General features: G+C 36.7%; 2 protein-coding genes and 2 non-coding genes across 5 annotated transcripts; 3 read left to right on the forward strand and 1 right to left on the reverse strand.

Annotated features, from left to right (window-relative positions):
• The first annotated feature begins 1,956 nt into the window (after positions 1-1,956).
• Positions 1,957-2,064, forward strand: LOC145573363 (small nucleolar RNA R71). Its single transcript, XR_014097408.1, has one exon. It is a non-coding gene; the product is annotated as a small nucleolar RNA R71 (small nucleolar RNA).
• A 15,567-nt stretch (positions 2,065-17,631) lies between these two features.
• LOC145571085 (uncharacterized) lies at positions 17,632-18,339 on the forward strand. Its single transcript, XM_081630176.1, has one exon. It carries the CDS (start codon positions 17,632-17,634, stop codon positions 18,337-18,339), a length of 708 nt encoding a protein of 235 aa, XP_081486302.1.
• Positions 18,340-22,241: 3,902 nt separating this feature from the next.
• Positions 22,242-35,105, forward strand: LOC145572256 (uncharacterized). Of its 2 annotated transcripts, XM_081631248.1 has the most exons (7): positions 22,242-22,519; positions 23,574-23,626; positions 23,722-23,767; positions 26,833-26,910; positions 27,576-27,710; positions 33,187-33,266; positions 34,736-35,102. In XM_081631248.1, exons 1-7 carry the CDS (start codon positions 22,265-22,267, stop codon positions 34,821-34,823), a joined length of 735 nt encoding a protein of 244 aa, XP_081487374.1. In that variant the 5' UTR covers positions 22,242-22,264; the 3' UTR covers positions 34,824-35,102. The 2 variants fall into 2 exon arrangements, with proteins under 2 accessions (XP_081487374.1, XP_081487375.1); XM_081631249.1 differs by lacking the exons at positions 23,574-23,626; positions 23,722-23,767 and having other exon boundaries at positions 34,736-35,105.
• A 21,954-nt stretch (positions 35,106-57,059) lies between these two features.
• On the reverse strand, positions 57,060-57,165 carry LOC145573467 (small nucleolar RNA R71). Its single transcript, XR_014097485.1, has one exon. It is a non-coding gene; the product is annotated as a small nucleolar RNA R71 (small nucleolar RNA).
• Between the last annotated feature and the right edge of the window lie 14,924 nt (positions 57,166-72,089).

Consider the following 72,089-nt stretch of genomic DNA (forward strand, 5'->3'; position numbering starts at 1 on the left):
TATTTCAAAGAAGGGGGAAGGGGTTTGAGTTCTACTTTGGGAGGAGGTTTGGAACTCTCCTCCAATTTCTCCTCTACTTGTTCAAGCACGATTTCCACTTCTTGTTTAACCTCATCCACCTTCGAGGTTTCCTCCATAGCCATGACGAACTCTCTTGCCTCTTGTGATTGAAACTCTTCCTTGCAAGTAAGTGCTTCAATCATTTGATCTTGTGGCCTCATCACTACCCTCCCCAAACGATCTAAATCCTCATTAACAACATCGACTCGGTAGCATTTCTCAACCATGGAGGTCTTGAGTAACTTGGAGAACTCAAAGACAATCTTATCATCGGCCACCTCACATGTAATGGTGTTGTTCTTGCAATTGATGACCGCCCCCAAGGTTTTAAGAGCTTCATGACCCAAGATCAAAGGAGTATCAACATCTTCCTCCATATCCATCACTACAAAATCACATGGCACATAGATATGCCCAACTTGAATAGGAACATCTTCAAGATCACCACAAGGAAGTTTGACCGAGCGGTCGGCTAGTTGAATTATTTTTCTTGTGGGAATCATTTCAATATTGAGCTTTTGTGCAATGGAGAAGGAAATTAAGCTAACACTCACTCCTAAATCCGCCAAGGCACCCCTAGGTTCCATGTTACCGATCTTAACCGGTAAAGTAAAGCTTTCCGGGTCCTTCTCTTTCTTTGGCATCTTGTGTTGAACGAGTGCACTAACTTGATGAGGGAGGGTAATGAGCTCATCATTGAGTTTCCTCTTGTTGGTTAAGATATCCTTGAGAAATTTGGAGTAGGAAGGCATTTGGGTAACAATCTCGATGAAAGGGAGACTTATGTGTAAGTTCTTCATTACACTAAGGAATTTTGCTTTATCATTCAACTTTCTCTCTGCAAGCCTCTCGGGAAAAGGAACCGGCTTATCTAGATTCCTAGTCTCACTAGGAATTGAGGTTGTTTTCTCATCATTGTACTTCTTCTTCTCTACATTCTCTTCTTTCCCAACGCCTTTGTCTTCTTCAAATCTCTTTTCCACCCTCACACTTTCTTCCTCTTCCCCCTCTTTAGGCCCTTCATAGGATGTGCCCGATCTCAATGTAATTGCCTTGCAAGAATCGGGTTTCAAGTTGTGAGAGGTGTTAGGTTGTGGTTGCCCGGGTAAGGTAGAAGGTGAGTTGAAAGGTACTCTCTCGGCCAATTGAGCTAATTGTGAATCAACCATCTTGTTATGAGCTTTGACTTCTTGCATTTGTTGATGAGTGACTTGGAGTTGTTGGAGAATTTGGTTTTGTGTGGAATTGGATTGAGGTGCTTGATCTTGACTCCTTTGAAACCCTTGATTTTGATTGTTGTATTGGTTTTGATTGTTGTATTGGTTGTTTCTTGGGTAGTTACCCTTTGGGTTTTGGTTTTGAGGTGGAGGTGGGTTTTGATATTGAGGGTTGGAATTGTATGATGGTTGAGCTTGTTGCCCCCATTGTTGAGGTTGAGGTGCAAATCCGGGTGGTGGTTGTCTCCAAGCTACTCCTCCACCACTTCCCCTAAATCCATCTTGCCTTGTGTTTTAAGCCGCAACATGTTCGGGGCTTAAGCCTCCACAATAAGATGTATCATGGTTTGTACCACCACAATTTTGATATGAGAAGTAATTGACTTGAGAGGAGCTTGCCCCACTATTAACACTTGTGTTCAACTTTGCAAGCCCCTTGGTCAAAAGCTCTATTTGATGTTGCAATTGATCAACCTTCTCTAATTCACACATCCCACTTTTCTTCGGTGCACTCCTCCTTCTACCACCCCAAGAGTAGTTCTTCGCCACTTCTTCGATCATTGCCTCAACTTGGTTTTAGGGGATCTTGATCAATTGTCCACCCGCCCCCGCATCCAAGTTAGCTCTAGACATGGGTTCCAATCCATCATAGAAGAATCACATGAGAAAGCTTTGATTGTATTCATGGTGAGGACATGCTTGTACCAACTCCTTGAATCTTTCCCAAGCTTCACTAAGACTCTCATCCGTTTCTTGTTCAAATGATGCAATCTTCCTTCTTGCGGTCTTTTCCTCAAAAATGAACCTCTTCATAAATTCCTTGACTATCTCTCTCCATGTTGTGAGAGAATTTAGCCTCACTTGCTTGAGACACTTCTTAGCTCTACCCGAAAAAGATTGGCGAAATAGATGCATTCGGATGTACTCTTGAGAAACTTGATTGGTTTGAATCATGGCACATAGCTCGAGAAATCTATCAAGGTGCTCAATGGGATCTTCACTTGGAGAACCCGAAAATTGCTCCCCATGTACCATCCTTGTGTATTGGGGATGAATAGTAAAGTTGGTTTCCGTGACAGGAAGCAAGATCCCTCCCGTGAGCTCATAATCCTCCGGATTTCCAAACTCACGAAACAAAACTTCATCCTCTTCTCCGGCCATTGTCTCACTTTGTTCACTTGAAGAACAAGAGTCACTCCCACCATCAACAATAGAACCAAGACCTCTTCCCTCTTCTCGATAAAGCCTATGAACTTGTCTCAATGTTCGGTCGATCTTGTGGTCAATGTTATGTGTGGGCGGACCTTGAGATCTCCTAAGCATCCACCAAAGCTAAGCGAACAATTAGCAATGACAAGTAGGATAAAGCAAACAAAACAAAAAAGAAAGGCAAATAAAATGACTCTAACAATAGCAAAAATACATGCAAAACAAGTCGCTTCCCCGGCAACAGCGCCAAAATTTGATCACTGGTTAATAGGTCGTTGGGACTACTAGCCTAATCAAATTAATTATTTATAAACCTAAACCTTTCACTAAACTAGTTATCGGCAAGTATAGGGTCAAACCACGAGAAACACACAAGTTAAACATCAAATCCACTAATTCAAGAGTAAATGAGAGAAAATTTTTGTTGGTTTTCTTGATTAAGTAAACTAAAGCAATTAAGAAAGGAAGATAAAAAGGATTAACCAAAGATAAACAAATGCTAGGGGTATGGGAGTGTCAAACATGATCAAACATGGATGGACAATGAATGATTATCATGAATAGCATGTCATAGAATTCTAATTCATACTCAAACAACTCACTTTCATGCAATTGCTTAAGCAAATCAATGAACTAAGTCTTGTTCTAATCGAATCACTTTCATGCATCCAATTAGTCACTAATCATGGCAAGAGATTAAGAGTGCACAATACATAAAACTCTACTTAAACAATTCATTTTCATGCAATCAGCATCAAAGTAAAGGTGATCTTAGCCTAATCCAATCATTCTCATGCATTTAGATTAGGGAACATCAAATAATGTGCTACTAATAATCTCAAGCTATCAAAAATCATATCTTTCATCAATTTATGGCATGAGTTCAATCAAGTCATTATCAATCATCAATATTAACACGTGTTTTCCGCCCCCTTCCCCTAGCTAAAAACTTAGCCTAGGAAAGAGAAACTAACCATCATAGCAAAACCAAATAAGGATTCAATAAACACAAAACTAATCATGATTAAAAACAAATAAAAACAATATCAACAAGTTCAACTAAAGAGATGTATGAAAATAAGCAATAACAAAGCAAATAAATCAAACTAAAAGAAGGGATTAGAGATTACTTAAGAGGGACTTAATTAAAGATGAAAACTTAGAACTTTGCCTTTGATTGAAATAAACTTGACCAAATGTTGAATATAATGAAGAAACTTGAAGAATAAGCTACTTTCTCTCTCTAAAATAAGGTCTCAATGTTGATAGAAAATAGGATGATTACAAAATTGAATAAGAATGCTATTTATATGCATCTAAAAGTCGGAAATAAAACACCAAGGAGAGCCCTCTAGTGAGCTATCGTGCCCTCACCAGGCAGGGTACGGCTTTGACCTGCCTAGAATGTCGCGCTCGCGGCCTAATGTGCCGCGCACGTGGGTTGAAGGAGGAGAGGCCTCTCCTGCTGAGGAGAGGCCGCGGCTTGGGATCAGGGGAAGGTCAGCCCCGAAAGGCCGCGCCTGTGGCCTGTAGTGCCGCGCCCACGGGCTGAGGAGGAGAGACCTCTTCCAGGGCGCGGCTAGGAGTCAATTGAAATAACTGTCCAAGTGCACAGCACCATCCCGTGCCCGCGCTCCTTGATTCCACGCCCGCGGATCCCTGAGTTGCTTCCACCTTCTTCTTGAGCATCTCTTTTCCCTCCATAGCTCATAATGCATCCATAGGCTTCTCCAAAAGGGCTAACAATCTACAAAACAACGAACAAAAATAAAGAAAAACATACAAAAAATGGAGAAACGGAGGGGAAACACAAGAAAGGAAGAAACAACACAAAAACGAAGATAAATCGCTTTAATAGGGATCAAACAAGTGCAAATGATGGGAAAATTCTTAGAGAAAAAGGATAAAAGAGTGGCATAAATGCCGCTCATCACTCTCCCCACAGATGGCGGCAAATGTTTCGGGTGTTTTTGTGTTCCTTGGGAGAGTTACAACTCGAAGACTGGATCCAACGAGGCCGCCTGTACCTGCAAAAGAACGGAGCTCCGTATGTTTGGAGGTTCACCTCCGAAGATTAAGTTAGTACGGATTAGGAGTAAAATGTGCGGAAAGTAAGTATCTTCTTGGATTCCGAGATCAGGTGTTCTCTGTTTTCGAGAGCAATAATTGATGTAATGATTAAGACGTGCCCCAATAAATGAGGGGAATCTCCCTATTTAGAGTGTCCTAGAAAACTGTGTTCTGTCCTAGGGTTTGATGACCTAGGAATTAGGGCAACGCCGTTTTGCGGCTACCTTGGGATTTGGGCCTTGAAGGCCGCCATTTCCCAGGAGCCATATCTGCAGGACACGTGTCAGCATCTGGGGAGTCCATTTGGACGCCTCTTATAGCGACATGTGTCACACGCTCATTGGGCCACTTGGTGGAGTATAAATACCCAAATCATTGGGCTCGATAATTTTGGTAGTGGGAAAAGAAGAGAGAGAAAGGTAAAAATACAAAAGTGTCCATGTAATGTAAACATAAACTAAATAATAATTGTGAAAAAGTAGGATATGTTGGGTATTTGCAATATGAATAGAGATTATTTTTGTCCTAAAATAAAAAGGATGCAATATTTGTGAAACTTTCTTACAAGGTTAGTGGTGCAATATTAAAACAATGGAGGAAGTAATAATAAGAATAATATTTAACGATAATTATGCGATAATAATAATAAATAATATTACTAATAATAATATTAATAATTATAATACTGATAATAATAGTAATAATAATAGTAATAATAATAATAAAACTAATTAAAATAGTAGTAGTAATAACAACAACAACAACAACAATAATAATAATAAAATCTGCTCTACTCTACTCCGCCCTATCCGGAATCTCAAAAGAACAGGGCCTTGTCATTTACAATCAATAGTAATGCAAAGAATTTTATAAAGTAAATGTGTAACATGACCATACTTTAGAAAAAAAGATAAAGGGAGATAGGTTTTGTTTGAGTAATTAAATTGGAGATTAGAGGGAATTGAATTTATATAGTAGAGAATAGTTATTTAGTTTTGACTTATTTTCGATATCCAAAATATTACATATATATTTTAATTTTGATTTTTTTTTAATATATTTTTTAAACAAATAATGTAAATAACACCCAATTTATTGGATACTGACTAGATATTCGTTATCCAATATTCAAAATTCGACTTATTTTGGATATATTTGGATATCACATATCTGAAAATTAATATCCGAAAAGGTTATCCCGTTTCCGGTATCCAATCCGAAATTACTATCGGATCGGATATCTTAGATTATCGGATCGGATTTTCAGATATTCGTATCTTTAGATAGTTTACTCACCCTTAAGCCTTGTTTAATTCAACTTATATCTACTTATTTTAGAGAAAATAATTTCAGATAAGAAAATATAAGTTTAGAACAGATCAGAAAAAATAAGTTCAAATCAGATCATCGTTTTATGTGTAATTTTGTATCGCTATATATCTATAATTTTGCTGTGAAAAAAATTATAAAAATCACATATTAATAAAATACACATTATTACGAATTTAATAAGACCGCACTTGATATATATGTTTTCCTTATAGATTATCATACACTTAAGGTCAAAGTTTGATCATACAATTAGATCGGATAAAATCAGACTGGTTCAGATAAGCAAAAATAAACCAAACAAGCCCTTAAGCTAAAGTTTTGCTGTTATATGTACTCCGTATTAGTTATTAGTTTATTATGGAGTACGAAACATAAGTAGTGTATTTTACTTCATTCAACTCGCATTCTACAATCACGTGTGTAGGGATGCCAACGGGTCAGACTCGGAGCGGATTATGCTAAATCCGACTTCGACCCTACAGGAAGTCAGAGGCTAAATCTGACTCTGAGACTCCGACTTTGACTTTAATATCTGGCCTCCGACTTCGACTCCAATCCGACCTAACTCTGAGTTTTTTTTTTTTTTTTGGTTATTCAATTTACTTTGAGAAAATGGGATATTTGGGCCTTTGCAACCCACACTACATACAATGATCATAAGAACAAAACACTAATTGACTCCACAATTAGAGTATAAAACTACACATGACCCCAACAAAATAAAAGTAAAATTAAAAAATTATGGAAAATTTGCAAATTGTAGCCATTTAAAATTAGTAATTTGCAAATTCCAGTCATATAAAAAAAGTTGCAAATTGCAACCTAAATTTCTTATAAATTAAATTGCAGCCCGATCCAACTTTTTCATCAGTTTACGTGTCAAAAAATATTCGGTTAAGGTTTTAGGGGTTATTTTAGTTCTTAAGGGTCCGAATTGAGCTCGGAATTAGCAAAAAAATAAAGTAAGTGCCTTGTTTTTACAGCAAAAATAGTTGCCCACAAATCGATACATTTTTGTTACCCAAAATGAGACACTTACGTTATTTTTTTGCTAATTCCGAGCTGAATTCGGTTTTTTAAGGACTAAAATGGCCCTTAAAACCTTAACCGAATATTTTTCAACACGTAAAGCGATAAAAAAAGCTGAATCGGGCTACAATTTAAAATTTATAAGAACTTTTGGGCTGCAATTTTTTTTAAAATGGCTGCAATTGGCAAATTTTCCAAAAATTATACTACATCCGTTTCATAAAATCTGCAACAAAGAAGCATTCACATTCCCCAAGGCAATATTTGGTAAAAGTGTATTAGAGTAAGGGTAGGTGATTAATATTTAATGATAGAGAAAGTGGGGACCAAAAATCAAACCCACATGTTTCCTGCCAGATTTTTTACAGAAAGTGGAGGGAGAATTTTCATTGGAAACTTTAAATTTGGCCTCTAAGTTTAAATTTTTCAACTTTTCCCAAAATTCAAATTTGGCTCCAACTTTTTTTGTTTCAACCTAAGTTATAAATAGAACACTTAATACACCACCATTCTAGTTCAAAAATTTACAGAGCATCATTAAATACAGCCTTCAAAATGAAACATCTAAAATCCTAATTAAATTAAGTCAGCACTTCAAGATTTCAAAAAGTCAAGGCTTAAAGCATCATCTTCTACAGCATCTGTTAGTGGTGGGTAGGGTCCTCTGTTACAGCAGAATCTGAAATAACATAAACAAAACAAACCAAAAAAGAAAAAAAATGGAAGAAGGCTCTGGTGATTAATACTTCAGCATGAAGCAGATTTTAATGGACGAAGATCTTCTCCAACAAAATGAAAATGCAAATCATAATGAAGGCAATGGTCAACAAAAAAGTGACAGAACACAACTTACTCTTGCTGAAAAACGAGGAATCGTTGATGAAATTCTAACACAACTTAGGGAGGATAATGTTGGGGTTTGGTGAGTCCGACTCACCGCGGAAACAACCCCTCCCGAGGAACCACTCGTAATAATTAAAATCACAAAGCATAAATAAATATTCACAAAGAAAAGATAACGAATCTTACACTCGAAGAGAGCTTCGCCCAAAACCCGGGGCTCTTACTTGAAAGCTACTAGCACGTCAAGCGCCGTGCCTCCGACGGTATCCACCCACAAATGGGCGAACACAACTTTAAGGTCTACTACCTTGGGGTTAGCAAGGTCCGACCTAAACCCGAGTGTTATGTGAGTTTAAGAGTTTTCCCAAAAATTATGGAATGCTCTTTTTAACTCCCACTCAAGCACTTTACTCCAAATCCCAAGCTTGGTATTTATAGAGGAAAGTATGAGTGGGAATTTCTATCCCATCAATGTGGGATCATGAAATTCCACAAATTAATTTAAAGCTAAATTAAATTAAAATTGCAAACTAATAATAAATCTACAAGTGGCATTACCATGTGAGATGGGTTGGTGAGGACCACATGGAGAGTAGGGGACCATACTTTCTCCCCACTCAATACTCTCCTTGTGCCACATGTCCTCACTCACTTACTCCCATTTTCCATACTTCCCCTTAACCCACGGCCCTATGGCCCGAGCCAAGGCCCGAGCCAAGCCACGAGCCAAGCCCGAGCCCGGCCCGCACCAGCCCGCACCTGGCCCGCAGCCAACTGCTGCTGTGCGGCTGCTGCTGCGGTTTGGTGCGGCTGCGGCTGCTGCCGTGGCACGGCGCGGCTGCTGCTTTGCCTAGCCGCGGCTGGCCGGGGCTGCTAGCACGGTGTGCTAGCTCGTCTTGCCCCTAGCATTCGGATGCTCGGGGCACACCGATGTTAGGGGTATTTTCGGGAATATGGTCGATTTATTATTATTTTGCGCGTCTCGTCTTTTATCATTTTAGACTCGACTTCCGACGATCGGTTTTGACGCTCTAAGCTCGAATTACCGACGTCTAAATATTTAACACTCAGGCGACGAATTAATTTCTTCCGAATTAATTCGTCGAGTTGGTTCGCATATATTTGCTTGGGTGTGACCCGAAGGGTTCGGTCAAGATTAAGCTGTAATATTAATTATATTAATATTACTGATCGGAAGCGGCCTCCACCCAGGCATTCCGATCACTTGACCTTACTGAATATATTAGCTTTCTAATAATTCTGAACCCGCTATCAGAATAATACACTTGTTCGAAGGACACCATTCCTTTGAATCTCCCACTTGTCCTTCCGGACAAGTGTGCATTTAGTGTATTTCCCTTATCCTATGTCTCTTCATGTCTCTTCATGAACTACAGAGTAAGTTTACTAGTCATCTCTGTTACGTCTAGAAGTGTTTCTCGAAATCCGAGTTTGACCGTCAATAAGCAGATGATTTCTAAATTCCATCTGAGCACGGCCATGCATTTTTCACAGTCTCGCTCTTCGAGAGGCCTTGTAAACAACAAGACATGTTCCCTATTGTTAGTAGGGGTCGTTTCCAGTCTTGTAATGTAGCTTCTCTTACTAAGAGGACTCACCCGCCCGATATCCATCTTTATAATCCCCAATTACGGCAAACGTTTGGCGGATACCAAAGCGGACCAGTACTCAAACAAGAGATCTCCCACTAATCATGGTCAAAGGAAAAGAGTTCCGATAGTAATAATGAGAAAATACTTATGACGATTTTTAAATCTCTTAAAGTATCCTCATAGGTCTATACAGTATGGTTCTAAACCAATACCTGTGCAAATGATTTGTATCCTCATAGCACAAGAAACGGTGCTACAAATCATACTACACACTAATCTCTGATGGTCATTATTCGTCCACAAAATACGACGTTGATTAGGGATAATTTTCGATTAAAATATTCAACGTTCACTTAATAGGTGTTTCTTTATCCAAGCCATTGACTTAATACCCTATTTTGAATATTTATTAAAATCGAATGGACTCATTATTTAATTCTAAACCACAATTAAATAGTTTTGTGGAATATTTAGAAATATTTTATTCCACTATGAAACTTCACAATGTTTCATCTTATGATAAATGGTTTTTCCCAAATGTTTTAAGAGTAGTACTCTTCATAAAACATTCATAGAAATCACACTCATATTTGATATGCTTGATTTCTTTCATGCAATTATGAATGTTGTCGTTCACTTTTTGCATAGTTTTAGTTATAATTACTTTGCAAACCTTAGCATGTTCATTATCCACCATTTCCATAATATTGAGATGATAAAATTTTGAGAGTGTTAATGGATTACATGTGATTCAGGATTTATTGTCCAAGCAATGGCTCCCACTCATTTTCATGATTTGAGACCTTCTACTTGACAACCTACAATCATTAATGTTCAACAACGAACCTTTCCATTTAACATCTATCTTATTATTGCCTTTAAGGCAACAATATTCTCAACATATATTTTAGTAGATCCCTGATGATGCCTTGCTTGGGTTTCACTCCAAGCGACTCACAACGATTTGGGATACCCTAATCACTTGTGATCATGGAAATTTTCCTTAAATTCCCGCACATTATACATGGACGCACATCCATGTTACCATTCTCAAGCCACGACGCTTCTTGCCTCGTGCTTATAAATGGTTTCCTTGCTAAGGAACTAATCCTTGTTAAGGTTTGTGCTTGCAACATTAAAACTCAAATTATATTTGTTTCCATGTGTCAAGAACTCATCCAACTACTTATCTAAGTTCTTTGGATGTTCTTGACTATAATCTAATGATCTAATACTTAGATTAATGTCGATTGGTATTATATACGTACTTCACATGCTCTAAGCATGTAAGTCATTTGACGATTCCATATCATAGCTTTACATGATGGATTTAATTCTAGAATTATTCTCAATTTTATTCCATCCATGTGACATTTAGCTCATACAGTTACACTGAGTCTTGCCAAATTGTTCGCTATATGATATGACTGAAAGTCTCTTACTAGAGTCTTTCTTGTTTGATTTAGTACTTAGCCTAGCTTATACTTAGTTCAAACATTTACTTAGCTTCATACATATGGGTCGAAAGCCTTTCAAAGTCCTTCATGTTTAACGTGGTAATTTCCTTTACTCATTTAAACATTTTAATCTATACCATAGAACTTAATTCCCAACATGTACTAAGTATCGTCTTTAGCTCAGTCCATTGTCGAAAATACTTTCAAATCTAAGAATTTAGCGTTTGATAGTTGTTTCACAATAGCGTTCGTAAACATCTTGTTGGACCATTACTTTTGCTCCCACTAAACTTCTTGTTCATCAGAATTTCTATGTTTCTCCATAAGTCAATCCTCTTATTAACTTTATGAGAAAACACGTTCCAATTTCTTCATGCAATGCTTTCTTTAATCCAATGACGGATTCCACGTGCTTGCTTTCAAATCTAGCATTATTTAGATTTTCAAAACCCTTAGACTATTCCATAGTCACTTCCAAAATTCCATTTTGGGAAGGCGGTTTTGGTATCTATTTTGCCATATTTCATATGTGCAATTTTGCTAGATCAATCACGAAAAGACTTGAGCATTCCGATTGGTGAATGGGATTTTATTAAAATCAACTCCTTGAAATTAATTATATCCTTTACAACCAATCTAGCTATGTATGCATATACATTTCCACATTTGTTAGTTTTCTCCTTGAAAACTTATTTGCAATCGATGGGTCTTTCACCTTTCATGCAGATTAATCAAGTTTCAAACATGATTTTCAAACATGGAGTCTATTTCGGATTTTCATGGCTTTTAACCATTATTCGGAAGTTGGATTTGTTGTAGCTATCTTACAAGACATTATTCCTTTACTATCTAATAGTAAATAGTATGCTTGTAAGTCTTAGGTTTGTTTCTAACTTAATAGAAAATTTATAGGATTCAATCCAAGCCTTTGGTGAATTCTATACCTATACGGGGTAATTGCATCAAACACTGAGTTTTAAGGCGCTTTCAAAGCCCTTTTATTATGTTGATCTTACTCCAACATCTTTAATGTTTTGTGAGTAATGAATTCTCTTTTAAGGCACTTATAAAGTCCTTTTGAGTATTCTTGATCACGCATTATCACGAAGTCCTTTAAGGTCTTCCGAGATTCTCAGTTTTAGTTTGTTGCTAAGCTCGATGGTCATCGAGTTCATTTTCCTCCCACTTGTCGTTTTGGAAACGTGTTACTTTCCAGAAAGACACTACTTAGAGCAATAAACAATTTTTTTTGTCCTCAATTAGGATGTGGAGGTAATACCCGTAGTCTCACTTGAATGCTTACAAAGAGACATGTATATTGTCTTTGGATAAAAGTTCGTTGTGAAACAAACATTTAGCTCCTACTTGAGCTATCTTAGTCTTTATTGAGCCATTCAGCTCCCACTGAGTCACCTAGCTCCCACTGAGCCACTTTGCTCCCACTGAGCTAGTGAACTCCCACTAAGACTAAGAGCCTTAGACATATACTTGAAAAGACTTTTAGAAGTTATTTCTATCCATAACTAAATATGGCGTCCTTTCTTAGCTTCGACATTTTGTTTAGTGTAACATTAGTCATTTGTGCAAATCTTTAAGAACTTTATAGGAAGGGTTGTGAACCATCATCATTCGATTCATTTTCAAATGACACCGAGGTCTCCGTGAAGACACACCATGAGTTATTTATGAAATTTTCCATTCATAACTTTGAGATAGTAACGCTTGGCTCAAGTAAACATCGCTCGATCTAATCTAGATGTTTTGATATCTTGCCAAGTCGATTTTGTACTTCACTGAACTCTTGAGCTACTCAAGTCAAGTTTGTCCACATTTGATGAATATAGCCATATCCTTTCAAATTCTTTGTGAAACGTTGAAGTAATTGAATCCTCTTTAGCCTTCGGAGTCAATTGTCTATACCAAGAACAATAGCTCTCTGATTTGTCGGTTTCAACAAGTAAGACTTGCTTGTCTTAGAACGATTCCAATTCGAGCAACTATCAAGAGCCTATCTAATGGAGCCTTGAGTACGTTCTTGTCGATGTGACATCGCTAAAGATGTTTGGAACGCAAATCAAGCCCATGACTTAAACTTAGTGAGTTTATCATGTTAGAGAAATGTTTGTTTATAATCAAGCATTCTTGACTTAACGCTTGGATAACCATCCCATTCAAATAAATCTCGCAACTATTGCTCATTACTTTGAATGTGAGTCTTTCCGTGTGTAAACGGATCAATTGCTGATTATGGAACATAATAACCATTACTTGTTCCAGCCTTTGGCTTAAAAGGTCTTTAAACAAAACATACGACCTTACAACTGATGTAGCTCTTCTTGCTTCATTCTAAGCTTGTAAGTCGATAACTTAGCTTAACTTCAATAGTTTGAGGTCACTATCATAGTGGAACACTCAAGCAGTATCCGATACTTGTGAAGATAACGAATTGCTAAGTAAACTACAATAACATGAACTCATGAGTTGAAACGAAATCTAATTCCTTTTCTTCGTTCCTTCTTTCCTATATTTCTTATCATACAATATCTCATAATCTTACTTTAAGAATCATTTCTTTAAGTACCTTGACTCTTATACTTTGTTAGGCATAATCAAGCACCTAGTGCGCCGTAAAACAAAGTTCCATTTTTTCCATTAATTCTTACTCGAATTACTACATCAATGAGTCCTACTCAATAATGTATGATGCGAAAAGATACGTTGGTTGTCAAACATTGACAATCTTGAGTTTTCAACTCAATACCTCATGTTTTATCAAAATTACCTAGTATTTTGATTACATGATGTCCAACCGTCCTTTCGGACTTAGTCATAAAAGTCATTTATGAGAATTGAATTTTAGAAATGCTTTTCCTGTCTTTGAGAACTATTCTCAAGGATTTCCTTTACCAATCATGGAAACAATATTATTTGATTTAGAGTACTATGAATATAAGTGCAAAGTATAACCATTTATCAAGAACATAATAATTTTGAAATTTAATAGCATTCATGCAAACTTCAATCTTATTAAACGTCTTATTTACGCATAAAAATTGTCCCTTTTGGCGAAAATAAGGCGATTCCAAGATCCGAAGAAACAAAGAGTGGTTAAGCATGCTTTGGCTTGTCTTAAACACTCAATCTTCTAGGGTAAGCAATGCCTTGCTAATGGCTCTAAGCCACTCTTGGTTAGATAATCGTCGCATCTAATGCATCTTTGACGATGTATCTCTTTTGCCACGGTATGTGAGGACTCCTCACTCATACTGATGAGTTAAACCAAAACCAACGTGCACACCCGGTGTGCCTTATGCCCCTTAGAGGAGTGATGGCACCTCGCTTTGGCGTAGCCTACCATCACCATCGTCCGGTTAGTAAGTGTTGTTTTGGAAAGGCAAGTTTTACTCAATATTATTAGGGACCTAGGATTTCTATGTTGGTTGATTTAAGTGAACTTAACTAATCATCGCAACATCAAGAAAACCTAAGCATGCATCTAACGAATATTTCACACACATATATATAACCAAAAAATATAAAGCGAAATAATAGATGCATATTGGCAACTAGCATGACCCCTTGAAATCTTCATATCTTCAAAAGGTCTTCATTTGCATTTCAAGGCTTTGTCTTCCAAGATACGCCGTCTTCAAGACTAAACCAAACTATGCAAAAACTAGTGTCTATAACTAGGAATAATCTAAATATTAAAGTACAAAAATACTTGACGGTGCGTAGTCCGTGTTTTCTATCCTAGTCGGGTCCCACTAGTTGCCATTTCATAAAACCTGTGAGAGAGAGAGAATATATATATTCCATTCATCCATTCACTATTTGTGAATGGCCCATGCAATTTACAAAATTACAACAAGTAAAATGCATTCAAACAACGCGCGCACTAGTAACTAATCTAGGTGGTTAATCCGATTAACACGCCTAATTAAAACTAGTCAAAGTTGTTTAACCGATTATATAATTTACGTCATTAATAATTGAAGCTCCCACTAAATTCCGCATTTCCTTAATTAATCCAATTAATTAAGTCGGTAGCACCCAAATTTGTCAAAATGAAATTTTGCCAATGCCTAGCCTCCCAAAATTTTAATTAAAATTAACAAAATTAATTAAAATAAATAAACGGCAAAACAATTAACTTCAAGCCTAGTACGGCTAGTCACCTCACCACACAAAGCATACGCACATGCCAAGACCACGAATACACGACCCACGACACACGGCCGCGAGCCGCTGCCACAGCACAGCCGCGCGTGGCTGCTGCTGCCGCGCGTGAGCTGCTGTTTTGCGTGGCTGCTGCCGCGCGTGTGGCCCACCATCGAGGCGGCGCAACCACTGTGGCAGCCACATGCGGGCTGCTGTGCAGCCCGGCTCGCCATGGTGGTGCATTGCCTCTTTTTGCGTGCCACTACCTTAGGATTTGATCCCTTTTTCCGCGAGACAAAAAATAATTAATTCTAAATTAATTTTAGAACTAATTTAGTGAGCAAAATAAAATTTTAAACAAGTCTAACTTAATAAAATTTCAAAGTGCAATAACCAAAATGATTCCAAGAACTATCTTTAATTAAATTGGTTTAGCTTGGTGCAAAATAAAATTGAGGCAATTTCTCACTTTCAATTTAATCAATTTAAATTAAACTTGAGAATTTGACAAAGTAAAGGGAAGTTGGAAAAATATGAACTTTAATGTTCAAATGAAAATTCCAACATCTAAAATTTGTGAATCCTTGAAAATTATATCTTCCAACATGAAGATAACCAAATTTCTATCACAAAAATCGAAACTTTATGTTTCTAATCAACTTAAAATGATTAAAACAACAAAGTTCAACTCAAAATAACATGGAATTTAGTGGTTTTCAAAGTTTCAATCACTTATCATAAATAAAGATTGAATCTTTAACACTTAGGAAGCCTCAAAAATAAAATTTTTACACTAAAAAGCAATTAGTTTGCAATTATGTGAAAATAAATCAACCTTTAAGCATCAAATGCTACCAAGTAAGTGTGCTTTAAGGGGACATAAAAGTGCAGAAAATTATGCAAATAATCAACCATATAATCAACAATTTATGCCATTAATTTCAAGGTTAGAAAAGACTTAAAATTTTTCATCAAAAACGAAAAACCCCTCGAAAAAGGCATTTCTGGTCAGAATTTAGCTAAAATCACAGGTCCAACGGGGTAAAACCATTTCCAGAACACGTTTTCCACCCAAAATTCACTAGTCTTGGGCGAAAATCTGGGTTCTGGGCCAAATTCAACATTAAAAACGGGATTAAATAAATAAAACCGAGCTACTAATCTAATTAGCAACATAAACCAGAAAATTAAGCCAAAAATAAACCTTGAAAAACACGATTATAAAAATAAACGAGCGGTGCTCCGATATCGCTGTTGGGGTTTGGTGAGTCCGACTCACCGCGGAAACAATTCCTCCTGAGGAACCACTCGCAATAATTAAAATCACAAAGCATAAATAAATATTCACAAAGAAAAGATAACGAATCTTACCCTCGAAGCGAGCTTCGCCCAAAACCCGGGGCTCTTACTTGAAAGCTACTAGCACGTCAAGCGCCGTGCCTCCGACGGTATCCACCCACAAATGGGCGAACACAACTTTAAGGTCTACTACCTTGGGGTTAGCAAGGTCCGACCTAAACCCGAGTGTTATGTGAGTTTAAGAGTTTTCCCAAAAATTATGGAATGCTCTTTTTAACTCCCACTCAAGCACTTTACTCCAAATCCCAAGCTTGGTATTTATAGAGGAAAGTATGAGTGGGAATTTCTATCCCATCAATGTGGGATCATGAAATTCCACAAATTAATTTAAAGCTAAATTAAATTAAAATTGCAAACTAATAATAAATCTACAAGTGGCATTACCATGTGAGATGGGTTGGTGAGGACCGCATGGAGAGTAGGGGACCATACTTTCTCCCCACTCAATACTCTCCTTGTGCCACATGTCCTCACTCACTTACTCCCATTTTCCATACTTCCCCTTAACCCACGGCCCTATGGCCCGAGCCAAGGCCCGAGCCAAGCCACGAGCCAAGCCCGAGCCCGGCCCGCACCAGCCCGCACCTGGCCCGCAGCCAACTGCTGCTGTGCGGCTGCGGCTGCTGCCGTGGTGCGGCTGCGGCTGCTGCCGCGGCTGCGGCTGCTGCCGTGGTGCGGCTGCTGCCGTGGTGCGGCTGCTGCCGTGGCACGGCGCGGCTGCTGCTTTGCCTAGCCGCGGCTGGCCGGGGCTGCTAGCACGGTGTGCTAGCTCGTCTTGCCCCTAGCATTCGGATGCTCGGGGCACACCGATGCTAGGGGTATTTTCGGGAATATGGTCGATTTATTATTATTTTGCGCGTCTCGTCTTTTATCATTTTAGACTCGACTTCCGACGATCGGTTTTGACGCTCTAAGCTCGAATTACCGACGTCTAAATATTTAACACTCAGGCGACGAATTAATTTCTTCCGAATTAATTCGTCGAGTTGGTTCGCATATATTTGCTTGGGTGTGACCCGAAGGGTTCAGTCAAGATTAAGCTGTAATATTAATTATATTAATATTACTGATCGGAAGGGGCCTCCACCCAGGCATTCCGATCACTTGACCTTACTGAATATATTAGCTTTCTAATAATTCTGAACCCGCTATCAGAATAATACACTTGTTCGAAGGACACCATTCCTTTCAGATAATACATTGCAACGGGGGATGCAAACAAAAATTGCAGCAAAATTTAGGGTCCACCGATCAACATTTAACAGATTATTCACTAATGTAATGAAGCAAAAACAGAGTGGGGAGCTGATTAATGTCAGGAATAAAAAATTGGGCAAAGTTGGTCCCAAATTCAAACAATATTCTGAAGAATTTCACCAGTCATGCCCACTTAGGTTGAGAACCACAGAAAGAAGTTATGCAGGTTATTTAAAAATATCTCATGTAACAATACACAGTTTAAGGAAAAGGGGGCTGCTCAGAACTCATACAAGCTGTAACCATCCAAAGCTGACTGACAACCACAAGATAGAGAGACTGAGATGGGTGTTGGCACACCTCAGCCCTACCACACAAATAGAGGACCCAATGTACAATGACATGGACCATGTCATTCACATTGATGAAACATGGTTCTATTTGAACCCAGAGATAAGAAAGTTTTATCTTCTGCCCAATGAAGAAAATCCTTATGGGTGTGAGCAGTCCAGAAAGTTTAAGGTTAAAGTTATGTTCATGGCCATGATAGGAAAGCCACAACACAACACAAATGGGGAAATGATCCATGATGGCAAGTATGGAATATTTGGGTTTATTTATGAGCAAAGGACAAAAAAATCCAGCAAAAACAGGCCAGCAGGAACAATGGAGTTGAAAGCATTGCAATCAGTAACTAAGGATGTGATCAAAGAGATGTTGATCAATAAGGTCATTTCAGCCATTATACAGAATTGGCCAGCACACTTGTCTAAGGACATTGTCATTCAATGAGATAATGCAAGACCCCATAAAATTCCTACAGATCCAGAGTTTGTGGAAGCTTGTACACAAAATGGATTCAACATCAAGATGGTGTACCAGCCCCCACAATCTCCATACCTAAATGTGCTAGACTTAGGGTTGTTTACAGTTATGCAACCAATTCAATATCAGTCATTCCCCAAAAAAATTTAGTTAGTTAAAGTTGTGGAAGAGGCATACAACACATTTGAGTATTTAACCCATTATCAAACAAATTCACATGGATCACATTACAGTCATGTATGACTGAAATTCTGAAAAGGATGGGAGGCAACAACTTCACCCTACTCCATATGAAAAAGAGAAGATTGGAAGAGCTAGGAATTCTGCTAGAGAGGCTCACTGTCAGCCCTAAGTTGGTGGCACAAGTTATAAAACCACCTTAATGACAGGTTCAGACTAGTTAACCAGGCTCAAGCAGAAGAAGATGTTGAAATGGAAGTAGATGCTGATTGAGATCGAAGAAGCCAACATAAATATTCTGTGTAAGGTAGGGACTCAAATTTCTATTCAATGGTTTTTTTTGCTTTTGGGTGTAAGATAGTTTTTGGGCAGTCCTTAGGACCTACATATAAAGGTGGATTGCCACTCATAACCATATTGTGATGTATAGGACTCAAAATGTGTAGTTATGTGTAACTTTTGTGGGACTCTCTCTAGTATGTATGCATGTTATGGCATGCTTTTGTTAATCGTGAAATGGAACTATGATTATTGTAGTAGTAGTATTTTGCTATTCAGTATTACAACTAAAAAAATATTCACAACTTATTTTAGGTTCTCAAATGTAAAAAAGAATTCCATCAGAAGTCTTTTCTCATCATAACAAAATACACTTGTTTGTTACCTCAAAACTATTTGATTCTAAAATGGATAGATCAAATACTGGAGCAAATCAAACAGTTTTTTGTTTATTAAACAAGTCTCTTCATCATATGGAATTTAGGTTGGTTGATAATCTCTCTCCGTAGGTCATTGAGATCAATTAGGGACTTAATTTAGGACATCAACCAACAACAACAAATGATCTCTCCATATTGGTCATTGAGATAAACTAAGACTCAATTTAGGCCATCAAACAACAAAAAAATAGTTAAAAGACCCATCATCATCCATCAATCAGTATCCCCATTAGCAACATACCCAACATAGGAACAACAATATATCCAACTCAGAACCAACAACATAGCCAACAGAGGAACAACAAGAAAGCCAACCTAGCCTCAGTTTTAACTAACATAGGAACAACACCATATACAACTTAAGAACAACAATATATCCAATAGAGGAACAACATCAAAGCCAACCTAGCCACAGTTTTAACTAACATATAACAGCACCATAAACAAGTTAGGAACAACAATTTCTCCAACAGAGGCAGAACAACATAGCCAACACAGGAACAACATCAAAGCCAACCTAGCCACAGTTTTACCTAACAAAGGGACACCACCATACCCAACATAGGAATAACAAAATATCCAACATAACAATATATCCAACAGAATATCCAAAATATCCAACCACATATCCAACACAATATCCAAAATATCCAACAACATATCCAACAGAATATCCAAAATATCCAACAAATTATGCAACACAGCCAACAGAGGAACAACATCAAAGCTAACCAAGCCTCAATTTTAGCTAACATAGGAACAAGAAATGCTAATAAAACATCAGAAATGCTAACATAGGAACAAGAACAAAGCCAATAGATGAACAAAGCCAAAATTTGAACACAAATAGGAACAAGAACTAAGCCAACAGAAGAACAAAGCAAACACCTGAATACAACACAGGAACAAGAACAAAGCCAACAGATGAACAACAACATAGCCAACAGAGCAACAACAGAATAGGCAACAATAGGGACTCAGAACATAGGCATAAACCAGAAAAATGAAAACAATTTCAGGGGTTAATGCAACAATAGGGACACATAAAACATCAGAAATGCTAATAAAGTTAAGGGATAGAGAATGTTACGCGTCTAAGTCGCCAGAAGGGTGGAATTTTCGATCCATAAACTTGAGGAACTCGAGAAACGTTGGGTCAATATGCTCCTCATCAACCTCAATTCCAGATCTCACCCTTTTGTTCCCAACCTTTGCATCTTTAGAAGCAAAATACATTTTGGTGGAGGATTAGCCATGGTACAACCCCACCATTCCTCTTCCGGCTCAGCTTCACCTTTTACCTTTTTTCCCCCGTCGGTTTTTTCTCCTTCAACCACCTTCGCCTTTTCCTCTTCCTTAATTTGGTTAGTAATCTTAACCCCCCTCCCACCATCTTCCTCATAACTTCACATCTACCAATTTTGCGTGGTATGTATGTAGGGTGTTTCGGTTTAACAGTGCTAGGGTCTACCTTCGGCAAATCGAGCACGTTTACCCCCCTTCGCTTCCTCAATCGAATTCAAGACCTTTCCAAGAGCTAGCAACCCACTGTCAAACAAAACCTTGCTAGCTTCACCGGATTTGAAAAACCGGCAAGGCCACCCAGAATTTGTCTCAAGGGAAATGATCAGATCGGACAAAACACTAACCTCCTTCTCGTCGGTGGTTGCATAGAAAACCTTTTCTAAGGGACTCAAACCAGCGATTTTTCGATTCTCGATGGTAAGATCTTATAGATCTGGGAAAAAATAAAGGAAATTATGGTAAATCTGAAGGAGTAAACAACGAATTTGAGAAGACGAGGAGTTGATGAAGGGGATGGAGTGAAGAGAGAGAAAGAGAGGCGTGAAATGGGGAAGAACAAGGGTTAGGGTTCCTAAATTGTTTGAATGATGTTGAATCTGGTTGTTGATTAAAGTGTGGGTGGAAGAAATAAATGAGAGTAGTTGGGAGTTGATTTAATTTTGGTGGGAGAGATTAAGACAAATCAATTGTGTCAAATTATCTCGGAGTCTGATTTTTTTTCTCGGATTTTGTAGAATCCGACTCCGACCCTCCTTTGACCAGAAGTCGGATTATTTTAACAGATTCATTTTTGGATTACTTTTTCTCGGACTCGGAGCAGATTTTTTTTCCTCGAAACGACGTGGTGTAGGGTTGGATCCGGACTGGATTGCCATCCCCCTACACGTGTCAATCAAAAGGGTCACCTACAAAAATGGAGGGAGTATATACTCGGAGTGAATTTAAAAGTTTAATTTTGCCCGTGTAACTGTGCCTGCTGCACCCCTCCACCCTCTCTCTCCTCCATTGCAGTGTTCGTTGAAGTAGCTTGTGGGTTTCTCTCCTCCATTAAAGCTGTTTCCGAGGTAACATAGCTTATTTTATTCATCGAATATCAATTTCATAATTTAGGGTTTCGTTAATTTAATAGTCAGTATAGTCAATTTAGGGTTCGGATTATTGAATTATTGGTTATAAATACTCGAATAATCTACAGAACCTACTTTGATTATCAAGCCATAGTTACAGAGTAGTTGGCAGTTGCTAATGTGTTGCAGCGTTTTGTTTATACAACCCCTTTTACTGGTTATAATACTCGAAGGACTTATTAAGCCATAGTTGGTTGCTAATGTGTTGCAGCGTGTTGTTTATACAACCCCTTTTACTGGTTATAATACTCGAAGGACTTATTAAGCCATAGTTGGTTGCTAATGTGTTGCAGCGTTTTGTTTATACAACCCCTTTAGTAGTTATAATACTCAAAGGACTTATTAAGTAATAGTTGGTTGTTAATGTGTTGCAGCATTTTGTTTATACAACCCCTTTTCATAATACTCGAAGGACCTATTAAGCCATAGTTGGTTGCTAATTTGTTGCAGCGCTTTGTATATACAACCTCTTTATTAGTTATAATACTCCAAGGACTTATTAAGTACTAGTTGGTTGTTAATGTGTTGTAGCGTTTTGTTTGTAAAACCCTGGACGGAATTATGAAAAATGAGTATTTCTCCATGGGCCCAGGGCGGCCGCCCGTCTTGCCGTGGCTCAGTGATGGGGCTCCACGTGCTCCGGTTCAGTATCAACAACAGTACCATCAGTCTCGACAGTCTGGTCCATTAGACACTTCTTACTCAAGTCATCTTGTACGCGGTCCTTTTTTGCATCCCTCTCATGCTCATATGTCATCTGTTTCAATCCCAGCCACTGCCAGAGGCGTTACCTTGAACAGTCATCCTCATTCAAAGGTTCATTTCTTTCCTTATATTTTCGACTTTATCATTGGTAGCAAATTTCTTTATCTCGATTATCATTGGTAGCCCTAAACTTCTGAAATTTGTCAAATGTGACATTAATTATTGTTTTGGTTTAAATTTCGGTTTAATTTGACTTTATTTTTAACCTTGTATTTTATTTTTCATTGTTTAGTAATTCCTGTTATTTGGGTGGAATATGTATCTTACCTAGCTAGATTTGGTGGGTATTACATTGTCATATACTTCATTGAGCCAATAATTCACCAATCCTGACCGGTTTGGTTTAGCCGCAAAAGTGGGTAGTTCATTATCTATGTTTATTGGATGGGAATCAGCTTCTTCTCTACATTAGGTTCCTTTCCATGTGACATCCGTACAAAATTTTCTAGGAAAGGTTCATGAAATCAACCATTTCTGAGCGTAATGTAGGAGATTCAAGTAATCATGTATATGGAGTACAAATGTACCAATGCTATGTTCAGAAATAACAGGATCAAGTGTTATACTATGTTATATCTAAGTAAGCTACATGAAATTGCACTAATATATCTCAGATTTTTCTTGGCATAGAATGGTTAAGATTTATTTGGAAACTTTGCAGTTGTGCAATATATTGTTTATAGAGGACTGATGAGCTTCACTCATGCCCAACTTTTTTTCTCCATCTTATTTTCAATTTCTGGAGCAAACATGTCAACTGAGAGGTGTATACTTGATTGTTTACGATTAACACGCTCTGCATTATTTCATACTTGTGGTTTCTTAACCTTGCCAACTGAGAGGTGTCTTTCTGGTTGTTTTTGATAAATGTGCTTTGTGTAATTGCATTTTTGTGGCCTCTTTAAAGCTTGTGAACTGAGAGGTGCTTACTTGGTTGTTAATTATAAATTGTTTTTTGTAATTGCATTTTTGTGCTCTCTTTAAACCCTTCCTAACCAAGAGATGGTTATTTGGTTGCTTATATTGTGTTCAGCATTTGAATTTTTTTTTCTTCTAAACATTGACTTTTTTTTTCTTCCCTTATCAAAATCTTCTTTTTTTTTAGGCTGGTTCATTTTCCTACACTGCTCCTGAAAATAGTGCTCCTAAAGATCCCATGTGAGCAAGTTCTTCTGATTTAGTTTGAATGTTCGATCCCCATGTTAATTTCTGTTTTTAGGTTTTAGCTATAATTAAATGTTTGATTTGTGTAGAGACAAAGGCACAGATGATACATTTGTCACTCTTAGGGATCGAAAGGTGAGGTACACTGTTTTTCTTTAGGAATCATGTGTATGAGATTACTCACTCAGTCCCAGAATGATGCTACTTACTTCAATCTCTGTTATGCATATTCTCAATGCAATTTAAGTAAAGATATGGAAATATAGACATGTTGTAGGGGTAGTTTGGTTTTTTTATTTTTTTTATTTTGTGCTTTAGGTACTTTTTTAAGTGATAGTCTGGAACTTGATCTGTTTATAGAAACTTTTCAATTTTCACACTTCTGATCACTAAGATTTTCTTATTTTGCTCTGCTGATTACCCATGCTATACCTTCTTTTTCTTTTTCTTTTTTTTTTTTTTGTGAAAAATTCATTTTATTGCAAGTCATAAACTAGAGCTGGCAACTGGCAAACAATTTGGGACATAGGAAATGTTTAGTAAATTAACATTAGTTCAGTCCTAATATAATAAGAGATCAGCTTAAAAAGTCAACTTAATTTTAAACAATTTTAAAACTATAGCTAGTTTGCTCCAATTATTAATTTCATCCCTTTAACATGCTTACTCCACTCATATTTGACCTTATTAAGCTATTACACTGATTTCAAGCCAATCAAACTTGGCACTGATAAAGTGCTAAGCTACTTGGTTAAATAAAACATAAACTCTGATAAATTTATCCAATGATGCAAATAGATTAAGCTTGGATTTCGGAAATCCAATATAACAATTCTTACCATTTGGGGAGGTTGATTTCCTTGTATCAAGAGTAGACGGTGGCTACAAATTCGTTTTGTGGGGTTTGGTAAGAACAATGGGAAGTTGTGGTGCAAACATGCAATGCCAGTATGGCTATTTTGTGGTGTATTTGGTTGGTGCAAAATTCCCGTCTTTTCTCGCTCTTCCTAATTTACTAGATTTGGTCTGGGACAAAGAAACTTGTCTCAGTGCCATTGAGGCTAAGACTGTTGGGGCATTTAAGAGCTGTTCGACTGGGGATATGCAAAGAAACTGGCTTAATCCGTGTATTAGATTCCTAAACAGAGGAAAATTTGCCCTTTTTCTCTGTATGCAATTTTTCAACTGTTAAAAAAATTTAAAACAAATACATGTAACAATTTATACCAGTGAGCATCATTCTCCTTTATGTGAAAGAAGACGTGAGCAAGTGACCTGAGATCCTGTATTCCTTAGTTTGAATAGGATTAAGTACAAAGAATAAAAAGACAAAATATGACATTTTTTGCTGCACATTTGCACTAGAGTTAAGACACAAATCAGCTGCAAAATCTATACTTTCCAACCTCTTTTGTTGTTGATAACATCATCACCATCACAGCAGTAAGGATTAGTGTTGTGCTGCATATAATATAAACTAGTAACTCCTTATAATAATTATGTAAACCAGATTGCGTATACTCCCTCCAATTTTTTTTAATGTATCCATTCACTGTAGACTCTTGTTTGCAAGAGAAGTTTGTTGACATAGTAAATTGGTGGGTGAGGGTAAGAAAAGGGTATAAGTAGGAGAGATAGTTGGAAGGTGTAAACATTATGGGAAATAGGAGTAAGAAGGAAGATTTTGTTTGCCAAAAGTATAATGAAGTAGAAGTAGGTAGATGAGTAGGTGACTGTATATAGTCAAATAAGGCAGTGGAAGCTGCATTGGCCCAACTTCCATTATCAACAATTAAACTGCAATTCTTACATCCCAATCTTACACCTTGACTATTAAATTTGATCCCTTTGCTCCTTCATAACCAGGATAGCTTGCAAAGCTCTCTGAGTTTTGAGCAGTTCACCAACACTCTCTGCTCAACATTCTCCTCCATAATAGAAGCATCTTCTACTGGAAATTCTTTTTCTTTCAAGTTCCTCACTAATATATCTTTTGTAGGACCATTGTATGCCTATTAAGGCAGTCACTTTACACATGCTCATTGGTTGGCTCTTTGATGGTACTTCTTTGCAACATTGGTTAAAAAATCAAAATTTGGTCTAGAGATTGCCATCAAAGAAAATTCCTCAGATACATCGTTTTTACAGATTAACACTAGATGTGAATTTTGGATGAAGGTTTCACACCATTGGCTTGCCTGTACAATTTCAGGGCTTAAGTGCAGAATTCCACACTCATCAAAATTCTACCATGGTGCAACTATGTCCAAGTTACCATAATATGGATTTTGACAGATATATGTGAAGCTTAATAATCTAATAAAATGAATTAATCTTGTTTCTTGGCTATGAAGCTAAAGTCCAAGTTAAGAAGTCTAAAAGAAACACCAGGAAATGAGTACCCACTTTGATGTAAAGAATGGAGCACCATTTTAAGACATTGAATGATTGAAACATCACCATCTGATGAAGCATGATAATTATTTAATTATTTGGTGTCTTTCTAATCTTTGGGTATGGCAGTAACTAAAGTGATCTTGATGATGAAGGAATGGTCATTTGGGCTAGATTTTTTTTTTAAAAAAGGGGGCTTAGTTACATTGCTACTAATATGGAGTCGCATGTGAAGAATTATAATCACATGGTAGGAACTTACACTGATAGTGAAGTAGTTCCAATAATATTCTTATGGTATAAAGTGCAACTTCTTTTATGCTTGTAGTTGTAGTAGTATGTTTTCCAATTTGGTTCTGCAAAATAACTAAATAAAGAATTGTTATGACCTTTAATGTGAGAACAAGCTGGTTATTGATAGATAATGCTGGTTAGGGGTAGATGTCTATGTGTTTGTTTTGCTATATGTTTCTTGTGTTTGACTTATCCACTTGGTATTTTAGCTTACGCAGCTATGTTTTTGAGCCCATACATTATAAAATTGTGAGTAGCCTTTTGCTGCTAGGAAAAGTTTTTATTTGTCTTATTATATTTAGGAGTTTTTTGGGCCATGGACATAATCTTTGCCACGGTAAGTAAGAAATCTTTTGATATACTGTCTAGTGAGTGTGAGTCTGTCTCCACTATATAGTTTTCGGAAAATTTTCTCCTGGTCTCCTTTTCGTGCAATTATAACATGAAACACAATCATGTTTTGGTCCATCATCAGATTTGAGTCCTAAGCTATCTTTTGCTACTTTTTGTAGGTCAGGGTATCAGATGGGGCTTCATTATATGCGCTTTGTCGATCATGGTTGAGAAATGGATATGTAGAAGATAACCAAGTATGTAGAATTCGTTCATGATTAATCGATGGATCTATCTTTCTTATCCTATGCAAGCATATGCAGCTGTTTAGATATCTATGTATCTCCAGGCATTTTTTGTTTGATCAAAACCATATGAGTCCTGGAATGTAAGACAAGGAAAGTTGTTATTAGGTATACCAAGTTTATATCGTGAACTTGTTATTAGGTATACCAAGTTTATATCTATGTATCTCCAGGCATTTTTTGTTTGATCAAAACCATATGAGTCCTGGAATGTAAGACAAGGAAAGTTGTTATTAGGTATACCAAGTTTATATCGTGAACTTAGCAGTTGCCATTACAACTTACAAATACATATCCTGTCCAGAATGAAGGTAGTAAATAAGAATGTAAAGAATAAGAAAAATGTGTTATTTTATAATTAAAACTTACTTTTTTTGTTGGCTAATAGACTCTATTGTTTGAAGATTATCATGAGCAAACCACCTCTTCTCTGGTTCACTCTCTGTCAAGTAGCTAACAGTTATAATCTCTATTCTCCATGGTTATTAAGTGAGTATGTATTTATGTTGGAGTTTGAAGTACCAATGAAACTTTCCATTGCAATCTTGTTAATTGTTCATTGTTCATCTCTCTCTCTCTCTTTTTTTCTTTTTTCTGAATTGTTTTGAAACTTGCAGCCACAGTATGGCGATTTTTTGAAGTCTCTTCCGAAACCCTTGCCTCTTCCTCTTCCTTTGCCTCTGCCTCGGCCTTTATATGAATCTTCTTCACCTAAGAGAAAGGATAGAGATGATGAAACAGAAGCTGACGAGGTTGGTTTTTCTTGGACTATACTGTTATTACTAAGTCCTGTCTTTTATCTTAAATATCTGTAATTGCATAGGGGTGATCTTGCAGTCTGTACTCCAATACTTATCATCTTTTAGCAAAAATTTTGCATATTTGGTTGTTATTTATTTTTTTTTAAGTTGGACCATTTGAATTATTATGCTTATTAATTCATAATTTTTATTGTGAATATTTTTTATTGTCTTTCAGCAAAAAAAAAAAATTCAAATATGATATTTTGAAAGTATATATCTAGACTAATCTAACTTGACTTTTTTCTTATATACTTGTGCATAAATCACAAAATATGGTCAAAGGAGAGTACGGATGTGTAAAGTCCAAATGATACAAGTATAAAAAAACGGAGAAAGTATGTAATTGTGGAAATAATTAATTATATGTTAGATTACTTAATATCATAGTTTAATATGTTGGTAATTTAATAATTCATTATATGTTGGTAAGTATGATTCAGTTAGTAAGCTAAGCAGTAGGCAAATTTGGATGTCATTAGAGTAATCAATCATGATAAGTTTTTGGATGTTGTTAAACTTTTTATTATGAAATCTAGATGTTGTATTAGTATATTTGGATGTTAGATTACTTAATATCATAGTTTTAGAAACCATGCCAATGCGCCTCCCCCCTACGACCCTACCTTGGTGCAACGCATACCATAAGGCGTAGAAACCCACTGAGAGGCAAGGTACTGCGCTTTTGTGGTTTTTGTTCAAAGTGTATTCCAGAAGGCATAGAAGAGCGCTGAAGCTGATCACCTCTCTGGAAAAGTGCAAGGTGTTGCGTTTGTGTGCTTTTTGTTCAAAGCGAAGCTGAGTGAAAACCTAAAAAAAACCAAAATTTCTTCAAATTAATCCTCAGTCATCAATAAATGTTTCCGAGCCCCTCAACTAGTTGCATGAATTTACTTGATTTTACCCTCCAAGTAGAAAGCCCAAATAAATGAAAACCCTCTTCTCTTTTCCTTCTTGATCTGGAAGCATTTAACGCTTGATTTTACTCCCGCTCTGATTTTGCTATTCTCTTTTCCTTCTCGATCTGGAAGCATTTAATACTTGATTATACTCCCACTCTGATTTTGCTAGTCACATGATACCCCCCTCCCCCTTCTCTTCCTCTTTCTGATTTTTTCAAACTTATATTGAGCCCTTTTTTTTTATTTTTTTTATAATAAAAATTTAATACCAGAATTTAAAAAATATGATATTTAGTAAAATAAAGTTGCTCAGTTGCACCTCATATACAAAAGACGAGTGCTTTGCGCCTAGGCTAGGTTTTGAGGACCCTTTGCTCCGTTTTAAAACTAATTTTATCATAATGCACTATTGTAGTGATTCGCATTAATTCCATTTTTTACTGGATTGTTGCATTCTTTTAGATTACAGAATTGGAAAATTTTCAGTGAATGCTATTAGTTTTAGTTAGGAGAGAACTTCAACAGATTTATGGGGTGATCATCCCTCTGATGCCTAAGCTAGTGTTACTTTGCACAACGGAGAGAGAAGAGGGGGGGGGGAGAGATAACCTACTTATGAAAGACCTTTAATTCAGCTGATGCAAGCAGGAGGATAGTTTGGAGAATGCAGATTAGTGTTATCAGAATTTCTGTTAGTGCCTTGTCTGTGAAGTTAAAATTTTATATGAATGAGGGTAGTTAGTTTTGAGCTGATTGTAGGGGGGCTGGGTTGGACTTTTCAGGTCAAAGTATCAGGCTGAGCTAGGCTTTAAAACCCTGAAATTTTGGGGGGGCCAAAATCTGGTTAGGTCACCCTTCATGGCCAGGATGGCTGGGGTTATAAGTAAGAGGTCAGTTGTGAGGGAATATTATTCTGAAATACTGAGTAATCTAGTTTTTAGGTCTGGGTTGTATTATCTCCTTTGGTGATTCAATTAATAATAAAAATCTGTCAGCTTTTTTACTTTTCCCGCTTTTCATAATTAATTGCTATTCGAGTAAATTCCATCCCTGTAATGTAACAATAGCACCTGATAGAAGGGCATGGAAAGAGAAGATCTTTGTTGATGACCACCGGAGATAAAATTTTGGTTTCACGTAGCTGAACCCGTTATGTTGAAATAAAGACTTTGCAGCGCCTAGAAACTACTTGAAGAGAATCGAAAATCTTGGCCAGTTGTTTGGTAGGAATTACCATGGTTTCTGACAAGATTACAACTCTAATTATGGCAAAAATTAGGGAAGAACAATGATGATTATATTGATAATATGTGAATTACACTAGATTGAATGATAATTCCACTTTCGAGAGGTGGATTCTCTCCAAGTATGGGCTTTCGAGAGGCTCACTCTCTCCCAATAACAATGCTCAATAATATTCCACATGATCATTATTCCTCCTAATGAGGCCTATTTATAGGAAAACTCTCATAACAAACTCTTAACTTATTCCCCAAGCTACTACTAATAGGCTATGACTAAAATACCCTTCCCCTAACATGAATTCCTTGCATTACCCGCCACCCAAACTTTCACCTTGTCCTCAAGGTGGATAGTAGTCGGCACTCCATTCCTGGCAGTGGCATTGATGAGCTGAGTCCAACTTCTTGTGACAATCGTAGCTAAGCTCCTTCTTCAGTGAGGTGCTAAACTCGGTGGAGAATTGATCCTGTTCTAAAGCCTTGTAGCAGTCATCGTAGTACATTCTGAAATATATGCATAGGGACTAAGTAATGGGGGTCAGGAAATTGAGTTGTGGATATAAGCCTTGTGTTTTTAAAGCTGGATATTAGTCTTCCATCATATGTCTTACGTAGGTTGGAGGGACATGGGGAAGGGCTATCTTTTAAGAGCTGTGTGGGTTAAAAAACTAAATGTGAGAAGTGGGATTGGTAAGCTGGACATAAGAGATTGGGCTGTGAGCTAGGAATTTCACTAATGGGCCTTGTCCCATTTAAGAAAATTGGACCTATTTCCTCCCTTTTCCCCCTTTCTAGAAACCCATTTAACGGTTTGGTACCCACAAAGTCTTTCCTCAGCCATTATATCATAATTTTGGTAATTGACAAAATTACCCTTACTAGCATATTTCATTTCTGACTTCCTCTCCAAGCCAACAAGAGACCCCAAGCTTCTCTCAAACTCCATTGTTACCGGAATATTCTGCACCAAGATACATGGTGCCTCGCCACCCAAAAAATCACCACCACTAGCACGCTCACCCGGACCACCACCGGACCCGGTCCCTCTGGCACCTCCACGCTCGAACTTTCCTAAAGGCGGCTTCCCTGCGAGACTATTACATCCATCATCGCCGGCAACACCTCTTTGACCACTGCTTTCCTGGCCAACAGATGTTCCGGTGGTAAAATCATCTCCATTAGTAAACTCGATGTTACTACCGCCACCAGATCTGCCGTCGCCGCTACAACCACTCACTGTCAATCTTGGCCCCTGATTTGAGCTCTTCTTTAATCGAAAGCCAAATATCCAACCACCACTACAGTTTCCAACACAACCTCCTGACCACCACCCGAACCACAACATTCGGCGCCACCTCTCTCAAACATTCCACCATACAAACCACCAACAAAACCACCTGTCTTAGTTCTCGACCTACTACTCTCAAAATTACCGCTAACACCACCCCAAAAATGCACACCACCAGTTTCGCCGGTGCGATCACCTCGGCCTCCACCGGTAAATCCATCTGCAAAATCACCACGTGTTCCACCAGCAACTCTACCAAATTTCTCCACCATCGCATCACCGGAGAAACTGCTAATGACGGAACAAGAGTACTGTGCACATATGGAAATCTCCAGAAATACTTTCTCCTCCACCATCTTTTCCTCTTGTGATGCAATTCCTTCCTCACCACATGACAACTCGGAGGTGGCTGACTCACTCACCTGATGTTCTTCTTCCTCGAAGTCTTCTTGAATTACACCTATCCCTGATTTGATCCGAGAAATTGCATCCTCAAAAATCTTCTCTATGTTCTGGCACAATCGATCTGTAATTTCATCTATTTTTGCCTCAAATTCAGGCTGTGAGAGCATGTTAGAGAACTCACTGTTCACTGGCACCTTCACCTGACTTCAGGCAAGGTCATCGAAGACCGTACTGCACTGATACCATTTGCTAGGAATTAACATGGTTTCTGACAAGATTACAGCTCTAATTATGGCAGAAAAGAACAATGATGATTGTATTGATAATATGTGAATTACACTAGATTGAATGATAATTCCACTTTCGAGAGGTGGATGCTCTCCAAGTATGGGCTTTCGAGAGGCTCACTCTCTCCCAATAACAATCCTCAATAATATTCCACATGATCATTATTCCTCCTAATGAGGCCTATTTATAGGAAAACTCTCATAACAAACTCTTAACTTATTCACCAAGCTACTACTAATAGGCTATGACTAACATACCCTTCCCCTAATATGGATTCCTTGCATTGTTATGCCAATAGCAGTGCCGGGCGATGTGAGGGATAACAGAGTGAATTATAACTAGCATGGATCCATGTTGATTCTTGGATCACAGATCGGTGTATTGTTGTCGTGGACTTTCTTGGTGCTTTACTCTCTCTTCGGCTGCAGATTTACACTATGTTTGGATAACAATAGTGAAGGGAAAGGGAGGGGAAGGAAAAAGAGGGAAGGGAAAGGGAGGTGAGGGGAGGGAGAAGGGAGCTTCCATTTTCCTTCCAAAATTCTCCAACAATGGAGAGATTTGGTTTATTAAAAGGGGAAGGAAAATGGATCCTTCCAATCCCCTCCCCTTCCTTCCTTGCATTAGCTATCCAAATAAAGGATGATGTAATCTTCCTTTTCTCTTCTCTTCCCTTCTTTCCATCTCTCTATATCCAAACATAGTGTAATTTTCTCTCTCATGTTGGCCGACTACTAGTGCCCTACTAGGGTAGGACTTGTGACCTTGAGAAGTTAACATTTTGTGAAGTGAATCTCAAGAGCATTGTGTGTGTGCCTAGCTCATTAGTAAGGTAAAAACAACTGCTTGTTTGTCAAAAAAAAAAAAAAAACTGCTTTCTCTGTTCCTTTTATGTTGCAACATTGGGGCAATTGGGCTTTACAAAACACACTTTAAAATTGATATATCCTTAATTATATAATTGTAAAATTTATAAAAAGTTGATTTGAAAGTATGTATCACAACGAATCTAACGAGGCATCACATGACTATTTATTTTCTTACATATATTACACAATGTGATTTTTTGTTTTGTTTTTTTTTTCCTTACGTATATAACACAATGTGTGTTTAAAAGAGGAGTGTATAAATATTTTTCAAATGCGCGAACATTGTAATATTAAAAAAAAAAAAGTATTAGTCTATTAGTGGTGGGGTGTGGAGATAAGGATTTGGCATGGCAGCTCAACCTTTTGTTGTGAAGATTGTCATGGTTTGACATTTTTTCAAGAGTGTTAATTCCAGTTCTCTTTTTCTGTATGCAGTTTGAGAAATCAGTTGAGATGTCAAGTGCTGAGGAGCTGCTAACCAGGCATGTTAAGCGAGCTAAGAGAGTTCGAGCTAGGTATGTTACTATATTTTGGACATTTTACATTTTACGCAAATGCTATCTCTAGGTCACTTACTTCCTCCGTTTCTATATTATTGAATGTTTTAGATTCCAAATATAATTTTCCTTTCATAACCAAACAGCCAATTAAGTTTATTTACCAAAGAATATAACCTGACCACCCCAAGCAATATAATAAAAAACCCCAAATAATAAGAATGACCCCACCACCCCAACCAACACAGCAATTAAACTAACACCACCGCCCACCTCCCAGTCTCCCACCTCCCTTTCGCACCACCCCACCCTTTATCTCTCCAAACCTATCACCAACTTCACAAACACATGTACCAGCCACCACCATCGTCCCTCTTCTTAATTTCTCTGCTTAACAGTTAGGATACTGATCACACAGCCTCACACTGTCAACAACTACTGCCAGCCTACAACAAAATCCTAGCTGTTGGTCTGCTGCAAAGTGCAAACCACAACCAAAATCCATTAGAATGAATAAGTAGGCAACCACTAGCATTGAAGCTTTTTCCACAATAGAATCTCACAACCTCTACCATCAAATCCCAAGCTACTTTTGACAGTAAGCCCCCATATTTCAACCCTGATGGTCAAATGTGGCCGGGTAGGCTTTGAGACCTCTGGTTGAATTTGGCTGGTTAAGGTTCAAATCTCAGTCATATAAAGAATGGCAGTACTAGGCACCTGGGAGACGGGAGAAAGGAAATGGAGAGACATTCCAGTAATTTACCACTTGAGATGTGAGAGAGAGGGAGTATTACAATGGCCTTTTCAGTCTTGTTTTCTGAAGTTTACAGTTTAGAGATGTGGAAAAGATATGAGAAACGCAGAAACCACCACCACCCCCCCCCCCCTTTCCTCCGTTCCAAATTAGTTGACATGTTTTAAACTTGACACTGCAAAATCTATTGACTAGCTATTGTGATTTACAGATAAAAAAAGTCACATGAGATAATTAGAGATATTTAATGCATTGGTAAATGTCATATAGAAGAAAGGTGTCAGCTAATTTGGAACAGAGGTAGTATATAATTAAAAGTATATTAATGAAGTCTAGACAACTTCATTGTTAGAAAGTAACTTATCCACCCTTTCCCACTTCTTTCAATAGATCCCAACTCTATTTGGTCTTCCTCATAGATGCCTAGATGGGTTAAATTGTAACAGTTTTTTTTGTGAAAAAAAATCTAAACAGTTTTTTCCCACAAAACAGTGATCTTATAAGAATCTTAATTTAGTGGAATGTGAAGACATGTTGATAGTCGTGAAATGTGAATCGTCTTATATTCATAGACATCTCTCTCCCCTCTGTTTCGATTGTGTTTGTAGACATATATAACTTTAAGCGTATGAGCTAATTTACTTTGACCTTCCTGCTATTGTTTACCATGTACTAGGACATGCGTGTAAAGTAAGGATGGGCATTTTAAAACTATTGCTTCTCTTTGCAGATTGAGGGAGGAAAGATCGCAACGAATTGATAGATACAAAAGTAGGCTGGCTCTTCTTCTTCCTCCTAACGGAAATTTGCAGGAATGATATAAGCAATGGAAAATTGGTCCCTGATTCATATCCACACTCTACCAGGTCTGGTATATTATGCAATATTTCTTGGCAGATGATGTCTACCCTTTCAAGTGTGTTTGATGAAGCAAAGTTCCATCCTTCAAGTTATCACTTGCTTGTTAATTTCCTAAAACGTTTTTTCTGAAAAATATTTGCTTGTAATTATTTAATAGTATTTTATTTATTCATTTTAGAAAGGGCGGCTCCAATACCTGAAAAAATCGTGACTTTTGCAGTTTGCCATCTAAATTAGGAGATTTTCTTGAAGTTAATTTTCTAGTTTATCATGTAAAACTAAACTACTTGTAGCAAATATTCCTATTATCCTAGTTCTAGTCCCATATTTTTATTACAAATAAATATCAAGACATGTTTATTGTTAATTTTGGATATATTTTTGTTTTTTTTTTTTGAGACGGTTTGGAAGGACTTTTGAAATGATTTTATAGACAACGTTGCAGAAGCTGATCGTGTGGAATTCAGTCATATTCGTTGGCTCTTGACATTTTGGAATAAGTAAAACAAGGTTTATTCACACTACCCAGTTCACCTAGCTACCAATTCCATTAGCCCACCAATTCTGAACAAAGTCCATATATATTTAACATATTTATGGGCTTATGGCCTATATATGTTCTAGATTATTCTTGTGTTCTAAGTTATTCCCATGTTTTAAAAAATGTTGATAATTTGTAAAATAGAGCAGGTTGTAGGAAAATTTATCTTATGATGCAATTTTAGCCAAGAACCTAATATTTGTACATGGTAATAAAGGTTTCAATTAGCAAAATCCAACATACCAAAAAAAAAAAAAAAAAAAAAAGAAATCTTGCTATGGTGGAAGTGTGGTAGCTCATCAATTGATACATTTATAGTAATGGAGTTTGATTTGTAGAGTGTTGCAGCTTATTATAGGAGAATAAGCAAAATTTGAAATGCTTCCTATTTGGCTTACGGATTGAAATTAATGAATGGATTGTATATATTATATGAAGTCCAAAGGGAATCCATTATGTATCATGAGGAAGAGCTGGGAATTCTAATTGTGATAGAAATTTCAATTATGTGGCAGATTTAGCTGGTATAGCATTGTACGCGTTTATTTTTCTCATATTCATTCTATGGTATAAAGTTTCTTTGTCTTTTTTTTTTTTTTTTTTTTTTTTTTTTTTTTTTTTTTTTTTTAAGCTTTGTCCTTTGGTGATTGTCATGAGGTGCCTAGCTAGATTGGAGGTAACCAATCCTAGGGGATGTCAAATTGCTTATCTGCAATTCTGAATTTGATTTATTAATCTGAATTGTGGATCAGAACAAATAAAAAGTGAGTAGTAGGGTTACTAGGCAACCAAAATTTGGTTTTCTTAGTTACTTGGCCTAGCTAGTGTTCTACATTCCAATAGTAGATCAGTTCTAGGCCACACTGGTTCAAGCTGACTTCCTCTTTATCTACTTACCTGATCTTCCATTCTAGTGGTTTTTTTTTCGGAGAAAGAGCACAACAGCAGCATTTTGGCGGGAAACGACAATATTTGGAAAAATCGCGCGCGGGGGGGTGGGGGGGAGCAGAACGGAATAGTAAATGTTGTAACGGTAACTTGCCACATAGGATTCCAACTCAGCAGCTGATTTGACAACTTCTCTTACTTTACCAATTAATAATAGTGATCAGTTCTAGGCCACATTGGTTCAAGTTGACTTCCTCTTTATCTACTTACTTGATCTTCCATTCTAGAGTATCTTTTCTCATGTTTTGTTTAAATGTTGCTAATGGGGTAGCCCATTTTAATTTTGTGGCTAAAATTAGCAAAGAGTATGGTGAGATGATGGTATGAATCGAGCAAGTTCCCGTAGTTTCCTGTACTATTGTGTATCTTGATGCTTCAAGTAATTAATGAATAATATCTTTGCTTCTTGTTAAAAAACATAAAAAAAATCTATTAGTTGAAGTGGTAGAGCACTATGCAAATGCATAGTGATGTAAGTTCGATTCCTATATAGGTTATCTCTAAGAATAACTAAAAAAAATAAAAACTATAAAAAGTAAATCAAATTGGAAAAATTGCCCAGAATAATCCCAACTTTGGCTCGTCCGCTAACAATAATCCCACCTTTGGATTATTTTTAAATAATCCGACCTTTAAACTCAATTCGCTAAAAATGGTCCCAACCGATCATTTAACTTGTTATACCAAGTTACCAGACACGTGGCGGCTTGTGATTGGTCAAATAAAAAAATTAAAAGTAAAAAAAAAACCTTAAAAAAATAAAAAATGACCCAGTCCGCAGCCCCTGCCGCCACCGCTGGGAGGCTACTGCGCCTAGAGTTGTCAATTCGGGTAAATGGGTCGGGTAAGAGCGGGGGTCAACTCGGGTTGGGTCAATTCGGGTTAATGCCGTAACCTATGCGGGTCGGGTTCGGGTTGGGTCATGCTTGAGTCGCGTCACATCGGGTCATACATCTTATCGGGTTTGGGTCAGGTTTAGATCGGGTTAATAACAAGTCGGGTTACATTTGGGTCGGGTGAACAATAGGTCGGGTTTAATTTGAGTTTTCACGGGTTAAAACGGGTTAGGGTAATTCTCGGGTTCGAGTCGGGTTCGGTTCAAGTCAATAATTTGCGGGTTATAATCAGGTCGGGTCATTTTCGGGTTTGAGTTGGGTTCGGTTCAAGTCAATAATTTGCGGGTTATAGTCAGGTCGGTCATTTCCAAGTAGGGTCATTCTCGGGTTCAAGTTGGGTTCAGTTCAAGTTAGTAATTTGCGGGTTATAATCAGGTTGGGTCATTTCCAAGTCGGATCATTCTCGGGTTCAAGTCGGGTTATGTTCAAGTCAATAATTTGCGGGTTACAATCAAGTCGGGTCATTTTCAAGTCGGGTCATATTCGGGTTCAACTAACAATAAATAGATAATCATTATTTTTATCAAGCTAATTATTTCCTTTGACCATAATATATATGACAACATACTAGGGAACTATATCTTATAATTTAGGAAGATAATTATCTCCTTTGACCATACAACAAATATATATTATATTTAACTCTTAAATTTGGGGATGGTGCTCCTTTCTTTTGCTAGCCTAGACTGACTTGGTCTCCCTAGACAAAATGCTATGATCAACAATAATAAGGTGGTTTAAATTAAATTTAAGGTGATTTGAAATCGGGTCAAGAACTATTTGGGTTGAATTTAGGTCGGGTCAATAACAAGTCGTATTGATTTCGGGTCGAGTTAGTAACAGATCAGGTTGAATTTTTGGGTCGTGTTAGTAATATGTCGGGTAAAATTCGGGTCGGGTCAATAACAAGTCGGGTTGAATTTGGGTCAGGTCAATAACAACTCGGGTTGATTTTGGGTCGGGTTGAATTTCGAGTCGGGTTAGTAACAAGTCGAGTTAAGAACGGGTCGGGTTGAATTTAGGTCGGGTTAGTAACAAGTCGGGTTTAATTCGGGTTTTGACGAGTTAAAATGGGTTTGGGCCAATTTCGGTTCAAGTCGGGTTCGGTTCAGGTCAATAATATATGGGTTACATTCGGGTCGGGTCATCTCCAGGTCGGTTCATGTTCGGGTTCAAGTCTCACATACTCGGGTCAACTCGAGTCTATGGTTGGTTTCAGGTCGGGTCAAGTAAGGTTATGGTCACCGTTTTTTCGGGTTCAGACGGGTCGGTTAATGATCGGGTTCGGGTCGGGTCAGCTTTTGACAGCTCTGGCTGCGCCGGCTGTAACACCCCCAAATCTCCCTCTACAGAAATACTAGTATAATACGTATAATTATACCGTAGAGATAGACTTAGGCGTATTACAGTCGCGTGATTACGCAAGGCTACTCAACTTACTAACAAAACCATACTTTGCAGCGGAAACTTCAAAACTTTCCTTTATTAATAATAACTATGAATAGAAACCAATGTTATGAGTACTCAAAAATAGATACAAAGACCAAGATTCCTAACTTAGTGAAACCAAATCCCAAGACTCCAATGCATCAATTTATTCACTCCACCTGAAATAACACTGCTTACCATTACGGTAAACAGGGCGAACCAAAATAAATAAGAAATATGGGTTAGCAAAATATGCTAAGTACGGTAAGTGCAAGATAATTAAATTCAATTTATTTGCAAACATGCTTTTGAAATCAATTCCAATAATTATTCCAATAATTCCAAACTCATGATTCAAAACCAATTCTCAATATTCAAATCCCAATAATCAATAAAACCAATTCCAATTATTTTAAAACCAATTAAACCAATTTAACCAATTCCTCTCCCAAGTGTGCACACTCCCCAAGCTAGTCTCCTTATGTTACAAGGCTATTCTTGAGGAAAGACCCAATCATACAAAGTCCAAGGCCTTATCAAAATACCAAATCCGGATAGTGGGATTACTAACATGCTTATAAAGCATAAATAATAAATTTAATTCAATGATTAAATAAATCCTCTTTAAATCCAATAATTCCAACCTTTAATAATAATAATTCAAACTCCCTTTTTTTTTATAAATCCAACAAGCTTTCAAAACCAATCCTTTTTAAACATGAATAATAAATTAATTAATCAAAACATGTTATAAAAATCAATACTCCAATTTAATTATTAAAACCAATCTTTTAAACATACTTTTATTTCATAAACCATAATTCAAGTCAATTTAATTCAATCACCATAAAATCATTCAAACATGCTCATTCAAATCGATCACTTTCAAGGTATCTAGCCACCTAACGTACCTTGATCCTTGCTTAGCCAAATACACTTCAAAAGAACTCTCAAGTAGCTTGATCAAAAACACCCTACAAATAAATATAACCTTAATTAATATAAGGTTAACAAATAATCACAACAATGAAATTAAAAACCCCCAACTATAAGTACATGAACCTTTTAAATTAATTTTCATAAACATCATTAAAAATCTAATTTATATAATTAAAACTACTCATAATAATTTTTATAAATCCCCCATAATAATAATAATAATAATTGAATAAAAGAAGAGAAAGAGAAAAGATAAGAAACCAAGGAAAAAAGAAGAATTGGATTTTCGTTGGAAAGAATAGGCAGAACTTGCAGAGGCTATAACTCCTTCGATATAACTCCGAATTGGGTGATTCTTGAGCCTAACCTCAAGGATTTTTTGAGAGAAACAATCTTCTGTGAAACAGCAATACCCCAAAAACTGACCAGAAGTGCCCGAAAATTGGCTTCAAAGATAAACGGGATGATTTGTGTAAAAAGAGGAGAAGAAAAGAAGAGAATTGGTGTGAAGAATGTGAGAGGTATGGAGGGGTATTTATAGGCTAGCTCATGCAAGAATTATGGTAAGAGAATTTGGGAAGAATTATGGTAAGTAGGGTTTAAGGGATTACTTGAAGAAGTGAGTAAAGATTTAAGGAAAGTTTTGATATTGAAGAGATTGTGTATAATTGAATATGGAAGGTATGATTGTCATGAAAAATATTAAGGAAATTGGAATTACTAGGGGAATAATTATGAAAAATAGATGGCAAGAAAATATAATGATTGGATACTAAAAAGATGGAGAATTAGATTTAAGGAAAATAGGAGATTTTAAGGAGATAATTAAAAATACAATTTACCAAAAATATTTTTCCCAAAATCTACATGGGATGGCCGAAATTTTTGAGCTTTCCTAAGCTCATATTTTCGGCCCTCCTATTTAGTACTTTAGGAAATTATTTTGCTAGTTTTAAGGAATTAAAATAATTGTGTAAATAATATTTATTGTAATAAATAATTAAATAATAAAATACCAAATATTCACCAAATAATTTAACTAATAAAATCAGATTTTCTCTTAGGAAAATCCGAAATTTATTAGCCAAATAAATGGGATTTTCGGACTTATTAAAAATATAGCTTTTGCCTTAATTAAAATATCAAAAATATATAAATAATCCGGTTTTTAAAATAGGATAAATGGATAATAAATCTTATCCAAAATAATAATTTGTTTTTAAAATACTTTTGGCGCGAAAATTCAAATATCGTTTTGGCTCCAAGATTTAGATAGTAAGTTAAATTACTAAAATACCCTTTTTAGAAAATAATAATTAATTAGGAAAATACGTATAAAAATACGGGGTATTACACCGGCAACCACTTGTCTTCCGCCATCCCAATTTCGGCGGTCCGGCCTTTTCCCCTTCCTCACCACCTTTTCCAGCATCCTCCTCTTCCCATGTCCCTTTTCCGGCGCCCTCCCCTCCCCTTCAACCCGATTTCGACCCAATCCCCTTTCTCGTCGATTTCAACCCAATCCCCTCCCCCGTCGCATTTCCCGGCCTCTTCCCCTTACCCTCACCCTGATTTCGACCCCTCCCCTTCCTTCGTCCCATTCCGGCCCCCCTTCCCTTCCAAAGCATCAATTTCGGGCATCAACATCAAATTCGGCCTTCACCATCAATTTCGGCATCATCATTGTTACATGAATTGTTTCGGCTTCACCATCAGTTTAAAGACGACGGACGGGGGTAGGTGGAGGAGCGGCGACCGGCACGGATTTGGGAGCGGCGAAGGGTTTGGTCCTGACCGATGGTGGAGGCATAGAGGTGGCTGGGGATGGTGGTGGTTGTTTGAATTTTTAATCATTTATTAAAACAATTAATTAATGCTAATTAATCCAATAATCATCTTTAAAAAAATTAAAATTAAAACTTATTTTTTGACCAATCACGTAGTGATACGTGTAAATTAAACTTAATTAAGAAAAAAAAACTTACTCAACCAGTTGCAGGTCACTTGGGACCAATTTGAGTGGATTGAGGATAAAGGTGGGATTATTTAAAAATAATTCAAAGGTGGGATTATTTTTAGCGGACGACTCAAATGTGGGATTATTCCAAGCAATTTTTCCAATCAAATTAGCAATAACTTATATGAACCCACATACAAACTCTCATCTCCATATTACACAAATGAACCTACATGGGGTTCGGACCCACATTTTTTTTTTTTTGCATTTACATAGTGCTTTGCCCATTGAGCTAATAGGATAGTGGATACAAACCTCTCGAATTAGAGAAAAAATTTACTAACTATATGAAATTATCACAAAAGTAATTTTTTTGTTTAGTTATATCCCTAAGCACTTCTATACACTATTTTTAGCGTCATTTTTCTTGTAATTCGATGATTGAATACTTGCATTTAGGTGGGTTAATTATATTGGCTACACTATCGTTATTAGTCCTTTAAGGCAAAGGCTATCCCGATTTAAGACTAGTGCTAATTAAGCAAGCTTAGAAAAAAATTAAACATAACAAATTAACAATAAAAACAAAAATGATCATATTTTAGAACATAGGGAATTACTCTATAACATACATAAAGAGTAAATTTTAGAACATAGTGAGAAAATTTTAGAACATAGAGGGAAAACTTTAGAACATAGTGAATGATTTTATGTTCTAAATTTCCTTATAACATAGTGAATTAGTTAGAACATAATTATGTTCTAAATTTGCTTTTTCTTAGAACATAATGAAATACTTTAAAACATACTGAATTACTTATGTTCTAAATTTGCTTATAACGTAGCGAAATATTTTAGAAAATAGTTATGTTATAAATTTTTCTTTTGCGTAGAACATAGTGAATTATTTTAGAACAAAGTGAACTACTTTAGAACATAAAGGATAAGTTTAGAACATAAAGAGAAAATTTTAGAACATAGACAGAAATAATTTAGAACATAGCTTACAAATATTTAGAACATAGAAAAAATTTTGAACATAGGAAAAGTTTTAAAACATTGGCAGAAAAAATTTAGAATATAGGACAAACTTTAGAACATAAGCAGAAAAATTTAGAACATAGAAAAGGTTTTCAAACATGAACATTTTCAAGTCGGGTCATATTCGGGTTCAACTAACAATAAATAGATAATCATTATTTTTATCAAGCTAATTATTTCCTTTGACCATAATATATATGACAACATACTAGGGAACTATATCTTATAATTTAGGAAGATAATTATCTCCTTTGACCATACAACAAATATATATTATATTTAACTCTTAAATTTGGGGATGGTGCTCCTTTCTTTTGCTAGCCTAGACTGACTTGGTCTCCCTAGACAAAATGCTATGATCAACAATAATAAGGTGGTTTAAATTAAATTTAAGGTGATTTGAAATCGGGTCAAGAACTATTTGGGTTGAATTTAGGTCGGGTCAATAACAAGTCGTATTGATTTCGGGTCGAGTTAGTAACAGATCAGGTTGAATTTTTGGGTCGTGTTAGTAATATGTCGGGTAAAATTCGGGTCGGGTCAATAACAAGTCGGGTTGAATTTGGGTCAGGTCAATAACAACTCGGGTTGATTTTGGGTCGGGTTGAATTTCGAGTCGGGTTAGTAACAAGTCGAGTTAAGAACGGGTCGGGTTGAATTTAGGTCGGGTTAGTAACAAGTCGGGTTTAATTCGGGTTTTGACGAGTTAAAATGGGTTTGGGCCAATTTCGGTTCAAGTCGGGTTCGGTTCAGGTCAATAATATATGGGTTACATTCGGGTCGGGTCATCTCCAGGTCGGTTCATGTTCGGGTTCAAGTCTCACATACTCGGGTCAACTCGAGTCTATGGTTGGTTTCAGGTCGGGTCAAGTAAGGTTATGGTCACCGTTTTTTCGGGTTCAGACGGGTCGGTTAATGATCGGGTTCGGGTCGGGTCAGCTTTTGACAGCTCTGGCTGCGCCGGCTGTAACACCCCCAAATCTCCCTCTACAGAAATACTAGTATAATACGTATAATTATACCGTAGAGATAGACTTAGGCGTATTACAGTCGCGTGATTACGCAAGGCTACTCAACTTACTAACAAAACCATACTTTGCAGCGGAAACTTCAAAACTTTCCTTTATTAATAATAACTATGAATAGAAACCAATGTTATGAGTACTCAAAAATAGATACAAAGACCAAGATTCCTAACTTAGTGAAACCAAATCCCAAGACTCCAATGCATCAATTTATTCACTCCACCTGAAATAACACTGCTTACCATTACGGTAAACAGGGCGAACCAAAATAAATAAGAAATATGGGTTAGCAAAATATGCTAAGTACGGTAAGTGCAAGATAATTAAATTCAATTTATTTGCAAACATGCTTTTGAAATCAATTCCAATAATTATTCCAATAATTCCAAACTCATGATTCAAAACCAATTCTCAATATTCAAATCCCAATAATCAATAAAACCAATTCCAATTATTTTAAAACCAATTAAACCAATTTAACCAATTCCTCTCCCAAGTGTGCACACTCCCCAAGCTAGTCTCCTTATGTTACAAGGCTATTCTTGAGGAAAGACCCAATCATACAAAGTCCAAGGCCTTATCAAAATACCAAATCCGGATAGTGGGATTACTAACATGCTTATAAAGCATAAATAATAAATTTAATTCAATGATTAAATAAATCCTCTTTAAATCCAATAATTCCAACCTTTAATAATAATAATTCAAACTCCCTTTTTTTTTATAAATCCAACAAGCTTTCAAAACCAATCCTTTTTAAACATGAATAATAAATTAATTAATCAAAACATGTTATAAAAATCAATACTCCAATTTAATTATTAAAACCAATCTTTTAAACATACTTTTATTTCATAAACCATAATTCAAGTCAATTTAATTCAATCACCATAAAATCATTCAAACATGCTCATTCAAATCGATCACTTTCAAGGTATCTAGCCACCTAACGTACCTTGATCCTTGCTTAGCCAAATACACTTCAAAAGAACTCTCAAGTAGCTTGATCAAAAACACCCTACAAATAAATATAACCTTAATTAATATAAGGTTAACAAATAATCACAACAATGAAATTAAAAACCCCCAACTATAAGTACATGAACCTTTTAAATTAATTTTCATAAACATCATTAAAAATCTAATTTATATAATTAAAACTACTCATAATAATTTTTATAAATCCCCCATAATAATAATAATAATAATTGAATAAAAGAAGAGAAAGAGAAAAGATAAGAAACCAAGGAAAAAAGAAGAATTGGATTTTCGTTGGAAAGAATAGGCAGAACTTGCAGAGGCTATAACTCCTTCGATATAACTCCGAATTGGGTGATTCTTGAGCCTAACCTCAAGGATTTTTTGAGAGAAACAATCTTCTGTGAAACAGCAATACCCCAAAAACTGACCAGAAGTGCCCGAAAATTGGCTTCAAAGATAAACGGGATGATTTGTGTAAAAAGAGGAGAAGAAAAGAAGAGAATTGGTGTGAAGAATGTGAGAGGTATGGAGGGGTATTTATAGGCTAGCTCATGCAAGAATTATGGTAAGAGAATTTGGGAAGAATTATGGTAAGTAGGGTTTAAGGGATTACTTGAAGAAGTGAGTAAAGATTTAAGGAAAGTTTTGATATTGAAGAGATTGTGTATAATTGAATATGGAAGGTATGATTGTCATGAAAAATATTAAGGAAATTGGAATTACTAGGGGAATAATTATGAAAAATAGATGGCAAGAAAATATAATGATTGGATACTAAAAAGATGGAGAATTAGATTTAAGGAAAATAGGAGATTTTAAGGAGATAATTAAAAATACAATTTACCAAAAATATTTTTCCCAAAATCTACATGGGATGGCCGAAATTTTTGAGCTTTCCTAAGCTCATATTTTCGGCCCTCCTATTTAGTACTTTAGGAAATTATTTTGCTAGTTTTAAGGAATTAAAATAATTGTGTAAATAATATTTATTGTAATAAATAATTAAATAATAAAATACCAAATATTCACCAAATAATTTAACTAATAAAATCAGATTTTCTCTTAGGAAAATCCGAAATTTATTAGCCAAATAAATGGGATTTTCGGACTTATTAAAAATATAGCTTTTGCCTTAATTAAAATATCAAAAATATATAAATAATCCGGTTTTTAAAATAGGATAAATGGATAATAAATCTTATCCAAAATAATAATTTGTTTTTAAAATACTTTTGGCGCGAAAATTCAAATATCGTTTTGGCTCCAAGATTTAGATAGTAAGTTAAATTACTAAAATACCCTTTTTAGAAAATAATAATTAATTAGGAAAATACGTATAAAAATACGGGGTATTACACCGGCAACCACTTGTCTTCCGCCATCCCAATTTCGGCGGTCCGGCCTTTTCCCCTTCCTCACCACCTTTTCCAGCATCCTCCTCTTCCCATGTCCCTTTTCCGGCGCCCTCCCCTCCCCTTCAACCCGATTTCGACCCAATCCCCTTTCTCGTCGATTTCAACCCAATCCCCTCCCCCGTCGCATTTCCCGGCCTCTTCCCCTTACCCTCACCCTGATTTCGACCCCTCCCCTTCCTTCGTCCCATTCCGGCCCCCCTTCCCTTCCAAAGCATCAATTTCGGGCATCAACATCAAATTCGGCCTTCACCATCAATTTCGGCATCATCATTGTTACATGAATTGTTTCGGCTTCACCATCAGTTTAAAGACGACGGACGGGGGTAGGTGGAGGAGCGGCGACCGGCACGGATTTGGGAGCGGCGAAGGGTTTGGTCCTGACCGATGGTGGAGGCATAGAGGTGGCTGGGGATGGTGGTGGTTGTTTGAATTTTTAATCATTTATTAAAACAATTAATTAATGCTAATTAATCCAATAATCATCTTTAAAAAAATTAAAATTAAAACTTATTTTTTGACCAATCACGTAGTGATACGTGTAAATTAAACTTAATTAAGAAAAAAAAACTTACTCAACCAGTTGCAGGTCACTTGGGACCAATTTGAGTGGATTGAGGATAAAGGTGGGATTATTTAAAAATAATTCAAAGGTGGGATTATTTTTAGCGGACGACTCAAATGTGGGATTATTCCAAGCAATTTTTCCAATCAAATTAGCAATAACTTATATGAACCCACATACAAACTCTCATCTCCATATTACACAAATGAACCTACATGGGGTTCGGACCCACATTTTTTTTTTTTTGCATTTACATAGTGCTTTGCCCATTGAGCTAATAGGATAGTGGATACAAACCTCTCGAATTAGAGAAAAAATTTACTAACTATATGAAATTATCACAAAAGTAATTTTTTTGTTTAGTTATATCCCTAAGCACTTCTATACACTATTTTTAGCGTCATTTTTCTTGTAATTCGATGATTGAATACTTGCATTTAGGTGGGTTAATTATATTGGCTACACTATCGTTATTAGTCCTTTAAGGCAAAGGCTATCCCGATTTAAGACTAGTGCTAATTAAGCAAGCTTAGAAAAAAATTAAACATAACAAATTAACAATAAAAACAAAAATGATCATATTTTAGAACATAGGGAATTACTCTATAACATACATAAAGAGTAAATTTTAGAACATAGTGAGAAAATTTTAGAACATAGAGGGAAAACTTTAGAACATAGTGAATGATTTTATGTTCTAAATTTCCTTATAACATAGTGAATTAGTTAGAACATAATTATGTTCTAAATTTGCTTTTTCTTAGAACATAATGAAATACTTTAAAACATACTGAATTACTTATGTTCTAAATTTGCTTATAACGTAGCGAAATATTTTAGAAAATAGTTATGTTATAAATTTTTCTTTTGCGTAGAACATAGTGAATTATTTTAGAACAAAGTGAACTACTTTAGAACATAAAGGATAAGTTTAGAACATAAAGAGAAAATTTTAGAACATAGACAGAAATAATTTAGAACATAGCTTACAAATATTTAGAACATAGAAAAAATTTTGAACATAGGAAAAGTTTTAAAACATTGGCAGAAAAAATTTAGAATATAGGACAAACTTTAGAACATAAGCAGAAAAATTTAGAACATAGAAAAGGTTTTCAAACATGAACATAGGAAAATTTTTAGAACATAAGAACGAAATATTTTAAACATAGAGAAAAAAAACTAGAACATAGGAAAAATTTAGAACATAAGAAAAGTTTTAGGGCATAGACAAAAATAATTTAGAACATAGCAAAAAAATATAGAGCGTAGAAATGGTTTTCAAACAAGAAAAAATATAGAACATGGGTAGAAAACATTAGATTAATATAGAACATAGGTAGAAAAACTTTAGAATATAAGAAAAAAAATTAGAGCGTAGGAAATAATTTGAACATATGTAGAAAAATTCAGAACGTAGGGAGAAAAATTAGAATATAGGTAAAATCAATTAGAGCCTAAAATGTCCCAAAAAAATAAAACCTAAAATCAATACTTAACGGCAAGCAGTGCCCACCACGACAAGCAACGAGCCTACACAACCGCGCCGCAGCAAATCAGAAAATGAGCAGGAACTCAGCACGGGGGTAGCACGACCTTTGCACGGGGGTAGCACGACCTTTGCACAGGCGCGCACCAGGGCAGCGCGGGCACGCAGATGTCATGCGCGGGCACGCCACCTGACACCCTTGTTCCGTACCCAGTTTATTACGAGCGCGCCAATCGTGGAGAGGGAGCGCCCCAACTGGGTTTATTTCGAGATATTCCCTTAGTTCCTTTGTAGTAAGTTATACTATAAATAGTTTTCCCTCTTATTTTTTAATATATGTATATTACATCGGGTTATCAGGTCGGGTTCGGGTTGACCCGACCTAATTTGACTTGAAAATATTTTCGTGTTAAATGGATCATTTCCGGGTTGAAAATTCCAACCTTAAACTAACCCATTTTAATTATCAAGTCGGGTTCGTGTCGACCCATTTAAGTTTTCAGGTCAGAAATCTCAACCCAAACCCGCTATTTTCATGCCGGGTTCGGGTCGGGTTTTCAAGTCCTGTTAGCTTTTGCCAGCCTAGTAACAATTGTATTGAAGATCTTCTCGATTATCAATGAGCATTTCTTACTTTATCTCATCTTATTGATTTCTTTAATTTCATGTTTGTTTGATTTAGTTTTGTTGCTTGATTCTTAATTAGATTAGTTGTAGTTCATGTTTGATCGAATCTTGATCTCATTTACTTTCTTTGATGTGATGATGATTGTTAGAGAGTAGTTGCTTGCTAGGGTTTGGGTAAAACTTATATGATTGATTGATTGTGATTAATTTGGGAATTATGTTGATTGCTTGTTAAAATTAAATTGATTAATGGAAGTGTGCATATGCTTAGTTTGATTAGGCCTTGAGAACTATGCTAGATTGCATTATTGATCCTAATGACATGACCACTCGATTTAGGATTTGTAATTGATGATTGTTTTGAATTGTAATTCTCCTAGTGTGTCATTTATAGTGGAGACCTGATGGGCGTTAGAACGGTCGCACATTCCACACTCAATCAAACACATTTATTAACAAACACCTTACAAATCAAGCATAATGATAAGTAAGAGTTCGGTCCACAAGGAACGGGATATGGTTGCTAAAGATCTTAACACTTAAGCTAATTCGAAGTCTATGTCAATAGGGGTTCGTCAAGTAGACAAACAAACTATGATTCTAAATCGATGGATTAAAGACACTAGGGAATGGGATCCACTCAACCAAGGCAATTAGGCAAACGGGGAGTAAAATAGACAAGGTATAGCAAGGACAATATGTAAAATCAACCTCATGCAATTAGAAAACAACTCACACTAATAAAATTAGATTCGTCATTAGTTTAGCAATGGATGATACATAATCAAATTGCAATAAGTAATGACATACTCAATTTACATTCCCATGTAAAACTAAGCATATCATGCTATCAAGCTCTTAAGTCAAGGGTAGCTAATCCTATCATGAAGAACTAACAAGCAATCTCATATAATCAATTTAATTTCAATACAAACATCAATGCTTCTCCCACATTTGCATAATTAACCCAAAAGGTTGAGCTTCACCCAACCCCTAGCAAGAAGACTACTCACAACTCATGTTTATCAACATGCAAACAAGTATTAGGGTTCTAACTTCTTCAATAATTGGGGAAAAGTGATTAACAATTGAAATAACTATCATCCAATAACAAATTATCAAGAACTAAGAAGATTTAAATATCATGGAAGAACAAATAAAACCAGAAATTGAATGGAGAAAAGTAGAAGGAAGTTACTAATTGAAGCTTGGAAATGTTGAATACAAAGTGCCAATTCATGAGGATGAATCTTGAAACCAACTATTACAATGATTAATTTGATGAAAACTAAGCTAACTTAATTAAAAGGAATGTTTCAAACTAAGAGAGATATCTGAAAACTAGGCTACTATTCTCTGTCCTACAAATGAGCTAAAGGGGAAGTATTTATACTCCCCGAAAAACATAGGGAAATCTGTCAATAGAAAACGGATTCCCATGGAGGAGCGCCCCCTCCTGGCTTGGAGCGCCCGCTCTATTCTGATGCACGCCCGCTCCTCCTGCTTCAGTGAAAAGTCAGACTTGAAAGTAACAAGGAGGAGTGCCCGCTCCTGGTTAGGTGCACGCCCGCTCCCCTGTTCTACAGCATAGGCAGTTTTCAAGTTCAAAGGAAGGAGCGCCCGCTCCTGGCTAGGTGCACGCCCGTTCCTCACAGACTCTGAATTTGGACAGAATGTTGCTGAAGTTGAGGAGCGCCCGCTCCAGGGGAGGTGCACGCCCGCTCCCACTGGAGCGAGCTCTACCTTCTTTGTCTTCGAGCCTTGAAAGTTACTCCATGCTTTGAGTGCTTGTCAAATTGAAATATAGTACCTGCAAAACATGGACAAATACAAGCAAAGAAGGGGCGAGGCTGAGATACAACATTTTCATTCAAAAACGGGTTAGAAAGAGGGGAAAAGATTACAAAATCGGGTTCAAATCAACACTATAAGTGGTCAAATAAACCACTTATCAAGACCTAGTTTGACGATTAGGATATATAGCTTTTTTATTCCAAATGATAGCTCTTAACGTTAGTCTTCACAACCATTGATTAGCTTTACCTTCCCAAGTTATTGCAATCGTCATGATTACATGTTGATTCCCATTCCCTAGTGTTTAATTTGTTTGATTTATTTGCTTTGGTAATTGATTGACGTTAGTTTACTTTATCCTTCACCTTTGATTTTGACCTAGCTTAGGTGTAGATTGAAAGTACTTGAGCGTAAGCGTTCCTAGTGGTTCGACCCTTGACTTACCTTTATAATTGTATTTAAGTTTGTGAAGTGATAATACATATTGTTAGGCTCTAGGGAGGATTAGTCAACGACCTACTTTTCCCTATGTCAAAATGGCGACGTTGTCGGGGAATGGTGTCTATGTTTGAGTGTTTTTGAGTTAGTGTATATTCCCAACCTCTATTCTTTTTTTTTTTTTAGTGAGTCAGGGTATATTCCCAACCTCCATTATTTCTTTTCTTTACTTGAATAATGTCATCATTTTTCCTTGGGTTTGATTTTTTTTTTGCTCGAGGACAAGCAAAAGTTTAGCTTGGGGGAATTCGATGAGTGTCATTTATGGCACTCATTTGATGAGTTTTTAGGATGTTTTTACTTCTTTTTATTGCTTTCTTTCTCTTTATTTTCTTAATTTTGTTTGTTTGTTCCTTAGTTTCTCTATTTCTTGCTTCTTTTGTGTTTTCATTTATTTTTGTAGATTTTCTCGTGTTTTTCCCTTTTATTTGTTCTTTTCTCTTTGTTTGTGGGAGTAAGGTGAAGCTCGAGACTCGCCACGATGATTTTTCGGATTGGAAGAGGCTTATGGTGCAAGGTGGAAGCTTATGTATAGCTCACAAAGCAAGAGATGACTTACTCCGAGACTAAGGATTGCGCTCTCATGTTGCACTCTCATTAAACCATGGTGTTGAACCTACTGTAAAATTTATTTAGAAACTATCATGCCTAGTGACGATCATGAGGACCACACCATGCACATCACGCACGCACCCGATGAAGTATTCTAGTCCAGACACGCGGGCACGAACAACAGGAAACACCACGCCACTACAGGTAGTATCGCGCCAGGGCAATCAACGAGCCTACACAGCCACGCTATAGAAAATGAGCAGGACTCTGCGTGGGGGTAGGGTGACCTTTGCGCGAGCGCGCATTAGGGTTGCGCGGGCGCTCCACTGACACCTCTGTTCTGTACCTAGTTTAATGCGGGCGCACTAATCGTGGAGAGGGTGCGTCCGACATGGTCTACTTTGGGATATTTGCCTTATTTCCTTTGTAGTTAGCTATACTATTAATAGTTTTTCCCTCTTATTTATAGAGAGAAAATTATATTGGACTTCATTTTATCTTAATTGAGAGTTTCTCTCTCTAGTTTTAGGCTTAGTTTTAGGAGTATTTTAGAGAGAGAAAGTGAGGGATTTCAATGGTAATTTGAGAGATTGAAGGTGCAAGGGTGACAATTGTATTGAAGATCTTCTCAATTATCAATGAGCATTTCTTACTCTATCTCATCTTATTGTTTTCTTTAATTTCATGTTTGTTTAATTTATTTTTGTTTCTTGGTTCTTGATTAGATTAGTTGTAGTTCATGTTTGATTGAATCTTGATCCGATCTCATTTACTTGGTTTGATGTGATGATGATTGTTAGTTAGTAGTTGTTTGCTAGGGTTTGGGTAAAACTGAAAGGAATGACGTCCTTCAAACAAGTGTATTATTCCGATAGAGGGTTCGAAATTAATTAGAAAGGTAATTATTCAGTGAGGTCAAGTGATCGGAATGCCTAGCTGGATGTCGCTTTCGATCAGTAATATTAATGAATAATTAATATTATAGCTTAAGCTTGATTGAACCCTTTGGGTCACATCCAATCGTGTAACCAAACCGAAGTGACAAATTAATCTGAAAAATTAAATATTTCGATAGAGATTTTACGAACTAAGACGTCGGATTCCGAGCTTAGAGATTCAAAGCCGAGCGTCATGCGTCGATTCGATTTTAGGAAACGACGAAGACGGGAAAAATAATCAAATGACGTATCGTGCTAAAATTACAAGGATAGAACGAGCCCTAGCCACGCCTCGGATCAAAGGCAAGTGGCTAGGGGCCACAAGCACCAAGCCACCGCAGCCATCGCAAGGCCTAGTTAGGGCCCAGCTAGGCTGGCCATTGCTTGCGGACTGGCAAGAGCGGCCTAGTGGCCTGCACATGGTGATTGTCATTTATGACACTTATTTAGCCTCTTTTAGGATGAATTTCAATTTCTTTTATAGCTCTTTTATCTCTTTTTCTTTAGTTTACATGACTTTTTCTCTAGTTTGTGCTTTCTTATTTGTTTTCCCATTTTCTTGCATTTCTTAGTTTATTTTTCTTTTTCTCTTCTATTTGTTTGCTTTTCTTTGATTTCAGGAGATTGGTGATGTCTAAGGAGCTAAATGACCTTTTCTCGGGATTCGCAAGGCTCAAGATGCAAGCCGGTCCTTCCCTTTGAAGCTCAAATGTGAAGGAGTGCAAAAACCAAGTCTTCAAGGCCGCGCTCTCAAGCTGTGTGGGCATTAAAATCGATGTTGGACCCACCGTGAAGACCCTTGGAAACTGCCACCCCCAACATGCAATGCATCAAGTGGAGCGCACGGAAGCATCAATAGACGTACGAGAAGGAGGTGCCCTGCTCCCAGGCGTGGGCGCGTAGAGTTGTGGCACGGCCACACAAGAGAAAGGAGCGGCCGCGCAACCTTTCTCCTCGTTTTCCGTACCCATTTCATTACGGCTGTGCATGTAGAGGAGAGGGCGCGCCTTTTGGGGTTCTTTTTGGACGTCTAACTAACTTCTCCTTTGTTAGTTTTACTATATATAGAGTTTCTTCATTTCTAGAGAGAGAATTAGACTAGAATTTGTAATAGATTGGATTTTTAGAGAGAGAAGCTCAAATTGGGGAAACTTTTGTTCTTAGATTCTAGAGAGAGAAACTTGGTGATTTTGATGAATGCTACTTTCAATCTTCTTCCTCTTTGATTTTGATCAAAGTTTTTTGTAAGGATTCTTTACTTTTTAATGCAATTTTAGTTTTTGATTCTTGATATATGATTGAATTACTTGTTGTTTGTTTGTTTGATTTGATTTTTGATAGCTTGAGTATATTTTGAATACAATGTTGATGATGAAATTGGTGATTAGTTTAGTTTTGCTATTCAATTTTGCAATGTGTAGTTAGTAGATTGCTTGTTAGGGATATGGAGAAGCATGTATGAGTGATATTTCATAGCTAATTGGGGGATTTTGATTGATCAACATTGTGATTAAATTGGTTGGTGAAATTTGTGCATGTGTTTGATGTCTTGAGGAGTGATCAACCTTAACTATAAAGCTAGATTGCATAATAGTTTTCTTTAATACGACAAATTGATTTGGAAGCTATTATTATCGATTGATCTTGTTTTGCGATTTTCCTTTGAAGTCATTTGTAGAGACATCTAGCTTGACCCTAGGAAATAGCTCTTTAAGTGATTTTGATTGCATTTGCTACCTTCCCTCACATTGTTTAATTGGTTGATATCTTGCCCAATTAGTATGATTGTCATGAGTTCATGTGGATCCTAATTCCCTAGCATCCTTAATATCATTCTTGTATTCATTTAGTGGGGTTGTTTATTTTGCTTAGACTAACCCTTACCTAGACTTCGGAATAGCTTAACTTGAGACTTTAGCTTGTACCTCATTCCCTTGGGTTCGACCCGGACTTACCCCTATACTTAGGGTTGGGTTTGGTTATAAATTTGGTTTTGATCGAGGATACTTAGAAATCAGCGACCTAGGTTTTCCTTGCGTCAAAAATGGTGCCGTTGTCGGGAAATGGCATGGTTATTTGCTATTGTTGATTGAGCCTATTCCATTTTATTTGAAAAATACAAAAAGATTTTCTTTCTTATAGGCTACATTTGTAGCCATGCTACTAACCTTTCCTTTCAGATTGTATGCGTAGATCTTGTGTTCGTTCTCTATTGCCTTTCGATCCGGAAATAGAAAGGACAATTACAGAGTTAAGAGTTGCTAGACTTTCTCTAAGGCAAGAAGAAGAGCAAGTCATCATGGGAGATAACCAAAGAGTGGCACTAAAGGAGTTGGGAGTCCCGAAATCTTATTGGTATGAGAGTGGGATTGCTCTACCTACGACACCGGTAAATGACTTTGAGATTAGACCGGTGTAGACACCCAAATGTGTCTCCCCAAAACCAAACCCGGTGATGAATACCTTTCGCGTTGAATCATAATCGAATGAAGTGAAAGTGTGGAAAGTCTAGTGATGAGGATGTTTTTATTCAAAATCTTTCTTTCTGTTTTCAAAAACCTGCTCTATTTTATGAAAATAGCCAATCCACTTTAGTTTGGTCCATGACAAGGGTCCAATAATGGTGTAGTTGGATTGGGCTCGAAAAGAGCTTTCCAACGATATATTATAAGCCCAATTCCGATGAATAATGAGGAAGTTATGGCTAAAATACTAAACTGGGCCCGGTTTGGTTCTTATATGCGGCCCAATGATCTAGAGGAGGGCTTATTATTAATTATCATTCCTAATGCAATTAGGATTGATTATAGTCTTCTAGAATCTTCTAGAAGGTTCTCTTAAATCCTAATGGGATTAGGATTGATAATTATGTTTTATGAGTTTTATTTGGAATAAAAGAAGTGTTTTAAATGAAATTACGATTTTACCCTTTGTACGGATTTTACGACTTGATTTTATCGAAGAATAGATTCCGCGTTGAAAATGCGTGGAAAACCTTCTGCATCGCCAAACAACAGTTTCGTCGCCTGGCAACGAGCTTTATCGCTGGCGACAGAAGAGTGTTTTATTCCTTTTCGAACTCTGACTCTTTTCTATCGATTTTCGGACTATTTTCTTTCAATCATCAACTCTCAACAACAATCATCTCTCTCTATTCTCTCTCTAAAAGCTAGAAGCTTATTCTCTCTATTCTTTTTCTAAACCTTCCCTCAAACATAATTCCTCATACATTAGCTCTAGACACACCTAGCTAAGTTCGAAGTTGCCTTCGCCCTAGACGTGAAAGGTTTGATATTTCTGAGGGTTCGGTCCCAAATCTCTATTTCAATTATTTGATTTAATTGTTTGATTCTATATTTTCCTTGAAGTTACTAACGCGTGTATTTTATTATTAGAAACAGATACGAGGCATCCAAGTAAGTAATTTAATTGCTTTATTGATCTTTTGATATAGAAATCATGATTAGATTATTTTATTGATTCCTAATATCATGTTAGGATGTTTTATTGCTCCCTAGTATCATGTTTAGGGTAATGAATAAGTTTCTTGTATCAATTATGATTTCTATGATGCTTCCTATTTTCTTTCTTAATAGCATGTTAGTATCATGTTAGAGCTAAAGCTTTAATTTTTATTGTTTAGTGACATGCTAGGGCTTGTTATTAATCTTGTTAGTATCATACCTAGGATCTTGCTATTATTATGCTTTAACATGATTATTTTTGTTATAATTGTTATAAGTATTTGGATGATTATCATGTTTATTGATATATATGTTATTGTTATTGCTTGATCACGCCCTCTCTTGCAGGATTAAAGGGAATTTGTACTTGTAATAACGCTTAATAAGATAATAGATAATCTTGTTTAGGATAATATGATTATAATTCAAGTGATCGCCAATAATAGTTTTATTTGTGCATTAAATTCAACCAACATAGATAAACAGGTTTAGGGTTAATCTATTGGTTGCATGTTAGTCAGAAAGCGCACATGAATACGAGCAGAATAAAGTAGAGGCCTATTATTAGGGTAGGTCCTTTCTCTTTTAGATTGGGTTTGTACCTTCATCCCTGAACTTCCGGTCATGGTTCCAGACTTATTGGAGTTAACGATCTCATGGATCGTTAAGGGGTGTAACCTTAACCCTGTGAACGGTTTACAAGTTCCTAAAACTTGTTGGCGACCCTTTTGCTCTAGCTTCCTTCCTTTTGGATGCCACCATGCTTAAGTGTATGATCACAGTGGGGTTCAAGTTTGGGATAATGCTTGAAATATTCCCTACAACCGGCCATGATTACTTTGATAGAGAGGCGTCAATTTAGTGGTGCAAAGCATAAGAGTCCTCTCAACCATCTTAAGGAATTTGAGAAGTATTGTAACACTATCAAAGTGAGTGGGGTTTCTCGAGAGTTTATTCGCCTTAAGCCTTTCCCTTTTTCTCTCATTGAATGTGTATTGGAGTGGTTGGATAAAGAGATGAAACCAAACTCCTTGAGGACATGGGATGAAGTGACTAAGGAGTTCTTATCTCGGTTCTACCCACAACAGAAGACGGCCGAAGCAAGAGCTCTTATTCAAAGCTTCAAGCAAAAGCCAAATGAAAGTCTTTATGAGGCATGGAAGAGGTACAAGGAATACTAAAGAGAGTGCCCACACCATGGGATTCCTACCTATCAAATCATCCAAATCTTCTATGGGGGTCTAAGCCCTTGAGGAAAATCCTGCCTTGATACGGGAGCCGGAGGACCAATAATGAACAAGACGGAAGAGGAAGTAGTGGACATCATTGAAGATGTAGTGAGACATTACATGGATTGGCAAGATGATGAGCGTGAAACAACAAGCAAAAGAGGTACTTCAGTGTACTCGGTTGATCACATCAATTCCATCAACAACTTGTCCTCACAAATCTCGGAATTAGGGAAGGAAATGACCTCTATTAAAGCCAAACTTGAGAGTGCTTCATCACAAGAACCAATTCTTCCCTCCCAAAATAAGGGGAGAGGTACATTTCCTAACTCAAATCCCATTCCCTCTTTTAGCAACATGTCTAGTGGCTATATGTTTTGTGATTTGTGTCATTCATATGATCATGATGCTTCAAATTGTCCTAATGCTTATTTTAATGGATGTGATGACTATGTTGGCAATAAGAATGAACATGTGAATTATGTGTCTAATAACAATGTTGGACCTAGATTTGATAATCAAAGAAATAATGGGAATAGGAACTATTATAATGGAAATTTTGATAATTATAACCACAATGGGGGTTATAGAAACCAAGGAAACTAAGGTTTCTGAGGCAACTATAACCACCAAGGTTATGGTGGTCAAAACCATGGCCAAGGACATGGGAACCATAATCAAAATTATGGTAATCATAACAAAAATGGCCAAAATCAAGGTCAGGGAAATTGCAGTAACCAAAATCAGGGCAATTTTCAAAACAACAATCAAAGGGGTCCCCACCCGATTTCACTCCAAAGGCTCAGGTCAAAATGATAGCTCTTATGCTAAATCATCTTCTTCTAGAGGTAGTTTGGAGAATGTCATTGAAAATCAAATCAAGGTGTTGAACACTTACATGTCTTCTAGTGATAAGAAGTTTAATGACATGATGTCTCATAGTAAGATGTTGGAGAATAAAATTTCTCAATTGGAAAATGTTTTGAAAAAGCATGCTAGCCATTCTTCTCTACCATCTCAAGGTTTAGATCCCAAGAGACTAACTATGCCATAGTAACAAGAAGTGGTAGGATTCTTGAGAATGTAGTTCCTAAGAAGAGTGAGGCTAACGAGAGTCCTAAGAAAGTTTTGGTTGAGGATGAGGAAGGAAAAAGCTCTTTGAGTGAGGATGTAAGTGAAAAACCAATTGAAAAAGAAAAAGAGAAAGTAATAGAAGTTATTAAACCTAAGCTCCCATATCCCCAAAAGTTTAATAGGCACAAACTAGATGAACAATTTGGCAAATTCATAGAGATGCTTAGGTATAAGGAATATTTCAAGCATCCTATACTTGAGCCCCACTATGATCATACACTTAAGCATGGTGGCCTCCAAAGGGAAGGAAGCTAGAGTAAAAGAGTCGCCAACAAGTTTTAGGAACTTGTAAACCGTTCACAGGGTGAAGGTTATACCCCTTAGCGATCTAGAAGATCGTTAACTCCAATAGGTTTGGAACCATGACTGGAAGTTCGGGGATGAAGGTACAAATCCAACCTAAAAAAGATTGAACCTGCCCTAATAATAGGCCTCTACTTTATTCTTCTCGTATTCATGTGCGCTTTCTGACTAACATACAATCAATAGGTTAACCTTAAACCTGTTTAATCTATGTTGGTTAAATATTAATGCACAAGAAAATCTATTATTGGCGATCACTTGAATTATAATCATATTAATCTAAACAAGATTATTAATTATCTTATTAAGCGTGATTACAAGTACAAATTCCCTTTAATCCTGTAAGAGAGGGCGTGATCAAGAAATAACAATAACAATATATATATATATATATATATATCAAGCAACATAAAAACAATCATTAGCATAATAATAATATTCTCAATCTCAAAGCAATAATAATAATAGCAAGATGCTAGGCATGATACTAACAAGATTAATAACAAAACCCTAACATGTCACTAAAAATTAAATATTAGTGCTTTAACCCTAACATGACACTAACATGATAGAAGAAAGATTAGGAAGCATCGTAGAAACATGCATGATATCAGAAATATTAGTTAACCCTAACATGATACTAGGAAGCAATAAAATAATCTAAGCATGGTTTCTATATCAATAAAGCCATTAAAGTACTTACTTGGATGCCTCGTACCTCTTTCTAATAACAAAATACACACGTTACTAACTTCAAGGAAAATAATAAAATCAAACAGTTAAATTAAATAATTGAAATAGGAATTTGGGACCAAACCCTCAGAAATTATCAACCTTTTACGTCTAGGGCGAAGTCAACTTCGAACTTGGCTAGTTGTGTCTAGAACTAATGAATGTGGAATTTTGAGAGAGGGAAGGTTTAGAAAAAGAATAGAGAGAGAGAGAAAGCTTCTAGCTTTTAGAGAGAGAGATGAGAGATGATTGTTGATAGTTAAAAACGGGGAGATACGACCCTTATTTATAGAAAAATAGCACGGGATCGAAGAAAATACTTCAAATTCTATACGGAATAAAACTGGAATCTGTCGCCAGGCGACAGACATCAGCGCCAGGTGACAAGACCAGCGCCAAACGACAAGCTTTGTCGTTTGGCGCTAATTAAAAGATAAAACGCGCTTTTGTACGGAATCCTCTTCTTGAGCAGCAAATTCCGTGTTTATCAAATTAAAATCAGGTTTATCATAAAACACATATTTTATTCCAAATAAAACTCTTTGAAATGTAATTATTAATCCTAATCTCATTAGAATTAAAAAGAACCTTCTAAATATTCTAGAAGATTAAAATCAATCCTATAACTTTAAGAATAATAATTAATAGGCCCTCCTCTAGATCATTAGGTGTAGACACCCAAATGTGTCTCCCTAAAACCAAACCGGATTTCACCTACGACCCAATGATCATGTGGAGGGTCCAAAGGTTTTACCCTATTCCTAAACTAATTAGGATTTAATTAGAAGCTTCTATGAGTTTCTAAAAGATCTTAATTATTATTTTTGAAAATATAAGATCATAGAGTTTGAAATTGAATAAAAACTTTCCTTTTTTAAAACTTTCCTTTTTTAAGTCCTAATTCTATTCAAATTTAAAGATGTTCAAAGACAGTCAAATATTATTTTCGTGTCTCATAATATTTATCCAAATATTATATGGTTGGATAGATCTTGAAATTATCTTTCCAATGATATATTATAATATTCATTCCGAGCTATAACGAAAAAGATATGAATGGAATATGAAACTCTATCCAAAACTGATACCGTCTCACTATTTCGGCCATATCTTTTTATATACAAAATATTTTAATCTGACTTTAATTGGGTTGGAAATTAGAATTCAAGAGCTTTCCAACGACATATTATATGACTTATTTGGACTTCTAGATCAAAAGATATGATAAAAACAAAATCCGCAAAAACTGTCTTGCATCGCCAAACGACAGGTTTGTCGTCTAGTGACAAAGCCTGTCGCCTGGCGACAAGTCTTGTCATTGGCGACAGAAGCGTGTTTTATTTCTTTTCGAACTCTGATTCGTTTCTATCAATTTCGGACTATTTTCTTATAAATAAGTCCCTAGACCTCCGTTTTCAATCATCTACAATCAATAATCATCATCTCTTTCTTTCTCTCTCTAAAAGCTAGAAGCTTTCTCTCTCTCTATTCTTTTTCTAAACCATCCCTCTTACAAAATTCCTCATACATTAGCTCTAGACACACCTATCCAAGTTCGAAGTTGCCTTCGCCCTAGACGTGAAAGGTTTGATATTTCTGAGGGTTTAGTCCCAAATCTCTATTTCAATTATTTAATTTAATTGTTTGTTTTTATACTTTTTCTTGAAGTTACTAACGCGTGTATTTTGTTATTAGAAAGAGATACGAGGCATCAAAGTAAGTAATTTAATTACTTATCTATTATTCCAATATAGAAATCATGCTTAGATTATTTTATTGATTCCTAGTATCATGTTTAGGGTTAATTAATATTTCTAATATCAAGTATGATTAAAAAAGAATGCTTCCTATTTTCTTTCCTAATAGCATGTTAGTATCATGTTAGAGCCCTGATTTTTATTGCATAGTGACATGCTAGGGTTTGTTATTAATCTTGTTAGTATCATGCTTAGGATCTTGCTATTATTATGCTTTAATATGATTATGATTATGATTATTATTTTAATTATGATTATAATTATGATTGTCGTTTATTATGTTGCTTGATATATATTTATTGTTATTTCTTGATCACGCCCTCTCTTGCAGGTTTAAAGGGAATTTGTACTTGTAATCACGCTTAATAAGATAATTAATAATCTTGTTTAGGATAATTTGATTATAATTCAAGTGATCGCCAATAATAGATTTATTTGTGCATTAATATTCAACTAACATAGACAAACAGGTTTAGGGTTAACCTATTGATTGCATGTTAGTTGGAAAGCGCACATGAATACGAGAAGAATAAAGTAGAGGCCTATTTTATAGGGCGAGTTCAATCTCTTTTAGATTGGATTCATACCCTCATCCCTGAACACCAGTCATGGTTCCAGACCTATTGGAGTTGACGATCTCATGGATCGTTAAGGGGTGTAACCTTCATCCTGTGAACAGTTTACAAGTTCCTAAAACTTGTTGGCGACTCTTTTGCTCTAGCTTCCTTCCCTTTGGACGCCACCATGCTTAAGTGTATGATCACAGTGGGGCTCAAGTGTAGGATGGCTTGAAATATTTCCTACAGTTTTTTGGCGACTCCAATAGGGAGGATTTCTATTTTAATTCCTAAAATTTATTTTGGCAATGATTTAGAATGAGTGGATGAGACTCAAAAAGTTCTAAGTATTTCATGTGTGTAATTTTGATTAACATTATTATCATATGCATAAAAAAAAGTTCTCATTGGAAATACCATCCGTAATGAATAAAAAACATAGGATTTTTACATGTAGGAAATTTGAGAAATATCTTTCACAACTAGAATCTAAATAATACTGCGAAAACTGGAAAATTCTAAGAACACAGAAAGCTGCTGAGGCATGTAGGAACTAACGTCTAGAAAACAGAGTGCGTCGCCTGAAAAATGGTCTCGTCGCCTGGCGAAAATTTTGTCGTTTGGCGACGGAGCCATTTTTTGGCGACGGAGCCATTTTTTGGCGACAGACTCTGTTGTCTGGCGACGTGTTCTTCCAATACGGAGCCAGAACTCTGCCTTCTTGTTTTGACTGGTTTTAGCACTGTTGGCTCGATTCTACTTCCTGATTGAGTTTTTCTCTTTTTTCTGAAACCTATATGTGTTCTACATATGGACATAACCCTCTGGGAATTCATGCTCCATCTACCCAATCGAACGCTCCTGGCAACGAAGGGTACATCCGAGAATGTTGAATTCACCAAACCATGGAAGCGAGTTTAACTCGCGGGGTCCCATCCACTCGCGCCAACCCTTCCAAAGGTAAGGCTTCCGTGCGGTGCATCCGGACTCATAACCGTGGACCCTTCTTTGACTAACCCATATCTTGAACTTTAGAGAACTAGAGCCATGGTTAGGTTGCAAACTCATTGCATCATGTTGTGACTACTTGACTACTTGTGCATTATTTGCTTGTGTGTGATTGAACTAACCGTTTGGTTTGACTTGTAATTATGAATATGCTTAAATAAACTAACTAAGGACTAAAGGAATTTTCTTAATTAATTTGAGCTAATAAATATGTCTAAAATCGAGTCATAGTTCCTTTGAGTCAACCCGGATTTTTATTCCCGTATACTACACAAATGTCAACTTGTTTTGGTCATATCTGGAGTTCTAGGAAGAACTACGAGTCATAAATCCTATGGATCTGTAGCCCCAAGTTTTATCTTTAATTTGGCATTGGTTTCGTCCCAATCAGAGTCATAGATCAAAAGTTATGACTAAATTACCACAGCCTGTCCAGTTTAATGCATATATGTGAGGTATTAATTTAGTCTTTGCTAGAGTCTAGTCACATAGTCTAGCCACATGGTCATGACACAAGTCTTAACATGTCACCTACACTCACTAGTCTTAGCACACACTTTGTATATGTCACCATGACCATGTCTTAGGTTCATGCATGAGTCGTCTTCCATCATTCGAGTAGGGGGTCCAATCTATTCCCATTCTCTTCCACATTCTCTTCCATGTTGAATAAAGCTTGAGTCAAAATAAATAATAATAAAAAAAAACTTATACCTAATTTCCCTTTCCACAGTACTTGGTCAAGGAGATAAGGGCGATTAATCAAGGACAACACCTTCGTTCAAGTTCAACTTTTTGATAAACCGGTCGGTCGAAATAGAAAAGCTAAGAAGATAATGGCAATTCAAGAAGAAGTCAATGAGCTTAAGAAGCAAATGGCTAATGTGACTGAGGTGTTGAAGGCTTTAACCCTTCAAATCAATGACCCTGTAAAACATCAACAAATGGAGCTCATGCAAGAAAGCTTGAGCAAAATATCCAATGACTATAGATTCCAGGGCATTAGCTCACAAGGGGTCTCAGTGGACAAGGAGCTTCTTCCGCAGAAGTTCAATGCCAATGACATCCCTAAGTTCCAGCCAACGGACAATCCTTACTTTCACTTAAGAGCCTTTGAAACTATAATGAACATTAAGGGGATTGATAAGAATATTTTTCACTCTTTATTCTCAATGTCTTTAGAAACCGTTTGTCAACATTGGTTCTTTTCTCTCGATAAAGAGAAAACTTCCACTTGGGATGGATTAAAAAACGCTTTCATTGACAGATATAAGTGTAATATTCAAGTCGAAACCGACTATAGACAACTTGAGATGCTAAGACAAAAAGAGAATGAAGCCTTTACTTCTTTCTTTAATAAGTGGAGGGAAACTTCCGCTAAGATGATTGAGGTGCCCACCGAAAAAGAAACTGTAAGGATGTTTATCAAGAATCTCCAAGAGAAGTATTCGAAGCATTTAAAATATCAACATAATTTGAATACTTTCAAGGCCATCTATGACATCGGTATCGAAATCGAAGATGACCTCACAAAGCAAAAAGCTACTAACAATAGTAACCACAGTGGCTGGAAAGGAAAGAAGAACGACAATCCTTCTTCTTCCGAAAACGCCCACTCTAAACCTTTGACCATAACGGTGTCTTAGCCATGGGTAATCAAGGATCTAAAAAGAAACCCAAAAGAGAACTCACACCCATTGGAATGACCTATGATGTTGCTTTCGATCGTCTTTATGATCGAGGATTAATCAAACCTATTGGCCCTACCGAGGATCCAACACCAGAAAAGCGATCTTCGAGATGGGATCCCAATTCTTATTGCAAGTACCATCAAGGAAATGGTCACACCACCGATGAATGCTACAGGTTTTAAAATCTCATTCAAGATCTCATAGAAGCAAACAAGATCCCATTGCCTCTAGCTAGCAAGAAGACTGGGTGATGATAAAGCAAAAGATATAAGGCGGGCTTCAACGACAAGATTTCGTGACCTCTTTTTCTATTCCTTTTTCATTCTTCCTTTCCCCAATAAGTCTAGCATAGGCACCTTTTATTTTTCCTTAGATTTACTTTGTAGGTTTTTTTTTTTCTCTCTTTTTACCTTTTAATAAAATGAGCATTTCTTCTCTTGCACATGATCATTTCATTACATTGCATTTAGGTTTTTTTTTTCTCTCTTTTTACCTTTTAATAAAATGAGCATTTCTTCTCTTGCACATGATCATTTCATTACATTGCATTAAAAAAAAAATCCATGTCGAACTAAGCATAAGGTATACCAATGATTTGAGGCACCCCTTGTAGCCACATCATATCACCTTTCACCCTTTAAAAAAATATAAATCCTTTCTTGACAAGCCACTTTGAGCCTCGTCTAACGATAGACCTTTCTTTCTTCGACCCACATCTACCAACCTTGGGATGGGATGGTGTGCAATTTATGCAATTTTCAAAGACTAAAAGCTTGAGTAATTTCAAAAACTTCAATAAGCAAAAATGATAAAAGTGTACAAAAGGGAAAGTGTTCCAATGTCTTTGATATGAAAATATCTTAGATAAGAACACGTCTCGGATTGCATCTCTTATCGAGTGCTCGGTACTGTGCCTGAGAAACATGAATGCCAAGTGAGTGATAGACCGCATGATCGGGATTGCCCACACTTATCCAAATAAAAAAATGACAAAGCAAAAAAAAAGAGAGAGTGCAAAAAATATAAAAGAAAAGAGTTCAAAAGTGAGGAAACCTCAAGCATACAAATACAAAGAATCAAAAGCAAGGTTGCACACCTTTGTGGGGGCTTATCTAGGGTCTTGAGCCTTTATCCCTTTCTTCTTCAACCTTTAGCCTAACCACGTTACAACCCTTAAAAGACCTCTTTGAGGTATACACACACTTGTGCGAGGTTCGGCTAGAGCTACGTTCGGCCTGATTCCTAACGGATACGTAGGCAACCTCACAAAGGGGTACGGCCGTAATAAACATGCATTCATATTCACATTCACACACTCACACCATGATCATATTAAAGGATCTCCAATGCTCATCCCTATTCCTTTAGAGCTAGACTTGAGGGCTTGATCCTTACATTATTAGCCTACCCAGCCTAAGAGTCACTACCATTTGCCTCTTTTCAATATATTTTTCCACCGTTAGCCCTTGCAGCCTAACCTTATTGTTACTTTCACACACATCACAGATACATGACCAAATAATCCTACCTTTAGGAACCCTTTGTCATGAAATCTTAACACAACATTGAAGCATACTTTGTCATAACAAAATCACTCATCACTCATCATTGCATCACAAAGTATGAAGTGCTTAGCCTCCGTGCCTAAGTTACCCAAATACTTTCATCATTGAGTCAACAATTGAGATAGCCTAGGATAAGTTAATCCTTGTACCTTGAGAGATAGTATCAAAGAATGTTTGACTAAGCTCATTCAACATGCACCATCAAAAACTTCTTCCTTTTTGCGTCTTTCTTTTTCGGGAGAAAGTCGGTACCCTCCACAAAAATGACGGAAATTTTTGTTTTTCTGCATTTCGAGTCATGTACATATCGAGCTTCATGAGTCAACACTATGCACACACAAGTTACACGAAGTGAGTCATCATTAAGTCAAGTTTATACCTTGAGTCATGTCAAATCAATGAGTCAAGCAACACTAAGTTTTAGGTCAACCCTAAAGAAAGATAAGCAAAATCCTATAGTCCAAAATATAAATGCAGGTACATTTCAGTGAGCAAGAACATTCCCGGATTTTTTCGAAAAACCGCGAATGAAAACCTAACTCCAACGTTAGACGACAAGGTTGTCGCCTGACGACAGAGCGAGGACGCGGCGACAGCGGTTTCCAGCATGCGCCGGAGCAGCAATGAGATACATGGCCCCATATTGGATTATGCGGACCTTATACAGTAATTTCGGGTTCCTTGGTACGCTATTTATCCCCTATAAGCAAATTGACATGATTAGTAGTCGGCTCGATTATAATCGTAGTAAGTGATTGACCTGACGACGATCGTCTCACTTAGCTTAAGCGCCTAAGCATTGGCTCATTACAAGCACCAAGGCATCGGTTCAAAAGCAAGCACTTATACGACAATCCCCAACTGATAATATTTCCAAAAGTGGATTGTCGCACATTCTTCTTAAACGAAATTTTTCCAAGATTAGATTGTCATCTCTGGCAAAGTTTCCAAGAGTGGATTGTCGTGCTCCTGCTCTGTTTGGCAATTTTTCCAAGATTGGATTGTCATACACGTAGTTCCCTATGGCAAAATTTCCCAAAGAATTGTCTTAGGTCTTTACTCATCATAAATTTCGACAAAGGTTCCTCAACGTGGATTGTCATTCATTTCAGTAAGTGGCAAATTTTCCCAAATTGGATTGTTGGTCGACTCTTTTTTGCAAATGTTCCAAGACGCGGATTGTCAATAGTGGCAATATTTTCCTAAAAGGATTGTCGCATAGCGTTGGCAAATTTCCAAGGTTGATTTCTTTCAAGAGTTATATTCCAAGATGTGGATTGTCGTTCGTAGCAAAGTTCTTATGACAGATTGTTACGAAGCATTAGCAACTTTTCCCAAAATTGGATTTTGGCAAATTTTCCGAGATACGGATTGTCGCTTCATCGTAGCAACATTTCCAAGGACGGATTGTTATGTGGCATTGACAAATTTCCCTAAATCGGATTGTCATACATCATACAAGAGTCGTGTTGACAACTGTTCCTGAAGAAAAGAGGATTGTCATCACCCAAAGCATCAACAGCAAAATTCAAGCAGCATTAAGGATCAACAGGCGTTGATCTTTGGTAATTTTCTTCGGAATATTATCGCAACAACTAAGGATGGCTTCAGGCGAAGCAATCTTCGATCATGTTCCCTGGCTTGCGGAAGATGGTCATAAGGCGGTAGAAGATCGTTTCAAGTGAAGCAATCTTTAATAGTGTTCTCTGGCTTGCAGAAGACTATCACAGCAGAAATTGGAGGCAGTTACAGGCGTAGCAATCTTCAGGCGGTATCCCCTAGCTTGAGGAAGATCGTCAAAGCTTGAGGAAGATCATCAACGGCGACGAAGCACGACCACAACATCAACAACGGCAAGATGGCGTTCCCTAGTTTGTGGAAGGTTGTCACAACAACAATGCAACAACAAAAATTGGTTACCCCCGAGACGTGTGCTCGACGGTGCAAGATATGCGTTTCTTAAATCTTTTATCTATTTTAACTAACGCTAGTTTACAGGTATCGGCGTTACAAGAATGATTTAGAATCGTAGAACGTTCTGAATCATTCTCCGTCCCTATCTCTACTTTGACTTTTGTTTTTGAAACATAAGTTTCTCCAAACTCAGTCAAAGTAGAGGCTTCTGTAGACACCCAAATGTGTCTCCCCAAAACCAAACCGGATTTTACCTACGACCCAATGATCATGTGGAGGGTCCAAAGGTTTAATCCTATTCCTAAACTAATTAGGATTTAATTAGAAGCTTCTATGAGTTTCTAAAAGATCTTAATTATCCTTTTTGATAAGATAAGATCATAGAGTTTGAAATTGAATAAAAACTTTCCTTTTTTAAGTCCAAATTCTATTCGAATTTAAAGATGTTCAAAGACAGTCAAATATTATTTTCGTGTCTCATAATATTTATCCAAATCTTATATGGTTGGATAGATCTTGAAATTATCTTTCCAATGATATATTATAATATTAATTCCGATCTATAACGAAAAAGATATGAATGGAATATGAAACTCTATCTAAAACTGACACCGTCCCACTATTTCGGCCATATATTTTTATCTACAAAGTATTTTAATCTTATTCCAATTGGGTTGGAAAGTAGACTTCAAGAGATTTCCAACGACATATTATATGACTTATTTGGACTTCTGGATCAAAATATATGATAAAAACAAAATCCGCAAAAACTGTCTTGCATTGCCAAACGACATGTTTGTCACCTAGCGACAAAGCCTGTCACATGGCGACAATTTTGTCACTTGGCGACAAATCTTGTCATTGGCGACAGAAGAGTGTTTTATTCCTTTTCGAACTCTGATTTGTTTCTATCAATTCCGGACTATTTTCTTATAAATAGGGTCCTTGGACCTCCGTTTTCAATCATCTACAATCAACAATCATCATCTCTTTCTTTCTTTCTCTAAAAGCTAGAAGCTTTCTCTCTCTCTCTATTCTTTTTCTAAACCTTCCCTCTTACAAAATTCCTCATACATTATCTCTAGACACACCTAGCCAAGTTCAAAGTTGCCTTCGCCCTAGACGTGAAAGGTTTGATATTTCTGAGGGTTTGGTCCCAAATCTCTATTTCAATTATTTAATTTAATTGTTTGTTTTTATACTTTTCCTTAAAGTTACTAACGCGTGTATTTTGTTATTAGAAAGAGATACGAGGCATCAAAGTAAGTAATTTAATTACTTATTTATTATTTCGATATAGAAATCATGCTTAGATTATTTTATTGATTCCTAGTATCATGTTTAGGGTTAATTAATATTTCTAATATCAAGTATGATTAAAAGAATGTTTCCTATTTTCTTTCCTAATAGCATGTTAGTATCATGTTAGAGCTAAAGCTTTGATTTTTATTGCTTAGTGACATGCTAGGGTTTGTTATTAATCTTTTTAGTATCATGCCTAGGATCTTGCTATTATTATGCTTTAATATGATTATGATTATGATTATGATTATTATTTTAATTATGATTATAATTATGATTGTTGATTATTATGTTGCTTGATATATATTTATTGTTATTACTTGATCACGCCCTCTCTTGCAGGTTTAAAGGGAATTTGTACTTGTACTCACGCTTAATAAGATAATTAATAATCTTGTTTAGGATAATTTGATTATAATTCAAGTGATCACCAATAATAGATATATTTGTGCATTAATATTCAACCAACATAGACAAACAGGTTTAGGGTTAACCTATTGATTGCATGTTAGTCAAAAAGCGCACATGAATACGAGAAGAATAAAGTAGAGGCCTATTTTATATGGCGAGTTCAATCTCTTTTAGATTGGATTCGTACCCTCATCCCCGAACACCAGTCATGGTTCCAGACCTATTGGAGTTGACGATCTCATGGATCGTTAAGGGGTGTAACCTTCACCCTGTGAACGGTTTACAAGTTCCTAAAACTTGTTGGAGACTCTTTTGCTCTAGCTTCCTTCCCTTTGGACGCCACCATGCTTAAGTGTATGATCATAGTGGGGCTCAAGTGTAGGATGGCTTGAAATATTCCCTACATTGGGCCACATATAAAAATCATATCGGGCCAAATTTAATTTAAGCCTTAACTTCCTCATTATTCATCGGAATTGGGCTTATAATATATCGTTGGAAAGCTCTTTTCGAGCCCAATCCAACTACACTACATTGGACCCTTACCATGGATCAAACTAAATTGGACTTGCTATTTTCATAAATAGAGTAAGAGAAGAAATGTTTTCAAAATCAGATAGAGAGATATTTTAATAAAAACATCCACATCACTAGACTTTTAACACTTTCACCTCGTTCGATAATCAAATGACGTGAAAGATATTCATAACTGGGTTTGGTTTTTGGGGAGACACATTTGGGTGTCTACATTAGGCAACTTCATCTTACCCTTCCATTTACCGATGCCATTGACCAAATGCCGAATTATGCAAAATTCCTTAAGGATGTCTTAAGTGGAAAAAGAACTTGTGATGTAAACGGTTAGCTTGACCGAGAATTGTAGTGCAATCATTATGAACAAGATGCCGCCCAAGTTGAAGGACCCTGGAAACTTTTCTATCCCTTGTGCTATCTATAGGATGCAAATTGATAATGCCTTTTGTGACTTAGGAGCTAGTGTTAGCCTTATGCCAATTTTGGTTTATCAAAGACTTGAGTTAGGGGAGCTTTCGCCTACCAATATTACCTTGCAACTAGCCAATTGATTAATTAAGATTCCAAAAGGTAAGGTAGAAGATGTTCCTTTGAGGGTAAGAAAGTTGGTAATTTAGGATGATTTTGTTGTTCTTGAAATGGATGAGGATGCCAATATCCCCATCATACTTGGTAGACCTTTTCTTGCTACCTCGGGTGCCATGATTGATGTTAAAAGTGCTAAGATTTCTCTCAAAGTTGGAGAAGAATTCATCAAATTTGATTTGAATGAAAGCATGAAATATCCTTCTTCTTCACTTGAAAATTGCATGAGAGTTGAATCTTGGATGATATTGTGAATTCTATGCATGAGTACTTGCTCACTTCTAATGATCCACTTGAGTGTGTTTTGTTGAATAAAAAAAATATAGGTGAGCATGGCAAGGAAATGGCTTTCTTTGAAAGAGTCATTGATGAGAGCATGGAAGAGAGTGATAATCACATTTGCATGGGAATTTCAAGTCAAGATGCATTGCAAGTGGCCTCAACTAAGGAAGGTAAAGGTGTTCCAATTATAGAGCTCAAACCTCTACCATCATACCTTAGGTATGAATTCTTGGGCCCCAATTCTACTTATCCCATTATTGTTAGCTCCTCCTTGAGTGAAAGTCAAGCTCAAGAGTTATGTGGTGTTTTGAAAAGGCACCAAGGTGCTTTGGGTTATACAATTGACGACCTCAAAGGTATAAGCCTGCTTTATGTTCACACCATATCACTCTTGAGGAGGGCACCTCACCTAGCATTGAAAGGCAACGAAAGCTACACCCTCAAATGGGGGAGATAGTTAAGAAGGAAATCACTAAGCTATTGGATGCGGGAATCATATTCCCCATATCTAGCTCTAGATGGGTTTCCCCGGTCCACGTTGTCCCAAAGAAAGGAGGCATGACCGTGGTAGAAAATGAGAGAGGTGAGCTCATTCCTACAAGAATGGTCACGAGATGGCGAATGTGTATAGATTATCGACGTTTAAACACATCCACCAAAAAGGATCATTTTCCCCTTCCCTTCATTGATCAAATGCTTGAAAGACTAACAAGGCACAAGTATTATTGTTTTCTTGATGGATATTCCGGGGTTTTCCAAATTCCTATTATCCGGATGACCAAGAGAAAATAACTTTTACTTGTTCATATGGAACTTTTGCCTATAGGAGAATGTTATTTGGGTTTTGCAACGCCCCCGCCACTTTCCAACGATGTATGATGAGCATATTTGGAGATATGTTGGAAGAAGAAATAGAGGTGTTCATGGATGATTTTTTGGTGGGTGGTGTTTCATTTGAGGCGTGCCTTGAGAACCTTGAGAAATGTTTGGCTCGATGTGAGAAGGTGAATTTCGTTTTGAATTGGGAGAAATGTCATTTCATGGTTGAGGAGGGTATTGTCCTTGGTCACAAGATCTCTCATAAAGGCATAGAGGTGGATAAGGCAAAGATTGAAATGATTGAA

Source organism: Chenopodium album, chromosome 12 (assembly GCF_948465745.1).
Source record: "Chenopodium album chromosome 12, dcCheAlbu1.1, whole genome shotgun sequence".
NCBI lineage: Eukaryota > Viridiplantae > Streptophyta > Magnoliopsida > Caryophyllales > Amaranthaceae > Chenopodium > Chenopodium album.

Excerpts from the sequence above, each read along its gene's own strand:
- LOC145572256 (XM_081631248.1), top strand. The coding sequence starts at position 22,265 with ATGAAAAATGAGTATTTCTCCATGGGCCCAGGGCGGCCGCCCGTCTTG. Across the intron at positions 22,520-23,573 it reads ACAGTCATCCTCATTCAAAG|GCTGGTTCATTTTCCTACAC; the intron begins GTTCATTTCTTT and ends CTTTTTTTTTAG. Across the intron at positions 23,768-26,832 it reads TCACTCTTAGGGATCGAAAG|GTCAGGGTATCAGATGGGGC; the intron begins GTGAGGTACACT and ends TACTTTTTGTAG.
- LOC145571085 (XM_081630176.1), top strand. The coding sequence starts at position 17,632 with ATGAAGCAAAAACAGAGTGGGGAGCTGATTAATGTCAGGAATAAAAAA.